This window comes from Nerophis ophidion, linkage group LG27 (genome assembly GCF_033978795.1).
Source record: "Nerophis ophidion isolate RoL-2023_Sa linkage group LG27, RoL_Noph_v1.0, whole genome shotgun sequence".
Taxonomy (NCBI): Eukaryota; Metazoa; Chordata; class Actinopteri; order Syngnathiformes; family Syngnathidae; genus Nerophis; species Nerophis ophidion.
Window position 1 is genome coordinate 1,487,433 of NC_084637.1, and position 68,845 is coordinate 1,556,277.

Below are 68,845 nucleotides of genomic sequence, written 5' to 3' on the forward strand. Positions count from 1 at the left end.
GTGGATCTAACATAATGGTGAGAGTCCAGTCCATAGTGGATCTAACATAATAGTGAGAGTCCAGTCCATAGTGGATCTAACATAATAGTGTGAGAGTCCAGTCCATAGTGGATCTAACATAATAGTGTGAGAGTCCAGTCCATAGTGGATCTAACATAATAGTGTGAGAGTCCAGTCCATAGTGGATCTAACATAATAGTGTGAGAGTCCAGTCCATAGTGGATCTAACATAATAGTGTGAGAGTCCAGTCCATAGTGGATCTAACATAATAGTGTGAGAGTCCAGTCCATAGTGGATCTAACATAATAGTGTGAGAGTCCAGTCCATAGTGGATCTAACATAATAGTGTGAGAGTCCAGTCCATAGTGGATCTAACATAATAGTGTGAGAGTCCAGTCCATAGTGGATCTAACATAATAGTGTGAGAGTCCAGTCCATAGTGGATCTAACATAATAGTGAGAGTCCAGTCCATAGTGGATCTAACATACTAGTGTGAGAGTCCTGTCCATAGTGGATCTAACATACTAGTGTGAGAGTCCAGTCCATAGTGGATCTAACATAATAGTGAGAGTCCAGTCCATAGTGGATCTAACATAATAGTGAGAGTCCAGTCCATAGTGGATCTAACATAATAGTGAGAGTCCAGTCCATAGTGGATCTAACATAATAGTGAGAGTCCAGTCCATAGTGGATCTAACATAATAGTGTGAGAGTCCAGTCCATAGTGGATCTAACATAATGGTGAGAGTCCAGTCCATAGTGGATCTAACATAATAGTGAGAGTCCAGTCCATAGTGGATCTAACATAATAGTGTGAGAGTCCAGTCCATAGTGGATCTAACATAATAGTGTGAGAGTCCAGTCCATAGTGGATCTAACATAATAGTGTGAGAGTCCAGTCCATAGTGGATCTAACATAATAGTGTGAGAGTCCAGTCCATAGTGGATCTAACATAATAGTGTGAGAGTCCAGTCCATAGTGGATCTAACATAATAGTGTGAGAGTCCAGTCCATAGTGGATCTAACATAATAGTGTGAGAGTCCAGTCCATAGTGGATCTAACATAATAGTGTGAGAGTCCAGTCCATAGTGGATCTAACATAATAGTGTGAGAGTCCAGTCCATAGTGGATCTAACATAATAGTGTGAGAGTCCAGTCCATAGTGGATCTAACATAATAGTGAGAGTCCAGTCCATAGTGGATCTAACATACTAGTGTGAGAGTCCTGTCCATAGTGGATCTAACATACTAGTGTGAGAGTCCAGTCCATAGTGGATCTAACATAATAGTGAGAGTCCAGTCCATAGTGGATCTAACATACTAGTGTGAGAGTCCAGTCCATAGTGGATCTAACATAATAGTGTGAGAGTCCAGTCCATAGTGGATCTAACATAATAGTGTGAGAGTCCAGTCCATAGTGGATCTAACATAATAGTGTGAGAGTCCAGTCCATAGTGGATCTAACATAATAGTGAGAGTCCAGTCCATAGTGGATCTAACACCAACTATATCTATCAATCAGTGCACACATTGTTGATTCTGAAGGCAGGTTTGGTCCAGCATGGCAACATAATCTCGCTGATTTCTGATTGGATAACAACTCTATAACCTAAAAACAACAGCACTGGAAGGAACATAATATGACATGAAGACAATATGAATACTTTTACATATTTAGGGAAAGTTCAGTAAAAATGCCTTTTGTCTTTAATTATGATGATGATTTGTGGTCATGTTAGGCCAGCAGAGAAGGTCTTGCTGGCACACCACTCTACAAATGTTATTAAAGTTCAAGTTAAAGTACCAATGATAGTCTCACACACACACAATGATAGTCTCACACACACACAATGATAGTCTCACACACACACAATGATAGTCTCACACACACACAATGATAGTCTCACACACACACAATGATAGTCTCACACAAACACAATGATAGTCTCACACACACACAATGATAGTCTCACACAAACACAATGATAGTCTCACACACACACAATGATAGTCTCACACAAACACAATGATAGTCTCACACACACACAATGATAGTCTCACACACACACAATGATAGTCTCACACACACACAATGAGAGTCTCACACAAACACAATGATAGTCTCACACACACACAATGATAGTCTCACACACACACACACACACAGTAGGTGTGGTAAGATGTGTCCTCTGTATTTGACCCATCACCCTTGATCCCCCCTGGGAGTTGAGGGGAGCAGTGAGCAGCAGCGATGGTCGTGCATTTATGTAAATGATCACTAAATGTGTGCATTTCCTGAGGAAATCCCAAGTAGTAAACTTGAGATGAACTTTTAATAATGTCAGTCTTCATAAACTAATAATGTCAGTCTTCATAAAGTGGGTCTGATTGTGTGAGCTTGTTTGTGTTTGTCATCACCGTGCCAATACGTGTGCAGAAACATCAACAGTAGATTCCACGGCATGTGCTGAAAGGATTTGTTTCTTTCAGACATATTTAGCAAGTTATGTTGAGGAACATCATGTGGTTACTTTTGCACATTTCCACTTACTGTATTTCCTTGAATTGTAAATAGTATGCGCCTGCCTAGAATTTCCGCCGGGTCAAACTCGTCACATCACGAGTGACACGTCACCTGTCATCATTTTCAAAATGGAGGAGGCTGATTTCAATCATTTGAAATCGCATAAAGGGAAGACGATTAAGAGCTATTCAGTAGGATTTAAGGTCCAAGCTATTGAATATGCTAAAAAGAACAGTAAGCAGCTATGTTTTATTAATATACCGTAGCTGCGTGTGTCAAATATGAGTCATTAAATGACTCCCGCCTCCTGGTGGTAGAGGGCGCTAGTGATCCTTCTTGCGACTACTCGGCTGCAGAAGAAGTGACAACAAGCAGCAAGAGTTTATTTTTTCCTCTCGCTTGCACTTTTAACATGGAGGATTACATATCTAAAATAAAACACTTTTCTAAACTGGACTTTCAATGGAAGCAGGAGGTAATAAAGGAAGATCTCCATCGAGACAGAGAGACTTTTAAAACTGAAGAAAGATAAGGAAGACTTCTATAAAGAAGTTATCGATGCTTTTGATCAGAAGGAGCTGCGCATGGACTTCATTTATAAGTAAAGGTAAGACCATAATAACGTTTTTTTTATTAAATGTGCTTTTTATGATGGTATCCTTACATCACACTCATATATATAAGCGCATGCTTGCCTTTACCGCATGCCTTTTGGTAAGTGCCGGAGTGAGAAGAGGTTTTAAATTAATTAGCGCCCCGGCGGCAGTTCAAGGAAATACGTTATCTGAAAAGGAGTCGGAAGAAGCAACGTTTGTATTTAATCTTACTCTTTTTTTTGTGCCTTTTACTAGTAATTTTAAAAAAAGAAAAAAAGTGTTAGAAAAACATTTATAAATGTAAAAATAGTGGAAGTTATTATTATCATTATTATTTTTTAAACATCGTTCTTGCCAAGTAAAGATCAAGTGCAGACAAATGATTAACACGCAGCAGGAAGCAGCCCGCTAGCTCCCTCCAGTGGTTGACGAGGGAACTGAGCTCAAAGTCCAAAGATGAAACAACTCAGCCAAGCACACATTTATTCATTTGACATAATATTGACTTATGTCATCTTGCATACTAGCATGAATGTGTCTGAGCATCCCTGCTTCCCTCCTTCGCACTTTGTCATCTTTTACCATCAATTGATGAAGGAGGACCCCGACTTAAAGAAGTTGAAACACTTATTGGGGTGTTAGCATTTAGTGTACAGAATATGTACTGTACTGTACACTCTACTCATAAATGTTTCAATCAAATACATCTACATTTCTAGAGAATTAAATGAGTGATTAGTCTGATTTGTGGTGGAGGAATTCAAGTGTTAGTGCAGTGGTCCCCAACCACCGGGCCGCGGCCCGATTAGTACCGGGCTGCAGAAGAATAAATTTTTTTTTTTTTTTTAATATATTTTTTTTAATTAAATCAACAAAAAAAACACAATATACACTTGCAAATAGTGCACCAACCACAAAAAACTCCCTTTTTCATGACAAAGAAGAAGAAGAAAAAAAAAGGACACTAATCCTTAGGTCTACTACACTACTGTATTTAATGTTGTCATTATGGTGGTACTTAATGAATACTTAGGTCTACTACACTACTGTATTTAATGTTGTCATTATGCTGGTACTTAATGAATACTTAAGTCTACTACACTACTGTATTTAATGTTGTCATTATGCTGGTACTTAATGAATACTTAGGTCTACTACACTACTGTATTTAATGTTGTCATTATGCTGGTACTTAATGAATACTTAGGTCTACTACACTACTGTATTTTAATGTTGTCATTATGGTGGTACTTAATGAATACTTAGGTCTACTACACTACTGTATTTAATGTTGTCATTATGCTGGTACTTAATGAATATTTAGGTCTACTACACTACTGTATTTAATGTTGTCATTATGGTGGTACTTAATGAATACTTAGGTCTACTACACTACTGTATTTAATGTTGTCATTATGCTGGTACTTAATGAATATTTAGGTCTACTACACTACTGTATTTAATGTTGTCATTATGGTGGTACTTAATGAATACTTAGGTCTACTACACTACTGTATTTAATGTTGTCATTATGCTGGTACTTAATGAATACTTAAGTCTACTACACTATTGTATTTAATGTCATGATGGTGGTACTTGATGAATACTTAAGTCTACTACACTACTGTATTTAATGTCATGATGGTGGTACTTGATGAATACTTAGGTCTACTACACTACTGTATTTAATGTCATGATGGTGGTACTTGATGAATACTTGGGTCTACTACACTACTGTATTTAATGAGTCATATGATGCAGGTACTGAGTGTTTAGTGAGGTGTAAGTTGGTGAGAAGAGTTGTGTTTAAGTTTCTGTCAGCACATCGAGTGGGACAAAAGAAGCTCGGAGTCCACGGGCCTCAAAGCAAACACCAAGAGCCTCAGTCCACAGAGGAGAAGGTGAGGTCAGGGGTTAAATGTTCCACAATCCGACATATCTGATTTAATACGCATTGCAGAAGAAGAGGGGTGTGGCCCAAATAAAGTCTGCGGATATTAAAGGTCAAAGGTCGTCTGCCATGTGTTCTCTGACACGCTCTGAAGGCCAAAGCAGACCAGTCGCGGCAGAGGTGGCACATGCGTACGAGTTGTTTTGCTCTCCAGGGTAGAGCATGGAATGAGTCAGGTCATGTGACCAACAATCCCACTGACTCCTATCAAACATAAACTCTTAGCGTGCTAAGACTATTTTTACACTGCAGGCCCAAATATGATCAGTTATAAATGTGTTGTACTTCTCTAGCTTTTCTACCTTCCAGGTACTCAAAGCACTTTGACACTACTTCCACATTCACACACTGATGGCGGCAGCTAACCACCACCCATCAGGAGCAAGGGGGAAGTGTCTTGCTCAAGGACACAACGATGAGGTTGGTAGAAGGTGGGGATCGAACCAGGAACCCTCAGGTTGCTGGCTCAGCCACTCTCCCAACCTGCACCACGCCGTCCCCTAAGTCTAAATAGGATGTATTACCAGCTGACCGTGTATGTGCATGTAAAATGTGTGAAAGGACACAAACAATTGTTAGAATAGTTATGGACATTTTATTTTATCACACAACTTTTATGCTTAAGGCCTGTTACTATAATTACTGTCAACTGTGCTGAAGTGGTATTTATCTTTGTGTGTGTAAAGCTGGCAATCCAAAAGACTTCAAGGCAGTCTGGTATCAGTGTTTATGTCCAGGAACGGCCTGTTGACTGCCAATACGCAGACAGAGCAGAGACAAGGCGATATCACCAGCGTCAACACATTTGCATTTTTGTATAATCATGTATTGTGTCTAAGTGGAGATGTCAAGATCACCCCCTCCCTGAGTGATAGCCTCAGTGATGTAAGCAGGGACCTCACAAATAAATAGAGGAAGCACGCGGGCTGGACTTTTAGAACCTACATTGGATCTGAAACTAGAGCACAGCCCTAAACACGTCTCTCCCCATTTACCAAATTGAACTCTGTCTCTGCATGATTCCTTGCTTCTCATCTGTTTAAAAGATGTCATCATTGTTTCAACCTGACAACAATGCAGCCTCAAGGTGACCTTGACCTTACTTACAAAAAGCTGACCGGATTCCATCATTTAACAAATTCTGTTCTACTACAAAATAAAAGAAAAATCACCACACCTCAAAAATTTGTGTTGTTTTTTACATGAAAATAAATTAAAGTAATATAATGTATGAGTGAATATATACAAGGGCTTCACGGTGGCAGAAGGGTTAGTGCGTCTGCCTCACAATACAAAGGTCCTGAGTAATCAGGGTTCAATCCCAGGCTCGGGATCTTTCTGTGTGGAGTTTGCATGTTCTCCCCGTGACTGCGTGGGTTCCCTCCAGGTACTCCGGCTTCCTCCCACCTCCAAAGACATGCACCTGGGGATAGGCCCCTCCCACCTCCAAAGACATGCACCTGGGGGTAGGCCCCTCCCACCTCCAAAGACATGCACCTGGGGATAGGCCCCTCCCACCTCCAAAGACATGCACCTGGGGATAGGCCCCTCCCACCTCCAAAGACATGCACCTGGGGATAGGCCCCTCCCACCTCCAAAGACGTGCACCTGGGGATAGGCCCCTCCCACCTCCAAAGACATGCACCTGGGGATAGGCCCCTCCCACCTCCAAAGACATGCACCTGGAGATAGGCCCCTCCCACCTGCACCTGGGGATAGGTTGATTGGCAACACTAAATGGTCCCTAGTGTGTGAATGTTGTCTGTCTATCTGTGTTGGCCCTGTGATGAGGTGGCGACTTGTCCAAGGTGTACACCGCCTTCCGCCCGATTGTAGCTGAGATAGATGCCAGCGCCCCCCGCGACCCCAAAAGGGAATAAGCGGTAGAAAATGGATGGATGGATGGAATATATACAGTACAGGCCAAAAGTTTAGACGCACCTTCTCCTCATTCAATGTGTTTTCTTTATGTTCATGACTATTTACATTGTAGATAGTCACATCAAAACTAGGAATGAACACATGAGGAGTTATGTACTTAACACAAAAAGGTGAAATAACTGTAAACATGTTTTATATTCTAGCTAATAGCCATCCTTTGCCCTGTGCTGAATATTGTATTTATTCCAGGTACACCAGGAATAAGAACAGTGTTTTATTTCCCTGGATTCAAACTCAGTGTTTGGACTGATTCTCGGTGGATGATGTGTTCACCTGTTTTGTTGCAAACGTATTCCAAGCCACTTTCAGCTTTTTTACCGAATAGTCTTGCTCTTTGGTAACTCTTAATTGAGTAAGCAATGATACTATCCAACACACCTCTGCACACTAATACTTCACAGTACTACTATCAGCAAACCAATGTGACACATCTGGACTCTGCTGGACCGACTTTGTTTCTTCACAGCCTGCTTGTTCTGCACAGTTCATTTAAAGGTAAAACTGCCTCATAAGCTCCAAGTCTGTCTTTATGTTGTAGTGAACCTAACGGTCTTGAGGAACGTCCAACCAGGTATGTACTATCATTTTTCTCAAAATACAAAAATATCAACCTTCTGGTAGGATAATTTGCCATTTCCCATCTGGTCTGTAGAACTGAAAAGTGACCCCTGCTGCGGCCCAGGTGGCGTTTGAGCGGTTAAAAACCTTCTGCATGTCGTTAGTGAGCGCAGGTGAGGTGAATTAAATACGGTTGACATTCACGGTTATAAACCAACTTGAGCCTTTTATTTTCATCATGGCCGCTTGCCAGGGTGCACCTGCAGCTGAGATGGACTCCAGCACCCCCGCCACCCTGAACGAGACAAGCGGTAGAAAATGGATGGATGGATGGATGTTTAAAGTAATGTAATCATCATTGACAAAAGCTCCCAGATGCAAATAGATAGATAGATAGATAGACAGATAGATAGATAGATAGATAGATAGACAGATAGATAGATAGACAGACTATATTGCCAAAAGTATTTGGCCAGCCATCCAAATGATCAGAATCAGGTGTGTGAATAACTTGGCCCAGCCACAGGTGTATAAAATCATGTACAGGGAGACTGTTTCTACAGACATTTGTGAAAGAATGGGCCGCTTTCAGTGATGTCCAGCATGGAACTGTCATAGGATGCCACCTGTGAAACAAATCCAGTCTCTATAGACATGGATGACAGAGTCTGGTGTGGATGAACTTGACTGGCCTGCACAGAGTCCTGACCTGAACCCCATTAAACACCTTTGGGATGAATAAGAACGGAGACTGAGAGCCAGGCCTTCTCCACCAACATCAGTGTGTGACCTCACCGATGCGCTTTTGGAAGAATGGTGGAAAATTGCTATAAACACACTCTGCAACCTTGTGGACAGCCTTCCCAGAAGAGTTGAAGCTGTAATAGCAGCAAAAGGTCATATTGAACACTATGGCTTAGGAATGGGACGGCACTTCAACTTCATATGTGAGTCAAGGCAGGTGGACAAATACTTTTGACAATATAGTGTAGATAAATAGATAGTCACACACACACACACACACACACACACACACACACACACACACACAGTCACACACACACACACACACACACACACACACACACACACACACACACACAAAGCTCCTGCTCTCTCTTTCTTTTCTCCCTATCTCCTCCCCGTCCGTCCCCTTTTCAGCCTCCCGGAAACATTAGACAGGAAGGAAATGTGGGACCGTATAAAATAAAATGAATCACAATACAACACACGTGTTACATAAAATCAACAGTAATAAAATAAATAAATGGGTTGTACTTGTATAGCACTTTTCTACCTTCAAGGTACTCAAAGCGCTTTGACACTACTTCCACATTCACACACTGATGGAGGGAGCTGCCATGCAAGGCGCCAACCAGCACCCATCAGGAGCAAGGGTGAAGTGTCTTGCTCAGGACACAACGGACGTGACGAGGTTGGTTCTAGGTGGGATTTGAACCAGTGACCCTCGGGTTGCGCACGGTCACTCTCCCACTGCGCCACACCGTCCCTAATATTATGTAAATAAGAATTCCTACCTAATCAATTACTTTCCATGCATAAATAAGAATAGCATACCAAATTAAATGTTACAAAATCAACAAATAACCAACATTTTTCAAGCTATATTGTGCTGGGATACCACCCTCCCCCCTCTTCACCTCTTTATTTGAAATGTCATGGCATGTAAGGACATCACTCTATATCAAATTAAAGTATTGCACTTTTAATATATTTTATAGGTGATATTAAAGTGGATTTATGCAGTTTGTTTCCTGGGGATGAAAAAAAGGTCTATTTTCTTGACCTTTTTGAGGCCATTCTGTGGTGCAATTAGGCAATGCGTCCACTAGGGGGCACCATGTCCTCTAACATGGATATTTGCCAAGTTGGTGCTGTAACAATTGTATTTATTTATCTATTTATTTATTTATTTTGCGGTACACCTTTCAGGCCATTAGTGTCATTCTTTTTACTGAGGCCATATGTCGATGTGAAACATACTTATTCATGTTTCAACATAAATCGCAGCTCCGACGCCACTAACTCCATCTACGCGAATATGACTGGAATATTGTTGCATTTTTTGGAAAGTCCCAACTTTTCAACTTCACTCAAGGTTGTGTGTAACTTATTAATGATGTTATACTTTTTAACTATTGATAGATTTAAAAAAACAAAAAAACGAGTAAAATTGTTATTAAAATATAAAATCTCTGCGTTGCCTACAAGATATTAAAACGTCAACAATTGCGCGCTGATTATTAGGACTGACGCACAAATGTAAATCATGATTAGAATGAAAAGATGTGAAAAAAGGGAATAAAAAGCATATTGTTATTGGCTGGCGGTGAAGTCCAAACAGGAGGGAGCGGAGGTGTGGAGGTTTTGTTTGGGGGCGGCCCCAGCACGCAGCGACAGGGCGGGAAAAGTTTCGCGGGTCCAGTCCGGAAGTTGTGCTGGAAAGATTCTCACTGCCGCCAACTCTTCACGCGTCCTCGGAGCCTCTTTTTCATTATTTTTTTTTAAGTTGTTTTTTTTGTTTTTTGTTTTTTGGAACATTGCTGGAATTGTTGGCGGTCGCGCTGAAGTTGGACTTGAAGGCTGCAGGTGGGAGAGACGCTGCACACCTGGTGAGTCCTGCTCTACACCTGCTTGGGGGAAATACATTCAATGCAAAACAAACAAAAAAAAGATGTTTCAATTCAGAATGGTGCTTTTACACAATGCAGTTAATTATAAGTACTGTAGTTTTTTAAAGCAACAAATGAAAGATGTTTCCATAACTTGTGTTACCCTCATTGTGATATTTGAATCTGCAAAATAATTAATGACTGAAGCTTCATCATTCAATTGAAGTTATTTATTTATCAATGCGATTAATTAAAAAAAAAGAATGCATGCAGCAAATGTGCAAGATGGCGTTTAAAATGTGTTTTATTTGTAAGACACAGTCTGAGTGTGCAGGTAGATCACATTGTTTGTCTTTCTCAGGACATCCTGTCCGACAAGTGTAATGTTCTGCTTGAAAAATATTCTTTAGCGCTAAGAAGAAGGAGCAAACAAATGATTTGGAGCTGATGGGAGGATTAATGACCTTCTGGGAAAATTGAGCGCGTTATTGACACACATTTGATCTGGCATAGATTGGACATCAAAGGAAACAATAAAAATATCACTTTGATCACTTCCTTCCATCAATCAATCCATCAATGTTTATTTATATAGCCCTAAGTCACAAGTGTCTCAAAGGGCTGCACAAGCCACAACCACATCCTTGCTTCAGATCCCACATAGGGGCAAGGAAAAACTCCCACCCTTGTAGAGTGTCAATGTGAATGACAACGAGAAACCTTGGAGAGGACTGCAGATGTGGGTGACCTGTGGATCTAAAATAATAGTGTGAGAGTCCAGTCCATAGTGGATCTAACATAATAGCGAGAGAATCCAGTCCATAGTGGATCTAACATAATAGTGTGAGTCCAGTCCATAGTGGATCTAACATAATAGTGAGAGAGTCCAGTCCATAGTGGATCTAACATAATAGTGTGAGAGTCCAGTCCATAGTGGATCTAACATAATAGTGTGAGAGTCCAGTCCATAGTGGATCTAACATAATAGTGTGAGAGTCCAGTCCATAGTGGATCTAACATAATAGTGAGAGTCCAGTCCATAGTGGATCTAACATAATAGTGTGAGAGTCCAGTCCATAGTGGATCTAACATAATAGTGAGAGTCCAGTCCATAGTGGATCTAACATAATAGTGTGAGAGTCCAGTCCATAGTGGATCTAACATAATAGTGTGAGAGTCCAGTCCATAGTGGATCTAACATAATAGTGAGAGTCCAGTCCATAGTGGATCTAACATAATAGTGTGAGAGTCCAGTCCATAGTGGATCTAACATAATAGTGTGAGAGTCCAGTCCATAGTGGATCTAACATAATAGTGTGAGAGTCCAGTCCATAGTGGATCTAACATAATAGTGTGAGAGTCCAGTCCATAGTGGATCTAACATAATAGTGAGAGTCCAGTCCATAGTGGATCTAACATAATAGTGTGAGAGTCCAGTCCATAGTGGATCTAACATAATAGTGAGAGTCCAGTCCATAGTGGATCTAACATAATAGTGTGAGAGTCCAGTCCATAGTGGATCTAACATAATAGTGAGAGTCCAGTCCATAGTGGATCTAACATAATAGTGTGAGAGTCCAGTCCATAGTGGATCTAACATAATAGTGTGAGAGTCCAGTCCATAGTGGATCTAACATAATAGTGTGAGAGTCCAGTCCATAGTGGATCTAACATAATAGTGTGAGAGTCCAGTCCATAGTGGATCTAACATAATAGTGTGAGAGTCCAGTCCATAGTGGATCTAACATAATAGTGTGAGAGTCCAGTCCATAGTGGATCTAACATAACAGTAAAAGTCCAGTCCATAGTGGATCTAACATAATAGTGAGAGTCCAGTCCATAGTGGATCTAACATAATAGTGAGAGTCCAGTCCATAGTGGATCTAACATAATAGTGAGAGTCCAGTCCATAGTGGATCTAACATAATAGTGAGAGTCCAGTCCATAGTGGATCTAACATAATAGTGTGAGAGTCCAGTCCATGGTGGATCTAACATAATAGTTAGAGTCCAGTCCATAGTGGGTCCAGCAGGAGACCATCTAGAGTGGAGACAGGTCAGCAGCGCAGAGACGTCCCCAACTAATGCACAGATGAGTGGTCCACCCTGGGTCCCCACTTTGGACATTTAGATCCTCATTTGTGGTCTGCCCCCCCTTTTTCCAAGAAGGAGAGGGGGGCAGGAAAGAGAGACAGCAGATCAACTGGTCAAATAGGGGGGTCTATTTAAAGGCTAGAGTATACAAATGAGTTTTAAGATGGGACTTAAATGCTTCTACTGAGGTAGCATCTCTAACTGTTACTGCTAGAACATTCCAGAGTACTGGAGCCCCAATAGAAAATGCTCTTTAGCCCGCAGACTTTTTTGGGTTTTTTCTGGGTTAAAGTCACACCTGCCCAACTTCACTTAAAGATAAGTAATATAAATATGTAGACATTTTAGCAAAAAAAGTCTCACTATTAGAGATGAAAATGTCAACTCCCCCCAGACCCGAGTGAGCAGAATCAGGCCCAACAGCACTTCTGATCATGTTTGATTTCTGCAATAAATCCGGACGTCAGCGCCCGCCTCTATTTGCACGCCCGCTATGTGTGCAATAAACAACAGCCTCCGGTCTATTTTAGACCGGGCTTCTTTTACGGGACCACTATTATTCAAAAGAGAATAGGTGGCGTGCACGACCATAAATTCTAGCAAGTGGCCCTTTTGAAGTGGTGAAGTGGCGAGGAACTGACGCGGGTTTTACTCTGCGGCGCCGTGACCTTTTGGGCTGAGACGCAGTCGTTTGTTAGGATGACAAGAGGGCTGCTCGTAATTCAACCTTGAAATTATTCAGCCAAACTGTACTTTATTTTCCCCAGCCCGACCCCATCTGACTAGTTATTGCATCCTCAATTGGCTGCTGAGGCGCATGGATGGATGGCCGCTGTGGAGAATAAAAGTAGCTTGTTCCCGTCTGCCGTCAGTCCTGGCGGAGGCCGCTTACGTCGACGCTCCTCAGACTGCCTGACTGATTTGTACGGAAACGGTTGTCGCCATAACCGATGGCTTGTGTGGTGTTCCGGGCTGGGGGACCCATTTTCATTTTTTATGAAAAGAAAAAGGATACAATTAATTAATTTTTCAAACTGAGGCTCATTTTCTGTGAAGAACATATATCAGAATACTTATTTAATGACCACACACCATACCCCCCCCCTACACATTTTTATTACATAGAAGATGTCCGCGTCCACTGGACCCGGGGCTAGTAGAAGTGTGGAAGTTGATGTTCTGTGTACCACACACACACACACACACACACACGCACAGCCAGCCAGCCAGCCTAGACAGGAGGAGGACAGAGTGTAGGCACACAGAACATCAGAGTGTCAAATGTGCGAGAAAATGAGAGCAGACAGTGTTGACAAACAATGTTGCAACCTTGTGTGGGAAGCGCAGGTGCAGAAACACCAAAGAAGAATCCCTGTGGGATGCAGAAACTGGCAGAGAAATTTTCCGTGCAACGTTCATATTGTTGTTACTCAGCCAGCGTTTGTGGGTCTGATGGACCCCTTGCATTTTGTGGCTTTTAATGCCTCGCAATCAAACACTTTTATGTTCAAATACTGAACAGATGTTAATTGGGATAAGGTAAACATCTGCTCAGTATTTGAACATAAAAGTGAGGCATTCAAGGGGAACATCATCAGCAGACCTATGTAAGCGTCAATATATGATGTTGCAGAAAAAAGACCATATATTTTTTTACCGATTTCTGAGCTCTAAATTGGTGAATTTTGGCAAAACGTGACGTCACCTAGGTAGTCAATCGGCCATTTTGTCAAACACGTTATGCACATCGAGTCAAATCAGCTCTGTTATTTTCCATTTTTTCGACTGTTTTCCGTACCTTGGAGACGTCATGCCTCGTCGGTGTGTTGTCGGAGGGTGTAACAACACGATCAGGGACGGATTCAAGTTGATTTACATAGCATGTGCATCGATTAGCACGGCATGCTAATCGATGCTAACATGCTATTTACCGGCGATGCTAAAGCAGACATGGCGCAGAGATGTATGGATAACCTGCAGATGCATTTGCAACGATAAAGTCAACGAAATCACAAAGACGAGTTTTGTTGATGTTGTTGACTTATGTGCTAATCAGACATATTTAGTCGCGGCATGACTGCCAGCTAATCGATGCTAACATGCCATTTCAGCTAGCTCTATGTACATTTGAAACTATATTTACATCCAGCGTTTCCCTACACCCACATTTAATGCCAAACAAACACTTACCAATCGACGGATTTAAGTTGATCCTGTGTCACAAGATGCGAAACTTCCGATCGTTTGTCTGCACATTTTACCTGGGATGCTAAGGCAAACATGGTCTAATAGCGTCAATAGCTATTCGCTCAATAGCTTCAGTTTCTTCTTCAATTTTGTTTTCGCTATCTGCCTCCATACTCCAACCATCCGTTTCAATACATGCGTAATCTGTTGAATCGCTTAAGCCGCTGAGATCCGAGTCTGAATCCGAGCTAATGTCGCTATACCTTGCTGTGATAACCGCCACGCTGTTTGTATTGGCATCGCTATGTGACGTCACAGGAAAATGGACAGTGTCTTCGCAGATAACGAAAATCAGCCACTTTAAAGCCTTTTTTAGGGATATTCCAGGACGGGTACAATTTTGAAAAAAAATTCAAAAAATAAAATAAGCCACTGGGAACTGATTTTTATTGGTTTTAACCCTTTTGAAATTGTGATAATGTTCCCCTTTAAAAGCCACAAAATGCAAGGGGTCCATCAGAGCCACAAATGCTGGCTGAGTAACAACAATATGAACATTACACAAGGGTTCAAAGCAGACCTAGCCCTAGTCATTGCACAGACATAAGGACTTTAGAGAGATGAGAATGGGGATTTCTTAGTTTTCCTTTGTTGATTTAATGATTTTTTTATTTGTCAGTTTTCATACCATATTTTATACTTTTTATTAAATAGAAATGCTTCGGTAATTGCATTGTATTAACTAAAGTGGCAATAAAGCTTTTATACGTTATTCGTTGTGGCTTGTGCAGCCCTTTGAGACACTTGTGATTTAGGGCTATATAAGTAAACGATAGATTGAAATACATCAAATAAATACTTAGGTGCAGTTATTTAGTCACTGCGTTATATTCCATGTTAATACAGCCATCCTTTTAAATAGCAACTTACTTTGTGCTACAGGCTGTGAGCTAGACAGTTATGTCACTGTTGACGTTTCACGCTGCTTTGACAAAATGATGAACTTGAGAATAACATTACAACTCGTTTTTCATAGAAATGACCCTTTGGTCTCACAGAAGCAGCTCCTTACTGGCAACCTAAACTTGGGAACGGTGGGTGGAACTCTTCACAAAATACTCATGTCCGATTTTGCCACGGACTGTTTTTGTAACACGCTTCGGTTGGTGTACATTGTTGTTGTTTTCAGACCCCAAAATATGATAAATTCCAATAATCCATCATGGACAAGTATCTGTCGCTGTTCTTAAATAAAAACAAATCTTATATAAAAAGGCTCCTAAAGACCTGACCTTTTAAAATAGTGTAAACCAAAATGTATCAAGTAGTGAAGTACAAGCTTCATCAACTCTGGTTTTCTCCAGTTCAGTTTCAGTTGATTTGGAACATGCATATGACACAATGTAACGCATCACATATTTCCAGTAGTTTCATTCCAGCACGTCTGAAAAGGAGTAGGACGAAGCTGAGTTTATTTAATCCTACCCCTTGTTCTCTGTAACAGAACAGTGAATACATAATAAATATGTTTTTTCTTACTAAGTTGTTTCAATGGACAGTGTTTGTCATAAAGCATCTCGAAAGTATTAAGCATCATCTACATCATTTTCTTCGTAGAGATTGTCCCAACTCTGTTTTCTCAGATCATTTTTGAGAGCTGTCGTACTTTGTTTGGTACATATTCTTCAAAAAGTCTTTGTGTCATCCATGTTCTTCTTGTGGTTTCCGTCGTAGATGATGCAAACTGGAATAGGATCACAGATGTCAGATATTAGCTGGCCTCTTGTGGTATTGTTATCAAAATCATTAGTAAACAAATGATCAATAAGTGTGTCCTGATATTCTGCTTTGCCTTGTGATTTTAGGATTTAAACTCAGGCTATACTTTGTGTCCATAAAGTCATCTTTGGGCTTTTGTTTGTTAAGGTTTAAGAGGTCAATGTTGAAGTCTCCACATACGAAAGTTATTTTTTGACTAATTTCAATAAAAGTTGCCTTAATCCAGTTCTCAAACGTATATCAATGATTGACTTAGGTGATCTATATATACAACTGATCAGTACCTTTTAGCTTTTTTCACAACATATTTCAATGGTTATACATTCAAAGATGTTATCAATAGCTAGTGACATATTTTTTACTACGTTGAACTTTAGGTTCTTCATCACGTACACAGCTACCGTTCTTGTTGATATCATTTCTTTGCTTAATAAAAAAAAAGGTCTGCTAATTGAATGCAAAACATCTTTTATTAATGGTGCAATGCATCATTGGACAATTCTTGCCATTATTTTAGAATGTAGTCATACTTAAGGCGCAATACTTTTGTAACAAATGTACCAATGAGTACGTTGATTACAAATTGCCTATGTGAGCTACGTTTTTCAAACCTTTATTTGGTTAGCGCAGTCTTACCGGATTCTGAAGCCTGAAGTGTTCTGCCGTTCTTAATGGCGCTTGTTTTATGATCATGTCTGTCTGTCTATCGGTGGTGTATAGATTTTCCTGGCTAGAATTAGCCTTGAAGTTTTTTTGCTCTGTCTTTTTAATATTGTTTAGTGTGGGAGAGGACAGTTGATTGTTTCAGACACAAATCCGGTCCGGCAATCTCAATGTTTACTCTAGAAGAACGTTCCTTCTCCTCATTACAGCATTTCAGTCAAATTTATGCCAATTTCCGTAATATTCCATGCTTAAAACGTTTAACTGTTCAGATGCACCTTCTGGCGGATGACAAGAAAGGTGAATCTGATGACGAGGATACCTACCTGGACGGTGTTCCTGATCTGTTTCCAGACCCTGGTGGAGAAAATAATGTTAACTCTGAGTGTAAACATAACTTGGCCCTAGGGAAACTAACTATTAACTGAAAATCGCTAGAAGAAGTTATTAGGGATACAAAGATTTTGGGGAAGTTATGTGATAAACAGGAGGGAAATGTTAGAATATTTATATCACACAACTCTTATGCTTAAAAGCCGTTGCTATAGTTATTATCAATTGTGCTGAGGTTGTACTTTTTCTATCTGTGCAAAGGGACAGCTTGCAATCCAAAATTGCGAGTCGTCTCGCATCAATGTTTGGGTCCAGATCATTGAGTACCGTGACGCAGACAAAGCAGAGACAGGGCGATATCATGAGTGTCAGCACATTTCCATTTCTGAAAAATCATACATTGTGTCCAACTGGGGCTGCTGAAATTACCCCCCTTCCTTCAGGAGCGGCCTCAGTGATGTAACCAGGGACCTCCCAAATAAATAGAGGAGCATGTGGGACTGGACCTTAGAGCGTGGTGGGAGATTGTAACTGAGTGTGCAGCCCCAAACGTCTCCCCTCATTGAGCCATATTGAACTCTGTTTCTGCATAACTCCTTGCTTCTTGTCTGTTTAATAGATGTCATCAATCTTTGAACCTGAAAGTAAATTCCAGATGTTCATCTGCGGTGTCTCATTGTCATCCTAATCGACTCATCGAGTTTTTTCTTGCCCTGATCTGGGATCTGAGCCGAGGGTGTTGTTGTGGCTTGTGCAGCCCTTTGAGACACTCGTGATTTAGGGCTATAATAAGTAAACTTTGATTGATTGATTGATAATGATGCAATATGTAAATACAGCTAGCCTGAATAGCATGTTAGCATGGATTAGCTTGGAGTTATGCTCTGACCAAATATGCCTGAAAAGTACTCCAGCAAATCAACAAAGCTCACCTTTGTGCATTCACACACGGCAAAAAATGTTTGCTGGACAGAAAGAGACAAAGGAGGAGTGGCATAAAAGAAAGTTGCACATGTAAACAAACTACGATGAGTTCAAGGATCGCTGAAATTAGTAGGACAAATACTTTCATCAGTGAAGAATGTTGAATATAAACAGTGGGATTTGTGACGATTAGGGAGGTTTGTGTCATGTTTGTCCTCCTACAGAAAATATATTGAAACCAAAAATATGTTTTTTTCTTCATCTTTTTCCATTTTCATACATCTCTGAAAGAGGTCCAGGAAGCACCTAAAGAGCCGTGGGTTGCTGAATGCAAGAATGGAGAAACATTTGAATGCAGAAAAAAGGACAAATAGACTTCTCCTGTATTCGTGTCTTTCAGACGCTCGAACATGGAGGAGATTAGAGAAGCTGAGAAGAAAGACAAAATGGATAGTAGCAGTTTTGGAGAGCTCCGAAAGAAGCCGCTAGAAACAAGAGGTAAGTGCAAACGTTGAATGTTGCAGGTGAGGCGCTCCGGTGGTGAAATAATGCAACGTGCATATCAAAGATAAAGCGCCATCACAGAGCTAGGAATCCAAAGGAGGCTGCGAGCTGAAAGTGCATGACTGATGCTTACGTTGAGAGAGTAAATGTGAAGGAATAGAAAAGGAGGCGAGACAAGACAGGTGAGTAAGGTAAGTACTGGTGTGTGCGCCAGTCATGACTTAAAGATTGCTGGCCTGGTGAAAGCGCTCCACAACAAAGAAAGACGGGAACACAGGGAATGTTGGCTTTACCAAGACACACTCCTCAGGAAAGCGTCAAGGCCTTATTTACACTGATTTGTTGGCCCTCAAGGGACACAGGTGGGATACTTGGTGCCAGTCGAAACGCTCCAAAGTGCTTCAAATCGGATCTTTTCCCATCAGATTTGGGTGACATCAGAAGGTAATCCAAATCCAAATGGAATCTGATCTTTTCAAAGGTGGCTGAGGTGGGAAGGTAAATCCGACCTAAACAGGACTTTGTCTACATCTTTGGGCAAGCTACGCCATTTTTCTGCAAAGGAAAAGACGCGACTCGTCAGTGAATAAGTCATCATGATATCTGGTTTTCGGTATGCAGAGTATTTTTTTGCCGGTCAAATTGTCAGTGCATTACTAGTCAATAGTGCGCAAATAATAGGGTGTATGTAATAAATAATAAAGTATATATATATATATTTATATATATATATAAGTATGTATGTATGTATACATTTATATATATTTTAATCAAAATATAAACACAACACCTGTTTTTGCTCCCATTTTTCACGAGTTGAACTCAAAGTTCTAATACTTGACTACATGTACATTAAACCTATTCCTCTTAAGTATTGTTCACAAATCTGTTTGAATTTGTGTTAGTCAGCAGTTCTGCATGATTATTGCACAGGTGTGTCTTAGGCTGTCCACTGTAAAAGGCCACTCTGATACGTAAAGGTACACTGGACGAGTCACCACCTCATCGCAGGGCTGTTGTCAGAGCTAAATCTCCAGTTGCTTTAAAAGTGTTTTTTAAATTGTTTTGGGTTTCTTTTGCGAGCAAAAAGCAAATACCGACACAGCACAAAAGAACAGAGGGTCATCAACCTGAACCACCATCTTGCACACGGTGTGATAATGTTTAAAATGGTGCAAATTGAGAGTGTATATGAGTCGGGGTCTCATTGAAGCTGGCGCCGCGAGTGATGTGGTCTCTGACTTTGACTCCATGACGTTCATGTTGAGATGTGAGGAGCCCGCTCTGCGACATGGCAGCTCGGGCTTGATGAAAGGCCGCTTTAATGAGGCTAAACAGAGAGGCGCTCCCCTCCCGGCACAACAGTGGCCGTCCCGTGTTCAGGTGACTGACGTGTGGACCACCATTGCTTGAGCGCTTTTGAAGTGGAAATCCAGCCCCTGGTTCTGTGACCATCCCTGATGAAGAAAGGACATTTTTACACGACCTTCTTAAATATTTCAACCAGGCCGCTCCTTCCCTCCGGCGTGGTCTTTCTCACATGTGCTTCTGAAAGTCATGTGACACCAATCATTGAGTTTTTGGAGTGAACTGGGCTTGATTTACTTAAATTCAAATGACACGCGGTCATCAGCATGTGCAATCAATGAAATAGCGTGTACTAAGACTGTGTTTGCAATTGGAAAGTGGTGCAGACCTGCTCAGTGGCCTAGTGGTTAGAGTGTCCGCCCTCAGAGCAAAAGGTCGGGTCGTACCAAAGACTAGAAAGTGGTCAATGGGTTATACTCTACGTTCCCTCTGAGGTACGCACCTGTACACTGCTCATGCGTCCTCTGCGCACGGCAAATCTAAGCCGCACACAAAATCGAATAAGAAGATAAGCTCATAACAGTGTGCACGTCTGCCGTCGCTCACATGTGCGACACTGACTGCTCAAGGAGTTTAGCCGTTTACTCACACATATGAACATCTGGAGGGAAAATTGGTTATACTTGTATAGCGCTTTTCTACCTTCGAGGTCCTCATTGTGCTTTGACACTTTCACCCATTCATTCACACACTGATGATGGGAGCTGTCATTCAAGGCCCTAACCGCCACCCATCAGGAGCAAGGGTGAACTGTCTTGCTCAAGGACACAACGGACGTGACAAGGTTGGTAGGACGGGATTGGTGGCACGGCCATTCTCCCAACCACGCCACGCCCATATCTTCAGAGGTGGGAGGGGCCTATCCCCAGGTGCATGTCTTTGGAGGTGGGAGGGGCCTATCCCCAGGTGCATGTCTTTGGAGGTGGGAGGGGCCTATCCCCAGGTGCATGTCTTTGGAGGTGGGAGGGGCCTATCCCCAGGTGCATGTCTTTGGAGGTGGGAGGGGCCTATCCCAGGTGCCTGTCTTTGGAGGTGGGGGGGCCTATCCCCAGGTGCATGTCTTTGGAGGTGGGAGGGGCCTATCCCCACGTGCCTGTCTTTGGAAGTGGGAGGGGCCTATCCCCAGGTGCCTATCTTTGGAGGTGGGAGGGGCCTATCTCCAGGTGCCTGTCTTTGGAGGTGGGAGGGGCCTATCTCCAGGTGCATGTCTTTGAGGTGGGAGGGGCCTATCCCCAGGTGCATGCCTTTGGAGGTGGGAGGGGCCTATCTCCAGGTGCATGTCTTTGGAAGTGGGAGGGGCCTAACCCCAGGTGCATGTCTTTGGAGGTGGGAGGGGCCTATCCCCAGGTGCATGTCTTTGGAGGTGGGAGGGGCCTATCCCCAGGTGCATGTCTTTGGAGGTGGGAGGGGCCTATCCCAGGTGCCTGTCTTTGGAGGTGGGGGGCCTATCCCCAGGTGCATGTCTTTGGAGGTGGGAGGGGCCTATCCCCACGTGCCTGTCTTTGGAAGTGGGAGGGGCCTATCCCCAGGTGCCTGTCTTTGGAGGTGGGAGGGGCCTATCTCCAGGTGCCTGTCTTTGGAGGTGGGAGGGGCCTATCTCCAGGTGCATGTCTTTGGAAGTGGGAGGGGCCTATCCCCAGATGCATGACTTTGGAGGTGGGAGGGGCCTATCTCCAGGTGCATGTCTTTGGAAGTGGGAGGGGCCTATCTCCAGGTGCATGTCTTTGGAAGTGGGAGGGGCCTATCCCCAGGAGCATGTCTTTGGAGGTGGGAGGGGCCTATCCCCAGGTGCATGTCTTTGGAGGTGGGAGGGGCCTATCCCCAGGAGCATGTCTTTGGAGGTGGGAGGGGCCTATCCCCACGTGCCTGTCTTTGGAAGTGGGAGGGGCCTATCCCCAGGTGCCTGTCTTTGGAGGTGGGAGGGGCCTATCTCCAGGTGCCTGTCTTTGGAGGTGGGAGGGGCCTATCTCCAGGTGCATGTCTTTGGAAGTGGGAGGGGCCTATCCCCAGATGCATGACTTTGGAGGTGGGAGGGGCCTATCTCCAGGTGCATGTCTTTGGAAGTGGGAGGGGCCTATCTCCAGGTGCATGTCTTTGGAAGTGGGAGGGGCCTATCCCCAGGTGCATGTCTTTGGAGGTGGGAGGGGCCTATCCCCAGGTGCATGTCTGGAGGTGGGAGGAGCCTATCTCCAGGTGCATGTCTTTGGAGGTGGGAGGGGCCTATCCCCAGGTGCATGTCTTTGGAGGTGGGAGGAAGCCGGAGACAACCACACAGTCAAGGGGAGAACATGCAAACTCCACACAGAAAGATCCCGAGCGCAGGATCGAACCCAGGACCTTCGTATTGTGAGGCAGACACATCTCCTCCCCCCAGTATTGTGAGAATCGGCATATATTGTGCACGTTAATGAAGACTCAAAATGAATTACACGCCTTCTTCTGCTCACTTAATAGACACAATCCACTTGGAATACGTTTTGTAAAAAAGCTTTGCATGTGCTAAAAAGTTTGCACCTGTTTTAGTACACACAAAGCTTTTGTAAATCAGGCCCCAAGTATGTATTCTTTTCTATTCACTATGAGCTTCACCATCAGAATCCTTCCTCCTCCTCCTCCCTATCAGCCATGTGTTTTAATTTGAAAGGAGCAAGGTCCTCAGCCAATCAGATAGCAGCTGACAGAGTAATTACTTCTGGCACTTATATGCATTATTGTTGCTCTCGCCGGGCAGCACCTGATAAGTGAGCGTGCTGCCAGACCAGAAGAGGTCCTTGAGGCCCAAACTAATATATGGCGGCTGTTTTTATTGAGGCGGGATGGTACCTAAGTCATGCCCACCTCAAAGCCGCCACGCCGTCTGTTTTATATACGCAGGCCGGGTTATTTATTTGGAACAATTTCCTCTCTAGCGCAAGATGCGGCTAATGCCCAGTTTTTAATACATTATTTACACATGGAAATGTGTGCAGAAGGGAGGAAAATGAATGGAGCGCCGCTCGCTGCTGCGATCTGTTATATCACAGTTTAACAATCTGGATTGCTAATAGAACCATTTATCATGGAGCACTCATTTATTCCAAGGGAGCGGCCCAGGTCTCGGTCCCAGAGGCCTATGGAAATGGGGTGCATGTAATGAAGCTCAAGTGCGAGTCACTTTGTTGAAAAAGTGGAGACGCGGTTCTCTGAGTCAATTAGGATGGACCCAGGTGAACCCCCCCCCCCCCCACCCCCCCACCCCCCTCAACGCCACAGCCCCCCTAATTGAATTGTGTTTGCAGCACGCAGGAAACCTGAAGTGACGGAAAATAAATGTGTAACCTGAGTTCGCTTTTATCCCACCCAGAGCACCGGTGTTTGGACCAGCGCTCTGCAACCCACAGCATGTTTGGAATATTTGCCTCAGACAAAATAACCAAATGCCTCGTGTAGAAATAAGGAGCGATTTTAAATCATGTTTCTTTCATTGTATCTTTAGAGCAGGTAGCATGTAGAGCAGGTACCATGTAGACCAGGTAGCATGTAAACCAGGTAGCATGTAAACCAGGTAGCATGTAAACCAGGTAGCATGTAAACCAGGTAGCATGTAAACCAGGTAGCATGTAGACCAGGTAGCATGTAAACCAGGTAGCATGTAGACCAGGTAGCATGTAAACCAGGTAGCATGTAGAACAGGTAGCATGTAGACCAGGTAGCATGTAGACCAGGTAGCATGTAGACCAGGTAGCATGTAGACCAGGTAGCATGTACACCAGGTAGCATATAAACCAGGTAGCATGTAGACCAGGTAGCATGTAGACCAAGTAGCATGTAGACCAGGTATCATGTAGACCAGGTAGCATGTAGAGCAGGTAGCATGTAAACCAGGTAGCATGTAGAGCAGGTAGCATGTAGAGCAGGTAGCATGTAAACCAGGTAGCATGTAAACCAGATAGCATGTAAACCAGATAGCATGTAGACCAGGTAGCATGTACACCAGGTAGCATGTAAACCAGGTAGCATGTAGTGCAGGTAGCATGTAAACCAGGTAGCATGTAGAGCAGGTAGCATGTAAACCAGGTAGCATGTAGACCAGGTAGCATGTAGTGCAGGTAGCATGTAGACCAGGTAGCATGTAGACCAGGTAGCATGTAGACCAGGTAGCATGTAGAGCAGGTAGCATGTAAACCAGGTAGCATGTAGTGCAGGTAGCATGTAGACCAGGTAGCATGTAGACCAGGTAGCATGTAGTGCAGGTAGCATGTAAACCAGGTAGCATGTAGAGCAGGTAGCATGTAAACCAGGTAGCATGTAGAGCAGGTAGTATGTAAACCAGGTAGCATGTAGACCAGGTAGCATGTAGACCAGGTAGCATGTAGTGCAGGTAGCATGTAGACCAGGTAGCATGTAGACCAGGTAGCATGTAGACCAGGTAGCATGTAGAGCAGGTAGCATGTAAACCAGGTAGCATGTAGTGCAGGTAGCATGTAGACCAGGTAGCATGTAGACCAGGTAGCATGTAGTGCAGGTAGCATGTAAACCAGGTAGCATGTAGAGCAGGTAGCATGTAGACCAGGTAGCATGTAGACCAGGTAGCATGTAGTGCAGGTAGCATGTAGACCAGGTAGCATGTAGACCAGGTAGCATGTAGACCAGGTAGCATGTAGAGCAGGTAGCATGTAAACCAGGTAGCATGTAGTGCAGGTAGCATGTAGACCAGGTAGCATGTAGACCAGGTAGCATGTAGACCAGGTAGCATGTAGACCAGGTAGCATGTAGAGCAGGTAGCATGTAAACCAGGTAGCATGTAGTGCAGGTAGCATGTAGACCAGGTAGCATGTAGAGCAGGTAGCATGTAGAGTAGGAGTGGCCACGCTTTTTCTACAGTCCAGCTCCTTTTCAATGGACTAAGTGGAGGGGATCTATCTCAGTGTTTTTCAACCACTGTGCCGCGGGTTAAAAATGTTTTCTGCAAACCTGTGATTATAGTCTGCAAATGATGTGTTGTTGTTGAGTGTCCATGCTGTCTCGACCTCGGCAGAGTAACCGTGTAATACTCTTCCATGTCAGTAGGTGGCAGCAGGCAGCTAAATGCTTTGTAGATGTGAGAAATAGCGGCAGGCGGCGTGGCCACCATTGTTTTCTGTGACCAACAAGTAATTATTGGAAACTCAAGACAGCCATGACATTATGTTCTTTAAAAGTGTATGTGAACTTTTGACCACGACTGTACATTTTTAAACATATATATAATTCATATATACATATTCCTGTATATATGACCACAAATATTAAAAATGATAACGATCCTAACTTCCTTCCATACTCTATGTTTCTATCTTCTTGAGATATTTGTTGGTCTGGGAAGTAAGAAGCAAACTCCACAACTGCTGTGGTGCCAATCTCACACTTCTGTCATGCACTGTCTTCTGTTTACATGCTCCAATCTTCCTGAAGTTCGGGCTTTTGGAGGGACGTGACTGAATGTGTCTCGCCGCTTTAATCGAGGGACAAGCGCTAGAAAATGGATGGATGGATTAAATATTAAAATTGATTTCTAAATTGATCACCACAATTTGTTTCCCTGAGAAAAACAAACATGCAAAAAAATAGTTTTAAGTGACACACACACACACACACACACACACACACACACACACACACACACACACACACACACACACACACACAGCTGACTGAGTGATTTAATGCCACTGTTTACATTTAACGCTGCATAGCAATAATGACAATACTAGAAAGACGAGTCAAAATACTCATTTTTAGAAGAAATGATTCCTTGTCGACTTAATCAAGCACTTTTTCAGTAATAATAGGCACAGGGTGAAAGTTGATTTTCAAGGTAAACATTTTTTTCAAGGTAAAAGTTGATTTTCAATGTAAAAGTTATTTTTAAGGCAAAAATTTATTTTTCAAGGTGATTAATGAGTTTGTCCACAAATACTTTTTCTGCCATCTGCCCTGATTCATCCGTGAAGGGAACACCTCTCCAATGTACCGGACGACATCGAATGTGAGCATTTGCCCACTCAAGTCGGTTACGACGACCGACTGCATCCAGAGTGAGACCCGATGAGGTCGACGAGCATGCAAATGAACTCCCCTGAGACGATTTCACACAGTTTGTGCAGTTATATAAACCAGTTGTTGCAACAGCTGTTTGGATGGCTGGTCTCAGACGATCATGGAGGTGCAACTGCTGGATGTGGAGGTCCTGGGCCGGTGTGGCTACACGTGGTCTGCAACTGTGAGGCCGGATGGATGTACTGCCTAATTCTCTGAAACACCTTTGGAGACGAATTATGGTAGAGAAATGAACAGTCAACAGCTCTGGTGGACATTTCTGCAGTCATTATGCCAACTGCATGTGCCCTCAGAACTTTTAACAACTGTGGCATTGTGCCTTGTGATAAGACTTCACATTCCAGAGCCTTTTATTGTGTGCAGCCTGAGGCACCCCTGTGCAATAATCATGCTTTTTTCATCAGCATCTTGATATGCCACACCTGTGAGGTGAGATGGATTATCTTGGCAACAAAGGAATGCTCACCAACACAGATTTGTGAAGAGTATTTCAAAGGAATAGGTATTTTGCCTGTGTAGTAAAAGTTTTAGATCTTAGAGTTAAAAATGGGAGCAAAAGCAAATGTGTTGTGTTTAAATTTTCAAATACATGCAGTATGCATTCACGTTAATGTAGTCACAGAGCGGACTTCCACCTGCGCTGGAAGCCATTAGCGCCTTCACACTAATTGTTGTGCTGATGTGCTTTGTCTTCTGGCTGGTATTAGCTGGAGCTCATTAGCTAGCAAACCAGGCCAAGTGGCTTGTCTTCGGGAGTCTCATTCGCCGCACACGAGAGTCCAATTGTTTTCTGCCAATGTGTCGTAGTTTGCGGCAACCTCCAACCAAGTCCACTTCCTGTCACTTCATTCCAGACAAAAAGCCTTTTTCGCGTACCAAGCTGGGTTTCGACAGGCCGTACAGCAAAGGTTCATTTTCTTTCATCGGGAGTCAAAGGCCATTCCTCGACATGTTCTTCTGACATATTCATCATGCTGATGAAGAGGAGTATCAAAAGGGAACAATTGGGTTCCGTCGATAAAGCTCACAGAGAAGCTCACCCGTGTTATTTTTAGCTCCCCTGGCCTCCCACAGCAGGACAAGAAGTGGGTCTTTCTTTAATTTAGAGAAGGCAGGGTAGTCATTTTCCATAATCCCGGGCGCCCCCCCTGGCGAATGTGCCGTCGGGCTAATATGGATGTGAGCCGGGGAACGTCGTGACAGGCCTACAAGCGCTATTTAATTGATCGTATTTTAATTATCGCTCTCGTGCCCGAGCACGCCGCCGTCTCTTTATCACATCGCATCCGGGATGATGAGGTAATTACTTAATCTGGACAAACCTGTTTGTTAAGCAGCGCGATTAAGAGCGCCGGTCATCCATCAGCTGTGCTGGAGGTGATTACTCCTGGCCGCATGCACTCCTTTAAGTACCTGAAGTACATCAACAGCATGCTAACAAAGTGCAGAAAGGAAGCCACCTGGACAAACTAACTCCACGCTCCTTCAGCCTGGGAGGAACGGTGAAAGATGTTTATGCTAATCACATATTTTGGAGGTAAAACATTCCTTGTATCAGGTCTGAAGAGTTTGAATGGTCAACAATGGGATTCACATATTTGATATAATGTGGCCTTGATATTAATGAACGTGAGCTGTCATTCTTCACTTAAATATGAGCAGAAATGTGTAAAGTTTCTCTTTACTTAAGTAGAGTCAAGTCGAGATTAGATCAGGGGTCTCCAAACTTTTTGACTCGGGGTCGCATTGGATTAAAACAAATTGGCCGGGCTGATACATTAGTGATGTCCCGATACCAATATTTTTGGTACCGGTACCAAAATGTATTTCGATACTTTTCGGTACTTTTCTAAATAAAGGGTACCACAAAAATTTTATTGGCTTTATTTTAACAAAAAATCTTAGGGTACATGAAACATATGTTTCTTATTGTCATTTAGTACTTAAATAAAATGTTGAACATACTAGACAACTTGTTTTTTAGTAGAAAGTAAACAAACAAAGACTCCTAATTAGTCTGCAGTAACATATTGTGTCATTGTGAATCTCAAGATGGAACACATCATGGAAAAGCTAGTTGAAAAATAAAAAATGGATATGAGAGCCAGCATGGATGAGTAGAACAGACAAGCCATTTTAATGTCTGCTCGCAGAAAAACAAAAATCTAATCTATGATTTGACTCCCTCGAATGGCCTTGACGCTGCAACAACAGGAGCAGGCTGCTCTGAAAACATCCCCCGAGGACTCCTCAATAATGGACGCTTTTGACCTGCCTCCCTCCTCAACGACACCTGGAGTCGAAATTTTAATTGCATGCAGAACGGCCCCAGGCCTATGGACACTACATCAACACACCCAAGACAATGAACATATACATACACAGCGTGTGTCAGTCCATGATGGAGGGTGTGTCAGTCCATGGTGGAGGGTGTGTCAGTGGATGGGAGAGCGTGTGTCAGTCCATGATGGAGGGTGTGTCAGTCCATGGTGGAGGGTGTGTCAGTCCATGGTGGAGGGTGTGTCAGTGGATGGGAGAGCGTGTGTCAGTCCATGATGGAGGGTGTGTCAGTCCACGGTGGAGGGTGTGTCAGTGGATGGGAGAGGGTGTGTCAGTCCATGATGGAGGGTGTGTCAGTCCATGATGGAGGGTGTGTCAGTCCATGGAGGAGGGTGTGTCAGTCCTTGATGGAGGGTGTGTCAGTGGATGGGGGAGGGTGTGTCAGTGGATGGGAGAGCGTGTGTCAGTCCATGATGGAGGGTGTGTCAGTCCACGGTGGAGGGTGTGTCAGTGGATGGGAGAGGGTGTGTCAGTCCATGATGGAGGGTGTGTCAGTCCATGATGGAGGGTGTGTCAGTCCATGGTGGAGGGTGTGTCAGTCCATGGAGGAGGGTGTGTCAGTGGATCGGGGAGGGTGTGTCAGTCCATGGTGGAGCGTGTGTCAGTCCATGGTGGAGGGTGTGTCAGTCCATGGTGGAGGGTGTGTCAGTCCATGATGGTGGGTGTGTCAGTCCACGATGGAGGGTGTGTCAGTCCACGATGGAGGGTGTGTCAGTCCACGGTGGAGGGTGTGTCAGTCCATTGAGGAGGGTGTGTCAGTCCATGGTGGAGGGTGTGTCAGTCCACGATGGAGGGTGTGTCAGTCCACGGTGGAGGGTGTGTCAGTCCACGGTGGAGGGTGTGTCAGTCCACGGTGGAGGGTGTGTCAGTCCACGGTGGAGCGTGTGTCAGTCCATGGAGGAGGGTGTGTCAGTCCTTGATGGAGGGTGTGTCAGTGGATGGGGGAGGGTGTGTCAGTGGAGTGGGGGAGGGTGTGTCAGTCCACGGTGGAGGGTGTGTCAGTGGAGTGGGGGAGGGTGTGTCAGTCCATGGTGGAGGGTGTGTCAGTCCATTGTAGAAGGTGTGTCAGTCCATGGTGGAGGGTGTGTCAGTCCATGATGGAGGGTGTGTCAGTCCATGGTAGAGGGTGTGTCAGTCCATGATGGAGGGTGTGTCAGTCCATGGTGGAGGGTGTGTCAGTCCATGGTGGAGGGTGTGTCAGTCCATGGTAGAGGGTGTGTCAGTCCATGATGGAGGGTGTGTCAGTCCATGGTAGAGGGTGTGTCAGTCCATGGTAGAGGGTGTGTCAGTCCATGGTGGAGGGTGTGTCAGTCCATGGTAGAGGGTGTGTCAGTCCATGGTGGAGGGTGTGTCAGTCCATGGTAGAGGTTGTGTCAGTCCATGATGGAGGGTGTGTCAGTCCATGGTAGAGGGGTGTGTCAGTCCATGGTAGAGGGTGTGTCAGTCCATGATGGAGGGTGTGTCAGTCCATGGTAGAGGGTGTGTCAGTCCATGGTGGAGGGTGTGTCAGTCCATGATGGAGGGTGTGTCAGTCCATGGTAGAGGGTGTGTCAGTCCATGGTAGAGGGTGTGTCAGTCCATGATGGAGGGTGTGTCAGTCCATGGTGGAGGGTGTGTCAGTCCATGGTAGAGGGTGTGTCAGTCCATGGTGGAGGGTGTGTCAGTCCATGGTAGAGGTTGTGTCAGTCCATGATGGAGGGTGTGTCAGTCCATGGTAGAGGGTGTGTCAGTCCATGGTGGAGGGTGTGTCAGTCCATGATGGAGGGTGTGTCAGTCCATGATGGAGGGTGTGTCAGTCCATGGTAGAGGGTGTGTCAGTCCATGATGGAGGGTGTGTCAGTCCATGGTAGAGGTTGTGTCAGTCCATGATGGAGGGTGTGTCAGTCCATGGTAGAGGGTGTGTCAGTCCATCACCAAACCTAAAAATGAGCCATCATCAATCTTCAGTCAGACGTGTCTTTGGTCACTTGATTGACATTGACGGCACCCGAGGGTCTTGTGAGATGATGCTGGCTGCTGCCAGATCATTATTAAGAAAAAACGACCGACAGGAAGGCCGGAAACACTTTTTATTTCAGCAGACTCTTGCACCGTACCTGCCGACAAAACTCTAAAGACCGACTGCACGCTTCCTAGATCTTCACAATAAAAGCCCTGCTTCATCCTGCCTGCGCTAACAAAATAAAGAAAGCTAGCGTGCACAAGCTAGCAAACTAGAAAGTTTGTTGCCAATGTATTTCTTGTAAAGTGTATAAAATGAAGTATGGAAGCTGGACAAACATTCATGTGGTATTGGACAGGAAGGAGGACTATTTTTCTCCTCCATTTGAAAAAGTGGAGGTTGTCATCACTACTGTCTGATTCCAAGCAATGTAAGTCATCACAATCACACCAACTTATATTCTTGTCTTCATGGAAGAAAGTATTGTTAAACATGCTTTTACTCTCATTAAACACCTTTCATCTTTTCATAAATAAATCAATATAAATGATGTAAATGAATGAGGTAGATCTCCTCCACTTGGTACATTGAAAAGTAGCTGGACTACATACAACCTGGTCCACATGCTACCTGGTCTACAGTATTCTCACAGTCCTGGTGAGAGCAGGTATAAGAACTCTTGCCCTCCTGAAAAAAATTATTAGATCCACTATGGACTGGACTCTCACACTATTATGTTAGATCCACTATGGACTGGACTCTCACACTATTATGTTAGATCCACTATGGACTGGACTCTCACTATTATGTTAGATCCACTATGGACTGGACTGTCACACTATTATGTTAGATCCACTATGGACTGGACTCTCACACTATTATGTTAGATCCACTATGGACTGGACTGTCACACTATTATGTTAGATCCACTATGGACTGGACTCTCACACTATTATGTTAGATCCACTATGGACTGGACTCTCACACTATTATGTTAGATCCACTATGGACTGGACTCTCACACTATTATGTTAGATCCACTATGGACTGGACTCTCACACTATTATGTTAGATCCACTATGGGGCGGGGGCTCCCCCTCACCTGTGTTCCCTTCCACAGTTTCTCATCTTTAATCCTATAAAGCGTCTTTGAGTGCTCAGAAAAGTGCTATACCAAATAAAATGTATTATTATTATTGCCATCCCATTTGGTTGAGTTTTTCATTGCCCTGAAGTGGGATCTGAGCCGAGGGTGTCGTTGTGGCTTGTGCAGCCCTTTGAGACACTGGTGATTTAGGGCTATATAAGTATAAACATTGATTGATTGAGAGTCCCTGAGTTGATGTATTATTGAGAGTGCCAAGTGATTCTTGTTTCCTTCTCTGAAAGGATGTCTTCTCTGCTTCCTCTCAGCGTTCCCAGACATCTTCTCGTCCTTCTACCAGCCCGTCGCTGTCAACATGCGCCACCACTACGAGCCCCAGGTGCTGCACGCCCTGCACGGGTGAGATGCTCTCACATCTGCAATGGTCACACTCTTCCAAAACTTACGGGGGGGGCAGTTTTCCAGCACTTTCCAAGAGTTTGTGAGGCCCTATGAACTTTGAACTTTGTGATACTGAGCAGCCTGTTTGGATCAAGTCGATAAAGTCTGCACACACATGATGGTGACGCAGGTGTGGTGGAGTCATTCATCAAGGTGCGGCGTGGGGGAGGGGCTGGGAGCCTGTCTCCAGACTCAGCAACCTTGATTAATGTGATTTGATCTTGACAGTGGACCCCTCATTCATCAAGGCCTTGATCTTGCTGTCCCTCTTGTTGCCGGTGCCAAATTCACCTAATTACTGCGATGGCAAACAGCAAATGAAGTGCTGTGTCATGTGTCGCTTTGTTGCCTGCTCCTGTGTCGGGGTCCACTTTTTGATTGGCAAACATGACAGCTCAGTGCGAGCCCCTTCATCACCGCGTGCCGCCACTGCACAAAGTGTGTTTGTACAGATGCAGCTGGCAGGAAGCAACTCTTCTCAAGTGTTTTGGTCGGATGAGACGTGGCGTCTACAACCTGCAAGCTTTTTACTTTTTGCTCTCTTTTTGAAACCATGCGCCTAAAACCTCTTATATTAGTACACAGTCAAGTACATATTAGTGGACAGTCAAGTACATATTAGTACACAGTCAAGTACATATTAGTACACAGTCAAGTACATATTAGTACACAGTCAAGTACATATTAGTACACAGTCAAGTACATATTAGTACACAGTCAAGTACATATTAGTACACAGTCAAGTACATATTAGTACACAGTCAAGTACATATTAGTACACAGTCAAATACATATTAGTACACAGTCAAGTACATATTAGTGGACAGTCAAGTACATATTAGTACACAGTCAAGTACATATTAGTACACAGTCAAGTACATATTAGTACACAGTCAAGTACATATTAGTACACAGTCAAGTACATATTAGTACACAGTCAAGTACATATTAGTGCAGGTTGGCATCTGAGGGAAGTCCCGTTATCTCGGATGTTTCCCTGATCCGCCTTCCTCCTGCCGCCAGGGCCTCCAGTGACTTCAGTTCCCCGCAGCTTTACCTGAGCCCTCACATGGAGCACTACCTGCGCTCTGTGCACGGCGGCCCCACACTCGTCTCGGCAGCCAGAGGCCTGGACCCCAGCCAATGTAAGTTGGATTCCACAGAAACATAAGTTCAACATTTACAGTATAAAAGAAAGTCACATTATCCAGGTCGCAGCAAATTACAATTTAGGCAAATATCTTCCCTTTTTTGCTCTACTTTCCCCCAAGCGCTCCCCTTTTAATAGTTTCCCAAAAAGTCCTGTTTTTTTACATAAATTATCCGTCTATTATCCTTCATTGGATGAAAAAATAACTTGGCATAATTCATTCTGTAAAGTCAGCCCTTCAAAGTAAAAGCAGGCCAGTAAAATATTCCACTCCCAGTTGAGTTTTTGTATTGCTTTTGTCTTGGAGGAAAGACCATCATTTTCTTCATTATCCATAAAATTTGATAGATATGCCCAAATGCAGCTGAGAGAGCATCCAGCACCCCCCGTGGCCCCAAAAGGGACAAGCAGTAGAAAATGGATGGATGGATGAATGTGGAGATAAATCTTCTGCTGCACGCCAGTCTGCTAATGTTGGAAGAATATAACCGTTTAAAAACTGCCGACCGCTATTTGCACGATGATACAGTATCCACATGCGATACATTCACATAACTGGAAGAACGTCAGCTAAGAGTGCAAACATTTTATAAAAATGAAACATTTGAGTCACGAGCACTTGAATGCGTCTTGAATAATTTCATGAAACAGAGCACTAATGCCACAAACTGTCAAAAAGCTTACACCCCCAACAGTATCTTCTGTAAGCCCACAAAAAGTCACCAAACAATCACCTTCATTTGAGAGGTGAATTAAGACTGCATGCAAGTTAATTAGCGATACAAAACTTTGAAGAGACTTTCTCTCCTCTTTAGTGGCTCATGAGCATTTCAAAGATGGCTGCCTGTTGGGGCTCCCTCCGCCTCCTCCTCCTGGAACAAGTCCCACCGAGTATTACCAGCTGATGACGAGCCACCAGAGGCCCTACGGTGATCTACTCCTGCACGGTGCTGGCTTGAGCGCAGGGGCCCACATGTCTGACTATGTGAGCCCCATTGATGGTGAGTCCATAAAGTCTTCTCAAGCTGCTTTTGAAAATCCTGATGCAGCAGCACTGGCAGAGTACTGTCCCCCAAACATATTTATGACACCAATACTAATGTGTTACTGGGCAATGTATAGCATGTTAAATGAGTATCACCTGCTTGCATACTTGTCATTTTTTGAGTGGTGGGGCGTGGGCGGGGTCGGGGGCGGGGCGTGGTTGGGTGCGCGTGGTTAAAAGGGGAGGAATATATTTACAGCTGTTGTGTGCGCAGTTGTGCATTGCACTCTCTAAAAGCCTTAGATGTTATGTCACATATGCATGATTGATTGATTGATACTTTTATTAGTAGATTGCACAGTACAGTACATATTCCGTACAATTGACCACTAAATGGTAACACCCCAAAAAGTTTTTCAACTTGTTTAAGTCGGGGTCCACATTAATCAATTCGTGTTACAAATATATACTATCAGCATAATACAGTCATCACACAGGTTAATCATCAGAGTATATACATTGAATTATTTACATTATTTACAATTTAGGGGTGGGATGTGGAGCTTTGGTTGATATCAGAACTTTAATTATCAACAATTGCAAGAAATGGACCTACACTGTGTAGGTCTTATTTAGTAGGATATGTACAGCCAGCAGAGAACATAGTGAGTTCACATAGCATAAGAACAAGTATATACATTAGAAATACATTCGATTATTTACATTAGGTCATTTACAACAGTTCGCTCTCAATAGACAATAAACACTAAGGTATTTTTTACATGTCAATAATATAAATACAGTCTTTTATACAGCATTATTCACATGTGAATAAAATAAATACAGTCTATTCTACAGCATTATTCACATGTGAATAATGCTGTATATTGACTATATATTTTATTCACATGTGAATAATATAAATACAGTCTATTATACAGCATTATTCACATATGAATTATATAAATAGTCTATTATACAGCATTATTCACATGTGAATTATATAAATAGTCTATTATACAGCATTATTCACATGTGAATAATGTAAATACAGTCTATTATACAGCATTATTCACATGTGAATTATATAAATAGTCTATTATACAGCATTATTCACATGTGAATAATGTAAATACAGTCTATTATACAGCATTATTCACATGTAAATAATATAAATAGTCTATTATATAGCATTATTCACATGTGAATAATATAAATACAGTCTATTATACAGCATTATTCACATGTGAATTATATAAATAGTCTATTATACAGCATTATTCACATGTGAATAATGTAAATACAGTCTATTGAACATTCAAGTACAGTCAAAAAGGAACATATACATTACACTTTCGGACCAGATAGAGAAGATGATGTACAGTAAAGGTTTGTGTACATTTTCAATTCCAGATGTAGCTTGAAGAGGTAGCAAATATGTCACCACTTAGTTTTCATGCTAGAATTAATGTTTTCACCTTTTTGACTTACTCGTTTAGAACAAAGTTGACCGTTGATTATATTGTCATCAGAAGTCTTTTGTTAAATGCAAAGATATAAAGTTAGGTGGCGTGGATTTAGAAGGTTTTGTGTTTTGTGGTCACAACAACAAAGAAGTTGTGGTCGCTCATTTCCCAGTCGGAATTGATCTCATTGTTCGTTTACTCCTGCTTGGAATCAATTCTCAGCAAATTGGGCTCATTAAACATGATGCGGCCAGCCTGTCCGGAGATGCTTATCCCAGCTAATTATGTGGAATTATCAATTAGCTACGTGGGAATCCTAACAAGGTGCACGCATGTGGGCAGCGCCAACGCTTTGTTGGGACGCCATCTTGAGTGGAAAAGATCACTTCAAGTTGAAACTAATTAAAATATACAGGATGCTTCTTTTTGATGAAAAATGAGCAAAGTAGGGCATGCAGCTTGGACTGAAAGGCTGTCTGTGCACACAGTTCCACGACTGAACCCCAGGCTGAGCAGAAAGAGGACACTGTCTTTTTCGTCTCTGTCCGACGCCAACATGGACGTCCAGGCGATGATCCACGCATCACCCAGCTCACTGCTGCCGTACATCAACAGCACCCGCTCCGGTGGCTCATACGGCCACCTGTCAGTAGGAGGTCTCAGGTACCGTGCCGCGTCTGAAAAAGTCTGAGGTATGATGGGATGTACCCTAAAAGTGTCAGTGAACATGTGTTGTCTTTCCGCCCGCAGCCCGTCCTTCGCCTTCCCTCATCCCATCAACACGGTGGCTTACCAACAGTTCCTCTCCCAGCAGAGGAGCATCTGTGCTTTCAGCCACACTCCACCTCTCTTCCAGCCAGCCGCCATCTTCCCCGGCTGCCAGCCCAGCCTTGGGCTTTCCTCACAGTCCAGCAGCGCTCACAGCAGTGACCTCGTCTCCAAAGTAAAGCAAACACAAGAAACACTGAAACACGTTTATCAGAATCAGCTTGATTGGCAAAGTAGAATTTCACTTGGTCGACCTTAAACAACAACTGAGATGTGGATGACCCGTTCAAATAGACCGACTCATCAAGTCCTGCGCCATCCTGTTCTTCATACTTGTTACTCTTTTTGCTTCTTAAGGTGGCGTCAACATTCTGTGCCTGATCGTTCACTTTTGCCGACATACATTTTCACAGCCAGGAGTATTTGTCGTATCATCCATCCATCCATCAATCTTCTTCCGCTTTTTCAAGGTGGGGGCAGCAGCCTAAGCAGGGAAGCCCAGACTTCCCTCTCCCCAGCCACTTGGTCCCGCTCCTCCCGGGGGATCCCGAGGCGTTCCCAGGCCAGTCAGGAGACATAGTCTTCCCAACGTGTCCTGGGTCTTCCCCGTGGCCTCCTGCTGGTCAGACCTGCCCAAATCACCTCCCTAGAGAGGTGTTCAGGTGGCATCCTGACCAGATGCCGGAACCACCTCATCTGGCTCCTCTCGATGTGAAGGAGCAGCGGCTTTACTTTGAGTTCCTCCCGGATGACAGAGCTTCTCACCCTATCTCTAAGGGAGAGACCCAAACTCATTTGGGCCGCTTGTACCCGTGATCTTGTCCTTTCGGTCATAACCCAAAGCTCATGACCATAGGTGAGGATGAAAACGTAGATCGACCGCTAAATTGAGAGCTTTGCCTTCCAGCAACGGATCGATACAACATCCGCATTACTGAAGACACCGCACAGAACTCCTCCACTTGGGGCAGGGTCTCCTCCCCAACCTGGAGATGGCGCTCCACCCTTTTCTGGGCGAGAACCATGGAGGTGTTGATTCTCATCCCGGTCGCTTCACACTCTGCTGTGAGCTGATCCAGTGAGAGCTGAAGATCCTGGCCAGATGAAGCCATCAGGACCACATCATCTGCAAAAAGCAGAGACCTAATCCTGCAGCCACCAAACCACATCCCCTCAACGCCTTGACTGGGCCTAGATATTCTGTCCATAAAGGTTCTGAACAGAATGGGTGACAAAGGGTAGCCTCGGCGGAGTCCAACCCTCACTGGAAACGTGTCTGACTTACTGCTGGCAATGTGGACCAAGTTCTGACACTGATCATACATATATTTGTCCTATCAAACTCAGTAAAAACTAGAAAATCACTCAGTGAGAGCATTTTCATGTACCGTATTTTTCGGACTATACGGTGCACTTAAAATCTTTTCATTTTCTCAATACTCGACATTGTGCCTAATGTACGGAATCATTTTGGTTGTGCTTACCGACCTCGAAGCTGTTGTTTTTTGCTAATGGTGTAAGGGTGAGGGTGGCCGTATAAACCATGCCAACACTGTTACAAATATGCGCCACACCGTGAACCCACACCAAACAAGAATGACAAACACATTTCGGGAGAACATCTGCACCGTAACATAAATACCCAGAACCCTTTGCAGCACTATCTTTTTCCAGGACGCTACAATATGCACCGACCCGCTTCCCGCCCACCTCAACCTCCTCTTGCTCTCTCAGGGAGAGCATGTCCCAAACTCCAAGCTGCTGTTTTGAGGCATGTTAAAACAAAGAATGCACTTTGTGACTTGAATAATAAATATGGCAGTGCCATGTTGGCATTTTTTTTACATAACTTGAGTTGATTTTTTTTGAAAACCTTGTTACTTTGTTTAATGCATCAAGCGGGGCATCACAACAAAATGAGGCATGATAATGTCTTCATTCCACCATTCCATATATCGCTATCGCTTGATACCGGAATCGCTAATTAAGAGTTGGACAATATCGGAATATCGGCAAAAAAGCCATTATCGGACATCTCTACTCTAGTGCGACTTACATGTGTTTTTTTTCCTTCTTTATTATGCATTTTTGGCCGGTGCGACTTATAACCTGAAAAAAATAGAGTATTAGCGAGTTTCCTACTGTCTCTGTCAAAGTCTGAAGTTATGTTGTGTGTCCAACTGTAGACGGCTTCCATTGTACTGACTCTCTTCTTCTCCTCAGAGTCCCTGCGTCGCCTCGGCTCTCGGCTGCACGCTGGAAGCTGTCATCACCAAGAGGTCAAAGGTTAAGACTGAATCCCTGGTGCCAGGTTCACCGGTACGCCACACATTTAAGTCCTTCCTGTGACCTCCTTGTTCGCCGTGAAGAAGCAGCCCACACCATAAGAGTCTTCCTCCCCCCCCCGCCCTCCTGGGCCACAATAAACTGTGCCACCGCACTTTATTTTCATGAAATATTATTTGCTGTCATGTGAGGGGTTTTTTTTTTTTTGTAGTTCCGTGACAAATTCCCGCCTGCTTGTGGACGGCGAGGCAGCTTTGTGCGTGATGCATGAGCAGGGCGGCGTGCACGGCGTCTTGGGGCCCCCACAATTGATGAAGATGGTGCGCTGGGGCCGACACAAACGTGCTGCAGTCAGCGTGTTCATACTCACACGCGCAGAGTTTGGCTGGAAATTTCACATTATTTCAGATTTCGCAACAAGGAGCATGTTTTCTACTTTTGAACTTTTTTGTCGTATATTTGAGGTACCCCAGGCTCAGTTGGTGCACACTCTCATGCTTTTATAAAACCTTAAACCAGTGAAGTTGTCAACTCTAAATAAAAACAGAATACAACAAATCCTTTTTATTTTATATTCAATTGAATAGACTTCAAAGATATTTAACGTTCGAACTGGTAAACTTTGTTATTTTTTGCAAATATTAGCTCATTAGGAATTTCAAAAAAGCTGGCACAAGTGGCAACAAAGAGTGAGAAAGTTGAGGAATGCTCATCAAAGACTTATTTGGAACATCCCACAGGTGAACAGGCTAATTGGGAACAGGTGGGTGCCATGATTGGCTGTAAAAGCAGCTTCCATGAAATGCTCACTCATTCACAAACAAGGACGGGGCGAGGGTCACCACTTTGTCAACAAATGCCTGAGCAAATTGTTTAAGAACAACATTTCTCAAGCAGCTATTGTAAGGAATTTAAGGATTTCACCATCTACGCTCTGTAATATCATCAAAAGGTTCAGAGAATCTGGAGAAATCTCTCTACGTAAGCAGCAATGCCCATGACCTAGGATCCCTCAGGCGGTACTGCATCAAAAAGCTACACAAGTGTGTAAAGGATATCACCGCATGGGCTCAGGAACATTTCAGAAAACCACTGTCAGTTGGTCCCTACATCTGTAAGTGCAAGTTAAAACTCTACTACGCAAAAGAAAAGCCATTTATCAACAACACCCAGAAACGCCGCTGGCTTCGCAGGGCCTGAGCTCATCTAAGATGGACTGATGCAAAGTGGAAAAGTGTTATGCGGTCATATTGTTTTTGGAAACTGTGGATATCGTGTCCTCTGGACCAAAGAGGAAAAGAACCATCCGGACTGTTCTAGGGTGAAAGTGTTGTAGTCAGCATGTGTGATGGTATGGGGGTGTATTAGTGATTGTTGTAGGGTGAAAGTGTTCTAGGCAGCATGTGTGATGGTATGGGGGTGTATTAGTGATTGTTGTAGGGTGAAAGTGTTCTAGGCAGCATGTGTGATGGTATGGGGGTGTATTAGTGATTGTTGTAGGGTGAAAGTGTTGTAGTCAGCATGTGTGATGGTATGGGGGTGTATTAGTGATTGTTGTAGGGTGAAAGTGTTCTAGGCAGCATGTGTGATGGTATGGGGGTGTATTAGTGATTGTTGTAGGGTGAAAGTGTGGTAGTCAGCATGTGTGATGGTATGGGGGTGTATTAGTGATTGTTGTAGGGTGAAAGTGTGGTAGTCAGCATGTGTGATGGTATGGGGGTGTATTAGTGATTGTTGTAGGGTGAAAGTGTTCTAGGCAGCATGTGTGATGGTATGGGGGTGTATTAGTGATTGTTGTAGGGTGAAAGTGTGGTAGTCAGCATGTGTGATGGTATGGGGGTGTATTAGTGATTGTTGTAGGGTGAAAGTGTTGTAGGCAGCATGTGTGATGGTATGGGGGTGTATTAGTGATTGTTGTAGGGTGAAAGTGTTCTAGTCAGCATGTGTGATGGTATGGGGGTGTATTAGTGATTGTTGTAGGGTGAAAGTGTTCTAGGCAGCATGTGTGATGGTATGGGGGTGTATTAGTGATTGTTGTAGGGTGAAAGTGTTCTAGGCAGCATGTGTGATGGTATGGGGGTGTATTAGTGATTGTTGTAGGGTGAAAGTGTTGTAGTCAGCATGTGTGATGGTATGGGGGTGTATTAGTGATTGTTGTAGGGTGAAAGTGTGGTAGTCAGCATGTGTGATGGTATGGGGGTGTATTAGTGATTGTTGTAGGGTGAAAGTGTTGTAGTCAGCATGTGTGATGGTATGGGGGTGTATTAGTGATTGTTGTAGGGTGAAAGTGTTGTAGTCAGCATGTGTGATGGTATGGGGGTGTATTAGTGATTGTTGTAGGGTGAAAGTGTTGTAGTCAGCATGTGTGATGGTATGGGGGTGTATTAGTGATTGTTGTAGGGTGAAAGTGTTCTAGGCAGCATGTGTGATGGTATGGGGGTGTATTAGTGATTGTTGTAGGGTGAAAGTGTTGTAGTCAGCATGTGTGATGGTATGGGGGTGTATTAGTGATTGTTGTAGGGTGAAAGTGTTGTAGTCAGCATGTGTGATGGTATGGGGGTGTATTAGTGATTGTTGTAGGGTGAAAGTGTGGTAGTCAGCATGTGTGATGGTATGGGGGTGTATTAAATAAATAAAATAAATGGGTTGTACTTGTATAGCGCTTTTCTACCTTCAAGGTACTCAAAGCGCTTTGACACTACTTCCACATTTACCCATTCACACACACATTCACACACTGATGGAGGGAGCTGCCATGCAAGGCGCCAACCAGCACCCATCAGGAGCAAGGGTGAAGTGTCTTGCTCAGGACACAACGGACGTGACGAGGTTGGTTCTAGGTGGGATTTGAACCAGTGACCCTCGGGTTGCGCACGGCCACTCTCCCCGCTGCGCCACGCCGTCCCCAATTAGTGATTGTTGTAGGGTGAAAGTGTGGTAGTCAGCATGTGTGATGGTATGGGGGTGTATTAGTGATTGTTGTAGGGTGAAAGTGTGGTAGTCAGCATGTGTGATGGTATGGGGGTGTATTAGTGACCAAGGCATGGCTAACTTACACATCTGTGAAGGTACCATTCATGCTGAAAGGTACATACAGGTTTTGGAACAACATATGTTGTCATCCATGGACGCCCCTGCTTATTTCAGCAAGACAATGCCAAAAGAGTGCGGGTACTAGACTGGCCTGTCTGTAGTCCAACATTGAAAATGTGTGCAGGCTAAAATATGAGGCAGGAGACTGTTGAACAACTTAAGCTGTACATCAAGCAAGAATGGGAAAGAATTCCACTTCAAAAATGTGTCTCCTCAGTTCCCAAACCTGCACTGAGTGTTGTTGAAAGGAAAGGCCATGTAACACACTGGTAAAAATGACTTTTTTGCCATGTGTTGCTGCCATTACATTCTAAGTTGATGATTATTGGCAAAAAGAGCAAAGTTTGTCAGTGTGAAGATGAAATATCTTGTCTTTGCAGTCTATTCAATTGAATATAAATTCTGTCAACTTCACTGGGTTTGGGTTTTGTAAAATGTTGCCAAACATGTTAGATATAAAGAAAGTAAAAGACCCAGAGTAATCTAAAGTCTAAGTGCACTCTCAGGTTTGTAGGCACACATTGGATTGAGTAGGGATAGTAAATCTGCACATCGACAGCAAGACAGCTGCTAGCTAGAATGTCCCGTCCCTCTATGACGTCTTCATGAAGTGTGATGTACATGTGCAGCGTCTAACTACATCACACTTTTCTTTGCAACTACTCCTCTAACTTGGCTATCCATCCATCCATTTTCTACCACTTGTCCCTTACGGGGGTGCTTGGCTAAATACCCCAAAATCTCAAAGTCTCAACTGACGACAGCCAGGAATATTTCACATAGCTCCAAAAAATGCACATTTATTTTGTCCGACTGCATGTAGCGTCCACCTCACTTCACGTCCAAGTCAAACATTTCTTTCACTTAGCTTTGTTTAAGTCTGTGTAGATTCTGAGTGGGCCGTGTCATCCGCAGAGGACTTTTCTCCATTGTTGAAGACGTCTCACCTTCCATCCAAAGGCTTCTTCAGTTCTACATTTTTAGACGTCCACTCTACCTATTTACGTCTCTGGTGGGCGTGTCCCCAGTGGGTGGTCACAATAGGGTTTCTGAGGTTGCGGTCAGGCGTGGCTGCTGGGATCAGGCGGTCTTCGGGGGGAGAGATGTCAGGACGTTGATGGAAGTCAGGGCTTGTCAAACTCATTTTTATTGAGGGCCACATTAGAGGTATGGCTGCCCTCAGAGGGCCGCTTGGAACAACAAATTATATTTGCCTATGCATTTCCATCCATTTTATACCACTTATCCCTTTCGGGGTCGCGGGGGGTCGGAAGCCTATCTCAGCTGCAGTCGGGCGGGAGGCGATGTACACCTTGGACAAGTCGCCACCTCATCACAGGACCAACACAGATAGACAACATTCACACACTAGGGACCATTTAGTGTTGCCAATCAACCTATCCCCAGGTGCATGTCTTTGGAGGTGGGAGGGGCCTATCCCCAGGTGCATGTCTTTGGAGGTGGGAGGGGCCTATCCCCAGGTGCATGTCTTTGGAGGTGGGAGGGGCCTATCCCCAGGTGCATGTCTTAGGAGGTGGGAGGGGCCTATCCCCAGGTGCATGTCTTTGGAGGTGGGAGGGGCCTATCCCCAGGTGCATGTCTTTGGAGGTGGGAGGGGCCTATCCCCAGGTGCATTTCTTAGGAGGTGGGAGGGGCCTATCCCCAGGTGCATGTCTTTGGAGGTGGGAGGGGCCTATCCCCAGGTGCATGTCTTTGGAGGTGGGAGGGGCCTATCCCCAGGTGCATGTCTTTGGAGGTGGGAGGGGCCTATCCCCAGGTGCATGTCTTTGGAGGTGGGAGGGGCCTATCCCCAGGTGCACGTCTTTGGAGGTGGGAGGAAGCGGAGTACCTGGCAGTGTCGAACCACAAAAAAGTGAATGTATTTCCACAGAAGCGTCAAGGGGGTGTGTCGGAGCTGAAGAAGGACGTGGACCATGACAAGTGCACAGCAGAGTCCTTCTTGGTGTACGAGACCAAGTGCCGCTGGGAGGCCTGCAGCAGCGAGTACGACACACAAGACCAGCTCGTGCATGTAAGTGCTGACTCGGTGATGTCATCATCATGTCGGGGGTTGGCAGACGACTTTGTAACAACAAGAGTCCCACTAGTCAAGGCATGATGGCAGAGGGGCTGAAACCAGGCTTCTCACCTTCATTTACTTCACTTCTGACATCGACAAACTGAGAAATGCTTGAAGCCTAAAACTTGTAAACATGTCGGCCCTGCAGCACATCAACAACCAACACATTCATGGGGAGAAAAAGGAATTTGTGTGCCGCTGGGACGACTGTTCCAGGGAGCAGAAGCCCTTCAAGGCTCAGTACATGTTGGTGGTCCACATGCGCCGGCACACAGGAGAGAAACCACACAAGTGCACGGTTGGTACCAGATGGCCTGCTTCCCTCTCGGGGGGATTCACCCCCCAGAGGATGGCCACTCTTCTTCTTTAAACACCAGTTTTGTTTTTTCATGAGAGCACTGTTGACCCGACACTTGTTGTGTTTCATCTACTACGGCAGTTTGAGGGCTGCTGCAAAGCTTACTCCCGACTGGAGAACCTCAAAACCCATCTGCGCTCTCACACGGGGGAGAAACCGTACATGTGCGAGCACGAAGGATGCAACAAGGCTTTTTCCAACGCCTCAGACCGAGCCAAACACCAAAACCGCACGCATTCAAATGAGGTAAAAAGCAGTGACACGTGCTCTTGTGTGTCAGGAAAGGAACAATTCAACCATTTAGAGCTGGAGACCAGTTCTTTGACTCTTTGCAGGAGTGTCAGAACTTTCAAAGAGCTGTTCAAAAGACTGGTTCAATGATCAGAAATATCTAAATGTTGCATGTTGTTATGTGAATGAGCTGTCTCTTGCCAGTGTTTATTTACGGGTTTGAATAAAAAAATAGCTCGGTTGGTAGAGTGGCCGTGCCAGCAACTTGAGGGTTGCAGGTTCGATCCCCGCTTCCGCCATCCTAGTCACTGCCGTTGTGTCCTTGGGCAAGACACTTTACCCACCTGCTCCCAGTGCCACCCACACTGGTTTAAAATGTACCTTAGATATTGGGTTTCACTATGTAAAGTGCTTTGAGTCACTAGAGAAAAGCGCTATATAAATATAATTCACTTCTTAATTCCCCAAAAATTGCAGTACTCCTTTAAGAGAAGCAATCCTCTGCGTGCAAGTTTAGTAGATCAGCTTTGCGTGTGCTAACAAGTTTTGATATGATTTCAAAAGTGAATCCAAATGCTGGTCCATTCCCTGTGACCTGTCCTTTGATTCTGTAGTGATTCTGTAGTCTGATTCTGGATCTGCATGTGCATTAAAAACAGCTTCCATACAAACGGCTGACAAGTTTGAATCGGTTCTCACCATTCATCCAAAAGACTCAATTTGTTCACTTACGTCGCATTGAGCTCCACAAAACATATAAGAAACCACACGTCTGCTCATCACATCTACTTAACATCTTATAACCAGACACCTTTGTCTGTCTGGACAGAAACCGTACGTGTGCAAGATCACGGGCTGCTCCAAGCGTTACACGGATCCCAGTTCCCTCAGAAAGCACGTGAAGACCGTCCACGGCCCAGAGGCCCACGTCACCAGGAAGCAGCGAAGCGACCTGCCGCCCAGGCCGCCACCCAGAGACGACAGCAATGAGACCTTTAATAGAACTCATGATAAGCTGGTTGACAGCAGCTCCCCCGGAGCCTTGAAGGACTGCCGGCATGTCAAATCCATCAAGACAGAAAATGGCGTGGTAAGATGTTCATCATTTGTAATACATTTGACGTTTAAGGTCTGGACGGGAAGCTTTATCTCGAACATGTCGTCTATGATCATTTGGTTGTGCAGAGTTGATTGATTCTTTATTCTAACCCTTATTCATTTATCTCTTTCTCCTCATGGGCAGACTTTGTTAAGGTGAGCTCGGCTTTGACCAAACTCATTTCAAGCCATCATCTTGTTATCATCCAGGCTGCCAACTCTGTCTTGACTTTATTCCGTCATGTGCAATTTGACTTTACACCAGCACGCTGCTTCAAGTATTTGTTGAAGGGAGGACAGCCTCTTTGTAGCCTACCCCTGATTAATATTGAAGGAACATGTATTCATTAGCCGGATTAGAAGACTAAATATCCATGACAGCCAGCATGTCAGGCTGCAGTTGAAAGATGCAGTGGCGAGCCATCACACAAGCTGAACATGATAAAAGCCACTGCAGGATTAATATTCAAACACTGGGAATTGGTTTTGCTGCTCCCTGCAAACAGAGCCAACCATCAAGCTGTGATCAAGACAGCTTTTTCAGCGCTGAATATGTATAAAAGGCTTTGAGGCAGCCGCAAATTCTCAGAAATGCTGGCTCGCTGGCCTTTAGAAAAAGGCAACAAAACTGATGACGTGTAACTTAAACATGAACAAACACTCCATTGCTTAGGTAAAGTATTTTAAAATACAAAAAATACACTTCTGCATTGCAATATAAGCCTGCTGCCTTAAAGTTGAATGGAAGCATTGCTCAAAGAAAACATGGATGCCTCTCATGATGATTGGCCCGTTGCTCTGGCTCGGGCTCAAGCCGCCTTTCATCCTGCCCATTTCCTATTCACAGACAGACTAAGACTGGCTGTAATCTGTGAGACATCATCACCTCTTCAGCCCCTTCTTAAGAAAACACTCATTATTTACAATTAAGCTGGGTAGGGATAAAAGACTGATCTCTGTGATGGAGCTCAGCGTTAGCTTGACTGATTAGCTCAGTTGTTATCATTGACCTCGACAATGCCTCATCACCACCCTGACTCACTCCGAGCTCCTCTGGATGTGATACTAAGACACGAGTTGACATTATTTTCTCCAATCTCTTAATCGTAGATGCATCAGTCCGGTCCTGGAAGTCGGTCATCATGTAACATCGAACCATCACCACTTGGCGGTGCGACCAACAATGACAGTGGAGTAGAAATGGTAGGGGTTAAGCGCTGGAAGCCTGGAGGATCTCAGCACAGTGGTCCTCCTAGAAGAGCCTTTGGGGGATGAGGATACCAACAGAGGAGTTTTAGGAGCTGGTATATGTATCAAGAAGCAGCTCTTCTCTCAACAACATCTGGAGTACCCGCTGAAGGAAGAGATAAGGACTCTGAGGGGCCTCCGTCAGTGGACCGCCAACCCATCACCTCCAGCCCACAGCACCAAGCTGCCACCCATACCAGCAGACGGTGAGTGGATATTTCAGTAGTTATTTTGAGTAAGTTATATCACCCCTCCAGCAGCTGAGTTCCTCTCCTGGTGTTGTTCTTGTTTCCAGTGTTCCTCCAGCCATGTGAGGGTGGTGTTCCTGTATATTTTAATGGTTCCAGTTTCGGTCCGGGTTCTGGAACAGAAGCTATACTGGGAGGACTGTCAGAGCCCCTCGGTAGCACCTCCAGCACCTTGGGCTCACTTAACACCCTTAGCCACCTCTCCCCAGGCACACACACCTTTCTGCTCCACTCAGACCTCACACTTCCAACTGTCCAGCAACCTCAGCTCTGTCGACTCCTACAACCACGTCTCATGGCGCTCCAATCAGGCCAGTCAAAGTGCAGTTGTACTCAGCCTGAGCCAAACCCAGCGCCACCCGCCTCGGTGCAAATTATGCTGCGGCCACTGGAGGTGTATCTCCTACACTTTTGAAACCCAGCGAGAAAATGGCTATATAAGTTTGTTCATCATCATTTAGAGACTGACAGAAATCTTACCATCTGGCAATGCAACGGCTACAACCCCTGGGCCTTCCAGCCTCATGGTTTCCTGTTGAACCTCCCAGTGGAGTAAGTGATGAAGTCCAATGAGTGGCTGTGGAGTCTGTTAACCCGCCACAACTTCACTGTGACAAGAGCTTTGATCTTGCCAGCAAAGAGAATATTTATCTTGCAGCAGAGCGGGAACATGTGACCTGGCAGGGTTCCAGGTCTTTTGGCAGCTTCAATCACATGCCTCACACAGGCCTGATGCCACGATCTCACCATGGTCCAACACAACCATTATCATGTCCAAGGAAATCTTCTGCGGTTGTTGGACGGTCAAATACGGATAATTGTCATGGATACCAATGTAACTTTGTCAGCTTCCAACATGACTGTGTCATTGAACATGAACACTTCCCCCTCTGAGTCAGCAAAATGAATGTGCCTGGTCAGTGGAACCCTGACCCGCCAGACCCACACTGAACCAGACCGACCCTCAACAGAGCCCAAATGTTGACTTGCTTCATATCCAAGCCCAATGGAACTATAGCGCAGACACAAAAGCAACCACTAACAGAACCTAAAAGATTAGGCAGCCACCTTTCATGTCTGGCAGGTTATGCAGTCCTTCGTAGCAAAGTTCTGTACGACCACGGCCCGATACACTTCTGGACCCAACTCGAGATGAGGAGTGCTGAAGTGAGGAACAGGCCCAGGTAGACTTTAGAGGACTTCTCCAGCCTCTTGTTGCTCCGGAACTCATCCAAGAGTTTCTGGTGGCTAACGACAACCAGCCACTTTGTCCTACCAGGGAAGGGAAAGATGGTGGGGAGCTTTTTAGCAGATCAGTTTCCTGAACCTGATGTGTTAACCTTGTGTCTTGACTGTTTCCTCTGAAGAAAGCACGGCAGTCATTGAACAGTCGCTTTGCCATCCAATTGTTTCCACTGTCCGCTTGTAACTCTATTTGACATGCAGGTGTGCTGTAAAGTCTGTTTTCCAAGTGCCTGGCTTGTACACAAAGCACATGATTACAACTTGTTGGACTTCTACACAAAATGTACTTCTGCGTCCCTTCCTCAAACCTTCGTCATCCTCAGTGTTTTGGTTCTGTGACCGTGATGAGATGCCAACGAGCTTAAATGATACAACATGCTTGTATGCAAATGTCATTTCTACATTTCTAAGAAATACAACATTAACAAACATTACTGGCGTCCTCATTCCAGAGATGCTCTGTTAGCAAAAGACTTGACCAAAAGCTTTGGGACACAAATGATGTGAATCATAGATAATTGATCATTATTATTCTGGTAATTCTCTACCTAATTTATTTGCTTGACTAAGAGAAAAAATGACCATCATTAGTAACGTTGTTTGTTTTATAAAAATGAACATTTTTTTAAATGTCCTAAAATGGTCTTATCTAGTTTTGAGTGACATATAGAATGGGTTATAATGGGTTATACTTCCATCCATTCATTTTCTACCGCTTATTCCCTTAGGGGTCGTGGGGGCCACTGGAGCCTATCTCAGCTACAATCGGGTGGAAACCGGGGTTCACCCTGGACAAGTGGCCACCTCATCGCAGGGGTTATACTTGTATAGTGCTTGTCTAGCGTCAAGGTACTCAAAACGCTTTGACGCTATTGCCATGTGAGGCTTACTGTTCATGATTGTCATAGACTTTGTCATGAGGAACTCTGTTGTCGGAGCAAACCTCTGCATTAAGTGGGGAGGGGGCAGACTGGCAGATCTGGACTTTGGAAGACTTGGCTCTGCTTAGCCATTCCTACGCTGCGCTCCAAAAATGGACCAACAATCTGCATGAGCAAGGGGGAAAAGTCGGCCTACGTATAAGCCAAGAGAAGACCAAGGCCATGACCCTCGCACAAGACCAAAACGTTCCACTGCTCACCGTAGGCGAACAAGGCGTAGAGTACGTTAAGAACTTCACGTATCTGGCAAGCAACATCTCAAACACTGGAGACACAGAAAAGGATGTTCAGACCAGAATCAGAAAAGCTGCAGGAGTCTTCCAACGCCTCCGGAACATCTGGTCATCAAAATCTATCAGTAGGTCCACAAAGCTGCACTTCCATATGTCAGTGGTCATCCCTACAGTGACCTATGCCTGTGAGACGTGGATGAAGACATCAAGCATTACGAACAAGCTGGATGTCTTTCACCGACGGTGCCTCAGATACATCTTGAGGATCTCACGGAGAGACCACATCACCAATGAAGAGGTGATGAGAAGGGCAGGAGTAGCGCCATCGTCCCACTTTGTCTCTGACAGGAGAAGGAGAATGGCCGGACACGTACTCCGACTGCCAAGAGAGAGACCGGCAAGTGTGGCAATGGACTGGGTGCCAGAAGGGGGAAAGAGGAAGAGAGGACGGCCAAAGAAGACGTGGAGACAAACAGCCAAGGAAGACCTAAAAGAGAGATGGGAGTCAGCTGGCATGGAGCAAGAAGGGTTGCCAGTGACCGGAACAAATGGAGGGGACTCGTCGCCCAATGTTCCAACAGGAACGGGAAGGAACTAAGTCTAAGTAAGTCATGTGAGGCCCTAACCACGACCCATCGGGAGCAAGGGTGAAGTGTCTTGCTCAAGGACACAACGGACATGACAAGGTTGTTAGAAGGTGGGGATCAAACCAGGAACCCTCAGGTTGCTGGCACGGCCACTCTCCCAACTCCCCCGTGAAGGGAGACGTTGATATTAGAAAACATAGAAAAGATTTCTTCAGTGGTTGTAATGTGACTATCCTAAGATATATTTCCCCCCAAAATATGTGTAAATTCCAGAAGAGTTTTCTTTGCTATTAAAATAAATTTCAAACCAATTCAACAATCATAACAATGAATTAGGGTTTGTAATATTACACTTAAACTGCTCTTATTTAATTGCTTGAATGAATTCATGCAAAACAATTGAACTCTACTGGACTCTTGGGTTTGTCTAAGAAGACGCTCTGCCTCTCATCCAAGAAGGCGTCATTAGTTAATGCCATCAACTCAGTGGACAAGAACATCAAGTTAGCATGTTAGCATGTTAGCATGGCCTGATCTGCTAAAGTTTTGTAAGTAGTAGAACACAATCAAAGGTGATAACTCCTGGAAAGCTGATCAACTAAGCTCGTGCACACAGGAGTTTGTCTCTTCAAGGAGCGCAATCCATAAAGTAGGTCTGTCCTCATGAATATGCGTAATATTAATACTTAAGTTACTTACTTAAGTTAGTACTTGATTGCTGATTTGCACACTCTTGGCATTCTCTCTATGAGCTTCACTTCAAGAGGTAGTCATCTGAAATGGTTTTCACTTCCCGGGTGTGCTTGAAGCTCATGGAGAGAATGCCAAGAGTGTGCAAAGCAGTAATCGGAGCAAAGGGTGGCTATTTTGAAGAAACTAGAATATAAAACATGTTTCCAGTTAGTTCACCTTTTTTTGTTAAGTACATAACTCCACATGTGTTCATTCCTAGTTTTGATGTGACTATCTACAATGTAAATAGTCATGAACATAAAGAAAACACATTGAATGAGGAGAAGGTGTGTCCAAACTTTAGGCCGGTAATATATTTACACACACACACACACACACACACACACACACACACACACACACACACACACACCCACATATATATATATATATCTATATATATATATATATAGATATATATATATATATATATGTATATATATCAGTGACGTACAGGGAGGCATCATGGAAAGAAAAAAAATGTAAAAAGAAAAAAAAAACAATGTAATTGTTATATGTATGAGTGATTATACTATAAAGTTATTTTCCATTTAACTTCACCAGTTTTAGATTATTTTTTATTCCAAATCGCTGAATTTTCCCTTTTGCCGTTCAAATACTGAGAAGAGACTTGCGGTGAGTCACAGCCAGTTGAGCAATGACTTGGCTAACCTCTGCCTGCTGTGCAGTGAGACTGTATTGCTATATGAATGATATTATACATTTCTATATTGCTATATATATTGCTATATGAATGATATTATACATTTCCATAGTTTAGTTAGCTGAGGTATATAATGTACAGTGTATTTTGTCAACAACTGTATGTGTGTAACATATTTCTTGTGCTGAGCAATCATAAAACGGCTGCGAAGACGCACTGTGCGAGGCTCGCAGTAATCCCGCCTCCTGGTGGTAGAGGGCGCTAGTGACCCTTCTTGCGACTTCTCGGCTGCAGAAGAAGTGACAACAAGCAGCAAGAGTTATTTTTTCCTCCCACTTGCACTTTTAACATGGAGGATTACATATCTAAAATAAAACAGTTTTCTAAACTGGACTTTCAATGGAAGCAGGAGGTAATAAAGGAAGATCTCCATCGAGACAGAGAGACTTTTAAAAGTGAAGAAAGATAAGGAAGACTTCTATAAACAAGTTATCGATGCTTTTGATCAGAAGGAGCTGCACATGGACTTCATTTATAAGTAAAGGTAAGACCATAATAATGTTTTAGTTTTTATTTTTATTAAATGCGTTTTTGTGTGCTACAGTTTGTATGTGTAAAGTTAAATTTAAGTTAAAGTCCCAATGATTGTCACACACACACACACTAGGTGTGGTGAGATTTGTCCTCTGCATTTGACCTCTTCCCTTGAAGTGAGGGGAGCAGTGGGCGGCACCGGCACTGCGCCTGGGAATCATTTTTGATGATTCAACCCCCAATTCCAACCCTTGATGCTGAGTGGCAAGCAGGGAAGAATGCTGGTACGAGCTTTTAAACTTAACTTGTTAACTGCTGCCAATCAAATGGTGAATAAGATACTCTTTACGGTTCATGTGTTTGTAAATCTGGTTGTGATGAAGTCAGTGCCTCACCAGCCATGAACCTCACCGCACGTCACTGATATATATATATATATATATATATATATATATATATATATATATATATATATATATATATATATATATGCATGTGTGTATATATATATCACCTCATCAGCAATTGGAAGACATCATCCCAAATTGTGGCGGGAAAGCTGATGAGAAAGGAAGTTAAGCGGGGGTGTGCAGGCCCAGTGAGCCCGGCTCTACTTGAATATGAGCTGTGACAAGACGGCCCAGAGGACGCCGCCCTCAAACACACAACAAAGTGTTTCAGGGGAGCTCACACTTGCTGCTGGCAGCGAGGACAAATGATCTGAATCCGTCCGAGAAGTCAGTTGCGGACACTTTTGATCTCCACTTCCTTCTTCTCAGGGAAGTGGGAACATGGCTGCAGGCACAAGGTGGACCATAGGTGGCGACGCACTAAGTTCTCGCTAACGGCAGCCTCATTTATTGATGACAGAAGCTACTTGTGAAGAAGAACTCTGACATGAAAGATCCAGCAGCAGTGAGGAATGTCTCCTTACTGTTGTTGTAATCATCAATGATGAAGAAAGGCTGTGTCGTGACCACAATTATTCATCATTGCTGTGGACCTCACCTTCACCCTTCAGGACAGAAGGAATTGCAGGTGCGGCATAGCTCGGTTGGTAGAGTGGCTGTGCCAGCAACTTTAGAGTTGCAGGTTCGATTCCCGCTTGTGCCATCCTAGTTACTGCCGTTGTGTCCTTGGGCAAGACACTTTACCCACCTCCTCCCAGTGCCACCCACACCGGTTTAAAAATGTAATTTAGATATTGGGTGTCACTATGTAAAAGCGCTTTGAGTCACTTGAGAAAAGCGCTATATAAATATAATTCACAATTCACAGGTCTGAATGTCCTTCTCCACTCCTTCAACTTTGTGCCTGTATGGCATCTCAGACGCTTTTTCCATAGTTCCACGGGAATGTCTGGCTGACATCCCCATCGTGCTGGTGGCCAGGTGAGGGCTGGTGGACAGGTGAGGGCTGGTGGCCAGGTGAGTGCTGGTGGCCAGGTGAGGGCTGGTGGCCAGGTGAGGGCTGGTGGCCAGGTGAGGGCTGGTGGCCAGGTGAGTGCTGGTGGCCAGGTGAGGGCTGGTGGACAGGTGAGTGCTGGTGGCCAGGTGAGGGCTGACTGCTCCTTGTGGGTGGAAACAAAGGGCCGGCTGCTTAACTGTCCATCCATCCATTTTTCTACTGCTTGTACCTTTTGGAGTTGCGGGGGGCGCTGGTGCCTATCTCAGCTACAATCGGGTGGAAGGCGGGTACACCCTGGACAAGTCGCCAGCCCTCATCACAGGGCCAACACAGATAGACAACATTCACACACTAGGGACCATTTAGTGTTGCCAATCAACCTATCCCCAGGTGCATGTCTTTGGAGGTGGGAGGGGCCTATCCCCAGGTGCATGTCTTTGGAGGTGGGAGGGGCCTATCCCCAGGTGCATGTCTTTGGAGGTGGGAGGAAGCCAGAGTACCTGGAAGGAACCCACACAGGTACGGGGAGGACATGCAAACCCAACTGATCAAAGCCAAACACAAAACGGCCCAAAAAGTTGAGTTGAGTTTGAGTTTAAAAACCCACAAAAGCGCCCAAGAACCATAATTAGTGGTTCATAGAAAAGATAAGGGGTACAAAAAAAAAAAGCAATCACAGTTGAGAATAATCACAAAAATAAAGTTAAAGGAAGGACTTCAAAGGAGTTACTGCAGGGAGTCAAGTGTTCGGCCTGTGGGTCAGATCAGACCCGTGAACAGGTTCTATCTGGCCCGTGTGATGAGTTTGCCAAGTATTAAAGCATTTTGAAAGAAAGAGACTGCTGTTCTAAATGTGTCCACTGGATGGCACAATAGCAATTCTGGTAGGACTAGCAAGAAGTAGAAAGTAAAGTGTGGCGACTTCCTCTCTCGTGACCCAAATGAAACTAAACAAATCTGGGGTTTTATTTCTTCTGCTTCAAACACATCATTATTTGGCACCTTTGACCTGATTCTGATGACCTGCATTGATTGGAATCAGACGTCCACGTTTTCAAATGGAGGACAAAAAAAGTTCCTCTTTTCTGTCTGATACCACATGAAAGTCGGCGGTTTTTGGCATCTTATTTGTCCAGCTTCCATATTGGTTTTTATAGACTTTACAAGAAATACATTGGCGGCAAACTCTGTAGTTTGCTAGCTTGTTAGTGCTGGCTTACGGAGACTCTTATTTTGTTAGCTCAGGCGCGATGGAGCGGCGCTTTTATTGTGAAGACAGGAACTGTGCGATCAGACTTTAGGCTTTTGACGGGAAGTACCATTGAAATAAAAAGTGTCTTTTTTCCTTCACACTTTTGATTGATTGATTGATTTAAAAAAGTAGCGAGTAACGAGCTGAATGTAGATAAATGGAACTGAGTAAAAGTAGCGTTTCTTCTCTATAAATATACTCAAGTAAAAGTAAAAGTATGTTGCGTAAAAACTACTCTTAGAAGTACAATTTATCCCAAAAGTTACTCAAGTAGATGTAACGGAGTAAATGTAGCGTGTTGTGTGATACATGATGTGTGATACATGATGTGTGATACATGGTGTGTGATACATGATGTGTGATACATGGTGTGTGATACATGATGTGTGATACATGATGTGTGATACATGATGTGTGATACATGATGTGTGATACATGATGTGTGATACATGGTGTGTGATACATGATGTGTGATACATGATGTGTGATACATGATGTGTGATGTGTGATACATGATGTGTGATGTATGATGTGTGATACATGATGTGTGATACATGATGTGTGATACATGATGTGTGATACATGATGTGTGATACATGGTGTGTGATACATGATGTGTGATACATGATGTGTGATACATGATGTGTGATACATGGTGTGTGATACATGATGTGTGATACATGATGTGTGATACATGATGTGTGATGTGTGATACATGATGTGTGATGTATGATGTGTGATACATGATGTGTGATACATGATGTGTGATACATGATGTGTGATGTATGATGTGTGATACATGATGTGTGATACATGATGTGTGATACATGATGTGTGATATATGATGTGTGATACATGATGTGTGATACATGGTGTGTGATACATGATGTGTGATACATGATGTGTGATACATGATGTGTGATACATGATGTGTGATGTGTGATACATGATGTGTGATATATGATGTGTATTAAAGAGTAAGTGTTTTGTTTCACTATCATTGTGTTTTAGTGTCTCAAGCCGAGTGGTTAAAGCAGCTATCTTCCAATCAAAGGGAAGGTAGTTCATGGGTCATCAGTCAGGTCCATCCATCGCTAACTTGGAAATCTCCACTCACAGTTTTATATCATAGTTTACCGTGAACGCTTCGCAATTAAACATGTTATTGGGGCCTGAGATCTCACTTTCAGTGGGCCAAGGATAGCGAAGTAGTGGAAGCAGCTGCCTCCCAATCAAAGAGTACAGGGTTCAAATCCCAGTCATGACTAGGAAAGCTCCAGCCGGATGAGGTAATATTTTATATCATAGATTACCAAGACAGGTTCGCAATTAAATATGTCATTGGGGCCCCAAATGTGTCTGTATGCAGTACAAGGGTAGCTGAGTAGTTCAAGCAGCTATCTACAAATCTAAGGGGTCTGGGTTCTAATCCCACCCAGGTCTATTGGTAACTATGAAAGCTACAGCGGCAAGAGTAAATATTTTATCTCATTGTTTACTGAGACAGATTCGCAAATAAATATGTCATTGGGGCCCGAAATCTTGTCCAAAGAAGACCAGGGATAGCTGAATGGTTAAAGCTCCTAACTCCCAATCAAAGGGCACTGAGTTCAAATCCCAGGCAAGTTGCTCAGTAACTAGGAAAGCTATTGTTTTGTATCATAGTTTACTGAGACATGTTATCTATTGAATATGTCATTGGGGCCCGAAATCTGTCCTTAAGAAGACCAAGAATAGCTGAATGGTTAAACAGCTAGCTCCCAATCAAAGGGTCCTGGGTTCAATCCCAGTCAGGTCGATCGGCTTGCCAAGCCAAGGGGTGTGGGGTGGTGGACAATGTGGGGGTGTATCACCTCCCCCACACAAAGTAAAGCTAAGTGGTAGCTGGTCAATTAACTTATAGTTAAAAAGGTAAGTATGGGTAATAATAATAATAAATAGTCTATAGTCCAAAAGTCTAAGGGTAACCTCGGGGGTTAGCGCCTCCTGTGGCTAAAGTTGGCAAGTGGACCATCGGTAATTCCTGGCTGGGATGGCTGGGAATAGGAACATGAATAATTAATCAGTGTGAGTGTTGACCAATCAGCTCTCCTCGGTCTGACCAACAATTAGTCAATTAGTTAATAAAACAAAAAAAAGTACCAATAAGTACAACAAATTGGAATAATTGAAGAGAGAAAAAATTCTAATTGGATAAGTGAAAAAAAAAAAGCAAAATAAATGGTTGGACGAATCCTCCTGATTAGCTGCAATTGAATAATAAAAAATATAAATGATGAATAATTGGATGATGAAAAAAAGATAAAAATGATATGCAATTAACTTTTCTTAATAGTGTTTTTAATATTATCCATCCTTCTATTCATCCAATCTTTTTTTTTTTTTTTCATTATCCAATTGAAATTTCTTATCTCTTCAATTATTCCAATTTGTTGTACTAATTGGTACTTTTTTTTTTTTTATTAACTAATTGACTAATTGTTGGTCAGACCGAGGAGAGCTGATTGGTCAACACTCACACTGATGAATTATTCATGTTCCTATTCCCAGCCATCCCAGCCAGGAATTACCGATGGTCCACTTGCCAACTTTAGCCACAGGAGGCGCTAACCCCCGAGGTTACCCTTAGACTTTTGGACTATAGACTATTTATTATTATTATTACCCATACTTACCTTTTTAACTATAAGTTAATTGACCAGCTACCACTTAGCTTTACTTTGTGTGGGGGAGGTGATACACCCCCACATTGTCCACCACCCCACACCCCTTGGCTTGGCAAGCCGATCGACCTGACTGGGATTGAACCCAGGACCCTTTGATTGGGAGCTAGCTGTTTAACCATTCAGCTATTCTTGGTCTTCTTAAGGACAGATTTCGGGCCCCAATGACATATTCAATAGATAACATGTCTCAGTAAACTATGATACAAAACAATAGCTTTCCTAGTTACTGAGCAACTTGCCTGGGATTTGAACTCAGTGCCCTTTGATTGGGAGTTAGGAGCTTTAACCATTCAGCTATCCCTGGTCTTCTTTGGACAAGATTTCGGGCCCCAATGACATATTCAATAGATAACATGTCTCAGTAAACTATGATACAAAACAATAGCTTTCCTAGTTACCGATCAACTTGCCTGGGATTTGAACCCAGTACCCTTTGATTGGGAGTTAGGAGCTTTAACCATTCAGCTATCCTTGGTCTTCTTTGAATAAGATTTCGGGCCCCAATGACATATTTAATTGCGGACCTGTCTCAGTGAGATATGATATAAAACATTTCCACTTGCTGCTGGAGTTTTCATAGTTCTCAGTGAACCTGGCAGGGATTTGATCCTTGCACTCTTGGATTGGGAGCCAGCTACTGTAACCACTCAGCTATCCTTAGTCTTCTTAGAGGAAGATTTCGGGCCGCATTGACATATTTAATTGAGCACCTGTCTCACTACTGAAAAAGAAACACTGAGTCCTTACTGAGATTTGAACCCAGTTCCCCTTGCTTGATGGTCAACAGTGTTAACCACTCAGCTGTCCTGGGTCTTGTTAGGCCGGGAACTCGGGGCCCTAATGACAAATGTAATCTAGGACTTCTTTCTCTCTCATTTGACCAAAACTAATGGAGAGGAAGTACCAGCAGACATTCCATGCAGTGTAGACCGACATAAATCCCAGCCAGAGTTAAATTGCTCTCACTACTGATGTTTGGACAAGTGTAGCCTAGCTTGGCAATACATGCCACTACATTGGAGACTCCAATATGAAGTCAGTCCCCCTTACCACCATGCCACTAGAGGACAGACATCCAGCATCCAACATTGCAGAATGGTTGGAATAGGTAGTAGCCGGCTTTGAAATTCCCACAAGCAAAATGATTGCTATTGTGCAGGACTATGGTGCACTTTAGAAAAAAAACAAAAACATTTTTGTAACACTTGCCTTGTTTTATTTGGCAAGTGGAAAGGACATGGTGCCAGTATGCTGTTTTTTTAAATAAAGTATTGAAAATGTAAGAAATGTAGTTTGTCTCTTTTATCCGATTATTAATCGATTAATAATCCACAGATTAATCAATTATCAAATTAATCGTTAGTTGCAGCCCCTATATATATATATATATATATATATATATATATATGTGTGTGTGTGTGTGTGTGTGTGTGTATACAGAGGTGGGTAGAGTAGCCAGAAATTGTACTCAAGTAAGAGTACTGTTACTTTAGAGATTTATTACTCAAGTAAAAGTAAGAAGTAGTCATCCAAATATTTACTTGAGTAAAAGTAAAAAGTATGTTGTGAAAAAACTACTCAAGTACTGAGTAACTGATGAGTAACCTGATTACGGCAACAAATAATGCACAAAAACATAAAAATAGCAATGAGCAAATTCAGAGCCAGGAATATCTCTTAAGCAACTAAAACAATAATGTATATTAAATAATAGTACATTAAAATAAAAAAATTAAGGCAAATTGAGCCACAATAACTTAACAGCACCATAGGCTCAGTAGGCATTTATTGATTGATTGATTGATTGATTGATTGATTGATTGCAACTGTTATTATTAGATTGCACAGTACAGTACATCTTCTGCACAAGTGACCACTAGATGCTAACACCCCAAGAAGTTTTTCAACTTTTTCAGGTCTGATTCGACATGTGACGGTCATGTGACCGCCTGGTTCTGTTTGATTGGTCCAACATCACCAGTGACTGCATGTGATTGGTGAAAAGCAGGCATGTGATAGATTCTACTTTGAATGCGTGTCTGACAAAATTAAAACAAACAAAATGTGCATTAACAGATCGATAAAAAAAAAGTAGCGAGTAACGAGCTGATTGTAGATAAATGGAACTGAGTAAAAGTAGCGTTTCTTCTCTATAAATATACTCAAGTAAAAGTAAAAGTATGTTGCATAAAAACTACTCTTAGAAGTACAATTTATCCCAAAATTTACTCAAGTAAATGTAACGGAGTAAATGTAGCGTGTTGTGTGATACATGATGTGTGATACATGATGTGTGATACATGATGTGTGATACATGATGTGTGATACATGGTGTGTGATACATGATGTGTGATACATGATGTGTGATACATGATGTGTGATACATGATGTGTGATACATGATGTGTGATACATGATGTGTGATACATGATGTGTGATACATGATGTGTGATACATGATGTGTGATACATGATGTGTGATACATGGTGTGTGATACATGATGTGTGATACATGATGTGTGATACATGATGTGTGATACATGATGTGTGATACATGATGTGTGATACATGATGTGTGATACATGATGTGTGATACATGATGTGTGATACATGATGTGTGATACATGGTGTGTGATACATGATGTGTGATACATGATGTGTGATACATGATGTGTGATACATGATGTGTGATACATGACGTGTGATACATGATGTGTGATACATGATGTGTGATACATGATGTGTGATACATGATGTGTGATACATGATGTGTGATACATGATGTGTGATACATGATGTGTGACACATGATGTGTGATACATGATGTGTGATACATGATGTTTGATACATGATGTGTGATACATGATGTGTGATACATGATGTGTGATACATGATGTGTGATACATGATGTGTGACACATGATGTGTGATACATGATGTGTGATACATGATGTGTGATACATGATGTGTGACACATGATGTGTGACACATGATGTGTGATACATGACGTGTGATACATGACGTGTGATACATGACGTGTGATACATGGTGTGTGATACATGATGTGTGATACATGATGTGTGATACATGATGTGTGATACATGATGTGTGATACATGATGTGTGATACATGATGTGTGACACATGATGTGTGATACATGACGTGTGATACATGATGTGTGATACATGATGTGTGATACATGATGTGTGATACATGGTGTGTGATACATGATGTGTGATACATGACATGTGATATATGATGTGTGATACATGATGTGTGATACATGATGTTTGATACATGATGTGTGATACATGATGTGTGATACACAATGTGTGATATATGATGTGTGATACATGATGTGTGATACATGACGTGTGATACATGATGTGTGATACATGATGTGTGATACATGGTGTGTGATACATGATGTGTGATACATGATGTGTGATACATGATGTGTGATACATGGTGTGTGATACATGATGTGTGATACATGACGTGTGATACATAACGTGTGATACATGATGTGTGATACATGATGTGTGATACATGATGTGTGATACATGATGTGTGATACATGATGTGTGATACATGATGTGTGATACATGGTGTGTGATACATGATGTGTGATACATGATGTGTGATACATGGTGTGTGATACAAGATGTGTGATACATGATGTGTGATACATGATGTGTGATACATGGTGTGTGATACATGATGTGTGATACATGATGTGTGATACATGATGTGTGATACATGATGTGTGATACATGATGTGTGATGTATGATGTGTGATACATGATGTGTGATACATGATGTGAAATACATGATGTGTGATACATGGTGTGTGATGTATGATGTGTGATACATGATGTGTGATACATGATGTTTGATACATGATGTGTGAAATATGATGTGTGAAACCTCCTGGAGACTTTTCTTCATCTGGCCAACTCTTGTGAAGTGCTTTTTCTTGACAAGGGAAAGTATTTGTTTATCATCCAGCACACTTGTTGACTTTTGGTGTTGCTGAGCTCAGGAGTGCCTTCTCTCTTTTGAAGAATGTACCAAACATGTGATTTGGCCACACCGCATGTTTTTGCTATCTCTTTGATGGCTTTGTTTAGATTTTTCAGCCTAATGATGGCTTGCTTGACTGATAGTGCCAGCTCTTTGGACTTCATGTTGAGAGATGACCTCCCCTCCACATCTAAGTCTTTTATCTGCGCTTTGCAAATGAAATAAAACGAGGGAATAACACAAGAATGAAGAGTGGATCGTGAGATCAACAGGCGGATCGGTGCGGCGTCTTCAGTAATGCGGACGTTGTACCGGTCCGTTGTGGTGAAGAAGGAGCTGAGCCGGAAGGCAAAGCTCTCAATTTACCGGTCGATCTACGTTCCCATCCTCACCTATGGTCATGAGCTTTGGGTCATGACCGAAAGGATAAGATCACGGGTACAAGCGGCCGAAATGAGTTTCCTCCGCCGGGTGGCGGGTCTCTCCCTTAGAGATAGGGTGAGAAGCTCTGCCATCCGGGAGGAACTCAAAGTAAAGCCGCTGCTCCTTCACATCGAGAGGAGCCAGATGAGGTGGTTCGGGCATCTGGTCAGGATGCCACCCGAACGCCTCCCTAGGGAGGTGTTTAGGGCACGTCCAACCGGTAGGAGGCCACGGGGAAGACCCAGGACACGTTGGGAAGACTATGTCTCCCGGCTGGCCTGGGAACGCCTCGGAATCCCCCGGGAAGAGCTAGACGAAGTGGCTGGGGAGAGGGAAGTCTGGGTTTCCCTGCTTAGGCTGTTGCCCCCGCGACCTGACCTCGGATAAGCGGAAGATGATGGATGGATGATGGATGGATGGAGGGAATAACACGCATGGCCATGGAACAATTGAGTAGCATATTGTCACTTCACCTTCACCCCCTTTCAAGACAGCCAGGATTTGAACCCAACTCTCATCATCCTGAGTCAACAGTCTTAAACCCTGGTCTATCCTGGTTCTTGTGGAGACAGCATTTTTTTCCTACATAAATGTAATGGAGGACTCTTGTCTGAGTAAAGTATGATGAGGTAGAACAAAATACCATGAACCCAGGCAGGATTCAAACCCCACACTCTTCAAACTGAGTCAACAGTCTTAACCCCTGGTCTATCCTGGGTTTCATGAACTTAAGACTGTGTTCCATACACAAATGCAACCAAGGACTCCGGGTCCATTAAAGTAGAACAAAATGCTGTCAGCTAGAGTGAGATTCGAACACAGTACCTGTCATTCCAAGTCAGCAGTCTTAACCGCAGAACTATCCTTGGCCTTGGGAAAATTACATTTTTTTTCCATACACAAAGGTTATGTATGAGACCTGGCTCAGTAAAGTATGATGAAGTAGAACAAAATGATGTCAACCCTACCAGGATTCAAACTCCACTCTCTTCAACATGAGTCAGCAGTCTTAACCACTGAGCTATCCTTGGTCTTGTGAAAATTACATTTTTTTTCCATACACAAATGTTATGTCCAACAAAACTTAGAAGTTTTCAAAAAAGTGTTACATGGACTTTCCCTGGCTTCAATATGATGCACTGCAGATAGTTTGTTTGGTGTTTTTATTGCAAGGCAAAGACCAGGACAAACTATTTTCTGTACAATCAGAGAAGTTGTTCAACAGTCCGGAGACTTCGTTGTATCTTAGCCTTCATATTGCATCACACATTTTCAAGGGGAGACGGGTCTGGACTACAGGGAGGCCAGTCTAGTACCGGCACTCTTTTACTAGGAAACAACGCTGTTGATTTGGGAAATTGTGTTAGATGTAAATATAAACAGAATACAATGATTTGCAAATCATTTTCAAGCCATATTCAGTTGAATATGCTACAAAGACAACATATTTGATGTTCAAACTCAAAACTTTTTTTTTTTTTTGCAAATAATAATTAACTTAGAATTTCATGGCTGCAACACGTGCCAAAGTAGTTGGGAAAGGGCATGTTCACCACTTTGTTACATCACCTTTTCTTTTAACAACACTCAATAAACGTTTGGGAACTGAGGAAACTAATTGTTGAAGCTTTGAAAGTGGAATTCTTTCCCGTTCTTGTTTTATGTAGAGCTTCAGTCCTTCAACAGTCCGGGGTCTCCGCTGTCCTATTTTACGCTTCATAATGCGCCACACATTTTCCATGGGAGACAGGTCTGGACTGCAGGCGGGCCAGGAAAGTACCCGTACTCTTTTTTTACGAAGCCACGCTGTTGTAACACTTGCTGAATGTGGCTTGGCATTGTCTTGCTGAAATAAGCAGGAGCGTCCATGAAAAAGAGGGCACTTAGACGGCAGCATATGTTGTTCCAAAACCTGTATGTACCTTTCAGCATTAATGGTGCCTTCACAGATGTGTAAGTTACCCATGCCTTGGGCACTAATACACCCCCATACCATCACACATGCTGCCTAGAACACTTTCACCTTAGAACAATCCGGATGGTTCTTTTCCTCTTTGTTCCAGAGGACACAACGTCCACAGTTTCCAAAAACAATTTGAAATGTGGACTCGTCAGAACACAAAACACTTTTCCACTTTGCATCAGTCCATCTTAGGTGAGCTCAGGCCCAGAGAAGCCGGCGGAGTTTCTGGGTGTTGTTGATAAATGGCTTTGGCTTTTTATAGTAGAGTTTTAACTTGCACTTACAGATGTAGCGACCAACTGTAGTTACTGACAGTGGTTTTCTGAAGTGTCCCTGAGCCCATGTGGTGATATCCTTTACACACTGATGTCGGTTTTTGCTGCAGTAGCCCCTGAGGGATCCAAGGTGTGTAATATCATGGCTTACATGCAGTGATTTCTCCAGATTCTCTGAACCTTTTGATGATATTACGGAGCGTAGATGGTGAAATCCCTAAATTCCTTGCAATAGCTGCTTGAGAAATGTTGTTCTAAAACAATTTTCTCAGGCATTTGTTGACAAAGTGGTGACCCTCGCCCCGTCCTTGTTTATGAATGAGTGAGCATTTCATGGAAGCTGCCTTTACACCCATTTATGGCACCCACCTGTTCCCAATTAGCCTGTTCACCTGTGGGATGTTCCAAATAAGTCTTTGATGAGCATTCCTCAACTTTCTCACTCTTTTTTGCCACTTGAGCCAGCTTTTTTGAAACATGTTTCAGCCATCCAATTCCAAATGACCTAATTTGTGTGTGTGTGTGTGTGTGTGTGTGTGTGTGTGTGTGTGTGTGTGTGTGTGTGTGTGTCCTTTGCATTGGTGAAGCCATGGTTGCCCCCCTGACTGCAGGTAGAAGTATGTGAAGAAGTGCTGAGGGTGAGTCAGCCAGAGCGTGCAGGCAGGAGTGTCCTGATGACACGTTGACGTGTCACCAAGCCTGCCGTGGTTCTCCTATTCCAAACGTGGCAGCGCTGACAAGACTGGACGGCGCCCGTCAGCGGTGGCGGCGCAGATGATGGACCGTGCTCGGCTCACGCAGACGCCTCATTTATTTCTATTAGCGGCGTATGGAAATGACCTCACAGGCTCAGATGTGAGATCGTAACTCCGCTGCCAGTCTGCAGGTCAGCGTCTGATAAAGTCAGCCCGAGTGGATAAATGACGTCCGTCAGATATTATCCAAATCACCTTGCACTTTTTTGCAGGGTGGCCCCTGAGGGACACATGCATTATTGAAGCTGCAAGAGGGCCCGCCTCCCTGCCAGGCGCCAGTGTCAGCGCCTGCTTAATATTAACGAGGGCCCCTCAGAATAATGTTCATCCTCTCAAACTGGGGTCAATTACACCTTCATGGTTCTGTAAGGACCTGCAGCCTCTGGTTTGTGGAACTTGCTTAACTTGCCACATAACATGAGAAAAGAGTTGAGGAAAGTTGGATGTCGGGGAAACAAGCGCTGGCAGGACTGCTGGCACCCGAGTGTCAGGAAGTAAAAGTCCATGCATATTCATCAGGTGTCGCAGTGCAAAATAACATCTGCTTTACAACAACATGCCATCTGCTGGCACAACTTGGTGTTATTAGCCACTCATCACGTGAGGGAAACACAGAACTGACTTCTTTCAACTCACAAACAAGGCACTCTTAGCATCTTCTTCATTTTGGAACAAAGCTGGGATTTTAGGAAACTGCAACTGCTGGACATCAACACCTGCTGGGCCACTGAGGTCTGCATTTGGTACCTGACCAACATCTTGGTACCTGACCAACATCTTGGTACCTGACCCACATCTTGGTACCTGACCAACATCTTGGTACCTGACCAACATCTTGGTACCTGACCAACATCTTGGCTTCGTAACTTCAGTGCTTGCAACTCATATTATTCCACAAGTGACAATGACATCATTATTCATGCCTTCATTACGTCTCGTCTCCATTACTGTAACCGAGTATTTTCATGTCTCCCCATCCATCCACCCATTTTCTACCGCTTATTGCCTTTTGGGGTCGCGGGGGGCGCTGGCGCCTATCTCAGCTACAATCGGGCGGAAGGCGGGGTACACCCTGGACAAGTCGCCAACTCATCACAGGGCCAACACAGATAGACAGACAACATTCACACACTAGGGCCAATTTAGTGTTGCCAATCAACCTATCCCCAGGTGCATGTCTTTGGAGGTGGGAGGGGCCTATCCCCAGGTGCATGTCTTTGGAAGTGGGAGGAAGCCGGAGTACCCGGAGGGAACCCACGCATTCACGGGGAGAACATGCAAACTCCACACAGAAAGATCCCGAGCCTGGATTTGAACCCAGGACTGCAGGACCTTCGTATTGTGAGGCAGACGCACTAACCCCTCTGCCACCGTGAAGCCCCATGTCTCCCCATGTAAATGATAAATGGGTTATACCTGTATAGTGCTTTTCTACCTTCAAGGTACTCAAAGCGCTTTGACACTACTTCCACATTCACACACACATTCACACACTGATGGAGGGAGCTGCCATGCAAGGCGCCAACCAGCACCCATCAGGAGCAAGGGTGAAGTGTCTTGCTCAAGGACACAATGGACGTGACGAGGTTGGTAGAAGGTGGGGATTGAACCAGGAACCCTCAGGTTGCTGGCACGGCCACTCTCCCAACTGCGCCACGCCCGAGCATTAACTGTAATCTTTTAATGTCTAGCATTAAAAGATTACAGTTGGTACAAAATGCAGCTGCTACACTTTTGACAAGAACAAAAAAGTTTGATCATATTACACCTTTACTGTACATACAGTAACTATACTGTATGTGCCTTTATATACATATATACCTACAAACCCGGTTTCCATATGAGTTGGGAAATTGTGTTAGATGTAAATATAAACAGAATACAATGATTTGCAAATCCTTTTTAAGCCATATTCAGTTGAATATGCTACAAAGACAACATATTTCATGTTCAAACTCATAAACATTATTTTTTTTGAAAATCATCATTACCTTCAGAATTTGATGCCAGCAACACGTGACAAAGAAGTTGGGAAAGGTGGCAATAAATACTGATAAAGTTGAGGAATGCTCATCAAACACTTATTTGGAACATCCCACAGGTGTGCAGGCTAATTGGGAACAGGTGGGTGCCATGATTGGCTATAAAAACAGCTTCCCAAAAAATGCTCAGTCTTTCACAAGAAAGGATGGGGCGAGGTACACCCCTTTGTCCACAACTGCGTGAGCAAATAGTCAAACAGTTTAAGAACAACCTTTCTCAAAGTGACATTGCAAGAAATTTAGGGATTTCAACATCTACGCTCCATAATATCATCAAAAGGTTCAGAGAATCTGGAGAAATCACTCCACGTAAGCGACATGGCCGGAAGCCAACATTGAATGACCGTGACCTTCCATCCCTCAGACAGCACTGTATCAAAAACCGACATCGATATCTAAAGGATATCACCACATGTGCTCAGGAACACTTCAGAAAACCACTGTCACTAAATACAGTTGGTCGCTACATCTGTAAGTGCAAGTTAAAGCTCTACTATGCAAAGCCAAAGCCATTTATCAACAACATCCAGAAACACCACCAGCTTCTCTGGGCCCGAGATCATATAAGATGGACTGATGCAAAGTGAAAAAGTGTTCTGTGGTCTGACGAGTCCACATTTCAAATTGTTTTTGGAAATATTCGACATTGTGTCATCCGGACCAAAGGGGAAGCGAACCATCCAGACTGTTATCGAGGCAAAGTTAAAAAGCCAGCATGTGTGATGGTATGGGGGTGTATTAGTGCCCAAGGCATGGCTAACTTACACATCTGTGAAGGCACCATTAATTCTGAAAGGTACATACAGGTTTTGGAACAACATATGCTGCCGTCTAAGTGCCCTCTTTTTCATGGACGCCCCTGCTTATTTCAGCAAGACAATGCCAAACCACATTCAGCAAGTGTTACAACAGCGTGGCTTCGTAAAAAAATAGTGCGGGTACTTTCCTGGCCCGCCTGCAGTCCAGAATTGTCTCCCATGGAAAATGTGTGGCGCATTATGAAGCGTAAAATAGGACAGCGGAGACCCCGGACTGTTGAAGGACTGAAGCTCTACATAAAACAAGAATGGGAAAGAATTCCACTTTCAAAGCTTCAACAATTAGTTTCCTCAGTTCCCAAACGTTTATTGAGTGTTGTTAAAAGAAAAGGTGATGTAACACAGTGGTGAACATGCCCTTTCCCAACTACTTTGGCACGTGTTGCAGCCATGAAATTCTAAGTTTATAATTTGCAAAAAAAATAAAAAATAAAGTTTATGAGTTTGAACATCAAATATGTTGTCTTTGTAGCATATTCAACTGAATATGGCTTGAAAAGGATTTGCAAATCATTGTATTCTGTTTATATTTACATCTAACACAATTTCCCAACTCATATGGAAACAGGGGTTTGTATCATCACATAAAAATGTGCGTCCGCATCTGTTCCTGACACACGTGTTTGGGGCTGGCTGCTCTGTAAACAAGCCCCGCCCACTCTGCTTGGTTCCTGGTCTGAGCTGCTGTGACCTAGATGACCCTAACAACTCCTAGAACACCCAAAAGTGCAGATTTCAAGCATTGAAATACTTTGTATAGTTGAAGACTTAAAAACTACACTGCACATCATAACGGCAAATACACTTTTCATGATAAAGGTCTAAAATAAAATGATGTAGAACGTCGGGGGCGGGTTGATGTGTATGTTTTATGCCGGCACTTTTGGGTAATAATAAGAACACGGTGGTCGACGGAGAAGGAAGCAAACTTTTAATTGTGTTCATGTGCTAAGAAAGTTAGGTAGACCATGGTGTGAAAAGTCCTCACACAGTTGAACCTCCACCTGCAGTTTGGTGTTGCATAATAGTCCCGGCACCTGGCCAGGGACTATCCCCGCACACCTCCACGGGTCTGAAGGCAATAAGGTGAAGAAGCCACAGCTGTGGGAGATTTTAATAAGGACCTCCGTTCTCAAAGTCCCCGAGAGGAGAGACCCTGAGGGTGGCGCTCTGGCCCACCTCAGCCCTCTGAATGGCAAGTAGTCACCCACCTGGAAGCACTGAAAAGTCCTACATTCTGAGGAGACACACAA

The 68,845-nt window shown here is 43.7% G+C and overlaps 1 protein-coding gene across 1 annotated transcript; it reads left to right on the forward strand.

Moving 5' to 3' along the window:
• The first annotated feature begins 9,956 nt into the window (after positions 1 to 9,956).
• On the forward strand, positions 9,957 to 48,652 carry LOC133544272 (zinc finger protein GLI2-like). Its single transcript, XM_061889442.1, is given in 15 exon segments — positions 9,957 to 10,207; positions 18,587 to 18,684; positions 31,832 to 31,922; positions 32,988 to 33,109; positions 33,930 to 34,115; positions 36,054 to 36,228; positions 36,316 to 36,508; positions 38,557 to 38,652; positions 43,604 to 43,744; positions 43,941 to 44,090; positions 44,232 to 44,396; positions 45,211 to 45,471; positions 46,590 to 46,685; positions 46,687 to 46,933; positions 47,023 to 48,652. Coding segments are annotated over 14 exon segments (2,379 nt in total). The 5' UTR covers positions 9,957 to 10,207; positions 18,587 to 18,596; the 3' UTR covers positions 47,391 to 48,652.
• The last annotated feature ends 20,193 nt before the right edge of the window (positions 48,653 to 68,845 follow it).